Source organism: Cibotium barometz, chromosome 20 (assembly GCF_041138505.1).
Source record: "Cibotium barometz isolate CiBa-2024 chromosome 20, ASM4113850v1, whole genome shotgun sequence".
NCBI lineage: Eukaryota > Viridiplantae > Streptophyta > Polypodiopsida > Cyatheales > Cibotiaceae > Cibotium > Cibotium barometz.
Window position 1 is genome coordinate 23,424,796 of NC_141065.1, and position 72,089 is coordinate 23,496,884.

Consider the following 72,089-nt stretch of genomic DNA (forward strand, 5'->3'; position numbering starts at 1 on the left):
ATCAAATAATTTTAATGAACTCAACATCATCCAATACATCATCAAACGTGAGAAAACAGCAATAAGTGTATCATTACTTATCAATGATCAAACAAAAACAGAATATATCAAACAACATTACTGAACTCAACATCATGCAATACATTATCGAACGTGAGACAACCGCAACAAGCGCATTATTACTTACGAAGTGTATACATTATCGAATGAGAGAGAGAGAGAGGGGGGGAGGAAGAGAGAGAGGTGTGACAGATAGAGAGAGGAAAAATTAAATGACATTTTTTATAGTTTTGTGAGTTCCTAAAGAGAGAAAAATAATTGCGAGAGAGAGAGAGAGAATTGTGAAGTGTATCATGAGAGAGAGAGAGAGAGAGGAGAGGAAGAGAGAGTTGTGACAGATAGAGAGAAAAATAATGTATTGTTTTAATTTTTAAGTAAATAGAGGGAGAAAAAAGAAATTATTAAAAATTATGTATATTTTAAGAGAAATAAAAAAAAATCATTATCTACACAGCTATCGTGTTGTGAAGTGAATCATGAGAGAGATAGAGAAAGAGTTGTGAAGTGTATCATGAGAGAGAGAGGGGGGTAAGAAGAGAGAGATTCATATTTTTCGAGTTACGAATCACGATATTATAAAATAAAACGTTTAGACAATATGATGTAAACTTTGATCCATGAAATACTAATGCCGCGTTAGCAACCAAGTATCGCATGGATCAAACACAATAAAAACAATACAAGTCAAATCAAACAAATTTACGACATTTATTCGACCGCGTTAACGATCATATGTCGAAATACGCAAGCAAATTTACGACACTTTTTCGACCGCGTTAACGATCAAATGTCGCAATATGCAAAAAAAATTTTATGCACTAGCGGACGACACCAACTTGCCGTGTTAACGACAAAATGCCGCCCAATTCTATGGGAATACCAATAGGATACGAACATACACTAGCCGCGTTACCGACCATATGTCCGCATTTGACAAAGGGAAGGGAAGGGAAGGTGACATCGCCATAACGATACTATGCTTGCCGCGTTACCGACTAGTACCGCTACGGCGTGCCATACTTACCATAGGACACAGACTAGCCGCGTTACCGACTAAGTGCCCTAGGGTAAGTACCATTCCGAAGAATGGCCTTACACACACACACCAGTCGTGTGGCGGGCCACCCAAATCCTGCCGTGCATTGCGACAATGGGCGGCTGCCCGCACGAACTCACCCACACACACATCCCTCGTGTGGCGGACCACCCACATCCTGCCGCGCATTGCGACAGTGCGCGGCTGCCCGCATGAACGCACCCACATACACACACACACACACACAAGTTTTCATTACCTGTGTATGCTGTCAGCAATGAAATCCCAAAGGGCCCCCCGGGCCCATATATATAGAAAAATGTACCCCGCCGGGCTATGTGACGACCCCGCAGGGACCCGCCGGGCTTTTGCTGTACCCCGGCGGGCCCGTCGGGGTACAGCAAAAGCCCGGCGGGATTTTTCCCGGTTACCAGGTCGCTTGCCACCGGCTTTTTTGAGAACATGTTAACATGTGAACATGTTAATAACATGTTCACACATGTTATTAACAAAAAAAATTTTGTGATCACGTGAATATAAAATCAGAGATATACACGTCTATAAGCACGTCTATATCAGTATAGACGCGCTTATAGACACGTGTATAGACGCTCTTGTAGATGTGCATATAGACATGCATATATCCGTGCATATAGCCATGCATATAGCTGCGTAAACCCCGCCAGATCGTAAATTTGCCCATGGCTCCTCTCTCACTTCCATCTCTCTAGTTTGCGGCTCTCTAGTTTGCGTGGCTATGTTCTCATTCTCTTGTAGTGGTAGCTAACATTTTTATCTCTTTTGATAATCCCAAATCTTTCACTGTTGCGGGCAACTTAGGTAACTGACTTGGGTTACCTAAAAAGATTCCCTTTGAAAAATGCTTGAAAGTTTGAAAATGGCTTTAAAATATGATATTTTTTAAATCAAATCAATAATTGCATCTCTACATTTATAAACTATGTGGTTTTTTGCACTTTTTACAAAAACAAATGCAAGTATGATCTTCTTAAATTTAAAAGTTTCTAATTTTGATATAAAATACTGTTAAACCTCAATATGTGCAAAAGTACTTCACAAAACTTGTAAAAATATTAAAACCTGCAAATTAAAAAAATCATGAAAAGAAGATTTTATTTTTTTAAGTGTTTTGGTGAACCAATCTTGACACTATGCATACACACTACACACTACACACTAAGACAAATACTCACAAAAATAGAACATCGTAAGCTTATTGCAATTGAAAACACCTTGTAAAAAAAAACCCAAGAAAAAATAAGTCTACTTTTCTAGTTCTAAATATGTATTTTAAAAGTGTTGTTTGATGCGAATGAGTCTCAAAATGAAAAATGAAAAATTTACAAACTAGAAATAATGCCTTAGCAAGACTTTAGATAATTGTGAGATTTATTACCTAAGGTGTTAATTAAATCAAAAGTATTCCTAGGGGTACAAAAGATGGTTATGGTGGGATTATGATTCTAATTAGCCAAGGCAAGAAATGGGTTATAGGTTGTTAATGATTTGCGGTTTTCAAAGACGATCAGCATTAATGTTGCATGGTAGGACACGGATGCATGGTCAAGTGCTCCCACTCATTGCCGTCTTGTTGTTTTTTTTTCGAGACATAAATTACAAGGGTTAACGCTGGGTGGAAGTTTATAAGGCTTAAAGGCTTTTATAAGATTTATTTAAGGCTTACAAAAAGCCTTATAAGGTTATCAAAGCCGACTACAGTAGCCCCAGCTACTATCAGCGCAATCAACGACGCTTATCCAGCCGCCGCAGGAAGCATCTCCAACAAGAAGCTCAAAATGAAGTGAGGTTTTGAGGAAATGAATCGAAGATGAGGTGAGAACCAAGATGCAAGGTAGTGTGGGAGGCAAAGTTTATATCGGTAAATGGCAACAATGCTTATGTACCAAACTTCGAGCACAAGACTTTGTGTGTAAAGATGACATAAGCATTTAAAATATATTACTTTGAACGATTGAACCACCATGCAACTTTGCTTTACAAAAGTTGTGTAAAAAGTAGGAATTAAAGTGCCATGCAACTTTGCACCAACACTGCACCCTTCCACTCGATTTTTTTGATGAAGAAGGAAAATCATATGTTTCAATATAGAAAAACTTCATAGGCTCAAGAAGTAGCCATCATGGTGACTTCCTTCCCATCCCGTGCACACCATCTTGTATCACCCTTATATGCAAACCTCTAGCATGCCTGCTATGCAAACCTTCCCATGCACCTCAACCCCTCTTTCTTTCTATCTCTCTCTTATGCACACATATCCACCTATTTTACTATCATGTTACACACACATACCTCTCTCTCTCTCTCTCTCTCTCTCTCTCTCTCTCTCTCTCTTTTGTATGTAAGCGCACACATGCACACATGCATAATGAGTAAATAGGATACTAGAAAGGAGTGTAGTAATAAATAGATAAATATAAATCTTTAAAATATTTAAAAAATCGAAAGGATTTAATAAAATAGTAGGCACAATAAAAATTCCAAATTAATCAAGAAAGTCTTGAGAGAAAAAATAAGGAAAAGATGGTCAGTAATAAGATTTATATTAAGGAATGTGTAATGCATATATTACAATGGAAGAAAAAAACATGTGTTTATATTTGAGTATTCAGAGAGTGCATCAATAAATTTACCATAAAAATTTCTTACCTCAAAGTAGAGTTCAATCAAATGAAATTATGAAGAGGAGGCTTTGTCTATCTTGTTAAGGGCACTCAATCCAAGTAATCATGGTGCTCAATGAGATAATAAAAATTATCAAAAATTACTATAACTTTTTTCTTTATGTTTGTTACATATAAGCCTTCTTTTTGAACTTTTGAACTTTTGTTCTTTGAATTCCAAATAATGATAAAAAAGTCCCCTTGGTTTAGTATCTTTTTTGAGAGTTCAAAACTATATTTCTTTGTGCTTTCAAACATTGCTTGAAAATATAACTTTTTGAAAAAAATCAAAGTTTATTCAAAAACCTCAAGTTGGCCTAAAATTTATCAATTCTTAATAGAGCTCTATGCATGCATAGACCACTTTTTGAAAAAGAGGTAAAATGATTTTTTTTTGAGAGAATCTTTGTAAGATGCCAAATGTTTCTCATTTTTTAGGTAATATTACCTATTTTGCCCGCAAGAGTGTTTCAATTGGAGTTGAAGCATTCCATCCCTACTCAAGCATGAATTGTATCAAAGAATGGGTACTACCAAATCATTCATTTCTATCTTGCTTAGCTCAACAAACGTGTCCTTGGCTATGCATGTGGACATGTCCCACCAACACTATGATCTAATCAAGACCAATGTCCTCATCAAGCACAATACTTTGAGATAATTGCATGAAGTCTTTGTCTAATCTTTGCATAAATCCCTCTAGACTTTCCTTCTCTTTGAGGTAAGAAACGAAGAAGGAAAGGTACCAATATCTCTCCATATAGCTAGATAGAGAGTCCTCATATGAGAATACCATGCATTGATCTCTAAAGCACTTTTGCATAAAAGAGCTCAACAGCCCCACGGAGAAGCTCAAGTCCAATCTGGTGTTCAGCAACCAGATCAATGAACCAGTCACAAAGTATTGCCAAACATCATATGCCAAATTCTTCCAATCCCGATTATACTTGTGCATTTCTGTCAACCACCAAGATCTAGCTCTTCGTTTGAAATGAGAAGTCACTTTCTTCACTTTGGCAAGCTTGCCCCACAAGGAAAGGCATGAAAATAGGTATCCTAATTTATGAGTCCAATCCTTGAGTCCCATGCAAGTGACTCGTGAAAACAATGTTTGTGCAAATGGCTCTCCTCTTCTAAACCATAAATTACTCACTTGAATAGATATGATATACTCAAGAAAAGCTCTCATCAAACCTATATGCAAAAGTCCATACTTCATGGAAAATCTAAATCTTTCTTTTGCATCATAATGTTCCTTAATGCTTATGTATTCAAAAGAATATTGTCCTTTGTCTTGACTCTCAATTGATAAAGCCCTTTGATAGGTATTTCTATCCATTGCCATTGAAAATGAAAAGTCTCTGGTTGGCCTTACTTGAGAGAAGCCTTGTCATTGTATACCATATATTCTTGAAGAAGGTTGATTGGTAAAAACATTGCTTCTTGCTTGCATATCATCAAAATCCTCTTCATCACTATCCTCATCAATTGAGTTCGTAAGATCACTCTCAATTGGGTTCCAATCACAATTATCAAGAGTGACCTTATTGGAAGAATCCTAGCTACCTTGATTGAGTTGAGATTCAATTTCACTTTCATGGATCCAATAATCGTTGCTCTATGAGTGACCTCATAGGAAGAATCATAGCCAACTTGATTCTTGTAGTCATAAGCATCAAAATACACATCAAAATCCATACCTCCTGTATGCCCTTGATGATCATTCTCATAGTCTTCATCACATTGATCATTATCCATGCATATTGAATCTTCATGATTATCTCGATCCCCATCAAAAGTATCCTCTTCAATGAAATCTTCCTCATCCATGGTACAACTTCCATTGAAAAAATTGTCATCAATACTATAATCATCTTCATCCCCATAATAGTTTTCATCATCCTCACTATCATAGTCATCCATGACTCCCAAATAGTGCATGACCTAAAATTGCTCAACTATGGCCTCGGTACAAGATTTGATTCAACTTGTGATTCCTGAATCCGATTGATGAGGTTGCAAGCTTGTCATGAAGCTTATAGGGTGAGGATTGAAGTCTAATTATTTCTTTCAAACAACCCTAAACCCACTTTACTAAACTAGGATTTAGCACTCTACTCTATGCGGTCAAAATTGCCAAAACATTAAATCGGTCATATTTTGCTCAAATGGACTCCAAGTTTGATGAGCTTTAGTTCACCACATCTGCTATGTAGATAAGAACGAGTATGCTACCCCGGATCCCACTTTTGATGTGCGTTATACCTCTCTATATCCATATTTGTACCACACGTCCACTTTCTACTACACCACTCAAATGAACCCTGATTTGCATGATCTTTAGGTCATTGGAATGCTCTTGATAAGTTGTGTGCAAACAGATTTGATAAGTCAATTGTCCTTGTTGACCAATGGAAAAAAGTTAACAGCTTTGAGTTAATTGGTCAAATGGTCTCTGAAATGGGCATGCTTGGGAATGATAGAAATATCTTAATATGTTCTTTCATGCTACGTGATCACTTTTCCTCTAGCTCAAAGCATTTATGATTGGGCCAAGATTTTGTATAATCTGCCCCAAAAAACAATGTGGTGGAAAATGCCAAAGTTTACCACCTTTGCAAATTTTGATTCAAGAGTTCTAATGCTTGTTAGAAATCTCTTTAGTAGTGCTATCCAACACTCCAAACCCCTTCAAAACAACATGTACCATTTGTGACTGAATTGCACTTCTTTAGGCAACTTGTACATGGCCAAAGTGTTTCTCAAGTGTCAATTGTGTCTGACTTGGTCACCGATGACCTTCCCAATGTCCATAAGCACGTATTAACTCAAGAGTGGCATTTTTCCTGCATTTTAACAAAAACTTGACATGACATTTGGGTAAATGCAACTGGATTCAATCAAAAAATAGACTCAAAGTGTAACAACAATCAATGGACATGCATAGGCAACTTGCATATACTTTGCCAACAAGCACAAGAAATTGCAATTCCTTTCACTTTGCATCCACAGTCAATGTCCATGCATAGGCAACTTTCATATACTTTTCCAAACATAAGAAATTGCAATTCCTTGAACTTTGTATCCAAGTCCATTGCTTGCACCATTGCCTTAACCATTTCATTTCCCATTGCCAATGTACTCCACATCAATTTTGTGTCAATGATACGCATTAAAGCTTGCCGATCTCTCAACCAAGCTCTTCCAACCCCCTTACTCAAGTTTGAAATTCAAGAGCGAGGGTTTGGGCCAACTCTTCACTTCCATGTACCTAATCCCTCACTTTACCACTTTTCCCTAACAATCACGACATGGTGAGTTGAAGCCATGCTCTCCTCGGCCTCTCTGCCATATGCCTAGGTACCCTCACACATCACTTGTTTACTAGAAATTGAAATTTGGATACAAGTGTGTGTGAGTTGTGTAGCTTGAACTTTGAAAGTATTTATGGATTCACTTACAATTGGCACTTATAATTGCATGCCCTTTCACTCTATCACATTACAAGAGTATAATTCCAATGAAGAGGCTCACAAGGGTTCACTACAACTGGTCTACTCCAAGTGGTTAGTATCCAAGGAAAACAACCATAGGCTATATCATCATTGTATCATAGTCCTCAATCATTACCACCAAGCATGGAACAACATGTTTTCTCAACCATTGCATAAGGAAAGCATAAACCACTTGCATTGGAAATCACTAATCATAAGCTATGTCATCGCCATAGCATACATAAGCATTACTTCCAATCACTTTACTTCTTACCAAGGTTCAAAGACACCACATAATGCATTCAACCTCTTCAATTCCATTGCTTGGTGAAAAGCAAAGGTTAATGTGCATAATTAAGAAGGCATAGAACCCCTTGCATCATGCATTGACACTATTAATCCATATTGTTCTCAATGCACTAGTCAAGCATGAATGAAAATTAGGAAAGTTTTTTCCATTACATAAGAATACCATAACCTTGTTATGCCCGCACTTGCAAGGATAGGAGAATACCCCCAAAATTTTTGAATTATTATGATTTAAACTATTAAATGTAATTCTAAAGTAGCATTAAGCCTCACTAATGATCACTAGCATCATTGTCAACACTTGGATTATTGATATTAAGAAACCTTGATTTTTTAAAAATGGAAACCCTAATATGCAAGAGATTAAAAATTTCAAGCATTGAAGAGATTTTGGTCTTGCTTACTCGTTGAAGAGACATCACCAAGCATTTTGGCAACCATTGATTGATAGGAAGCTTCCCATTCTCCACCAAATAATGTGCAGTTCACTGTCGACGTCCTCAATGGCATAATAGTTTCCATTGCAAGGCTTATGCTAAGCAATAAGCTTGCCCAAGGTATACCAAAGCTTATGCAAGCTTAATGTAAGCCACCAAGTCCATGGAATGGAACAAAAATGATGCAACAGTGCAATGATCTTCACGGCCATTAGTGTCCATGAAATTTGCCATTAAGATAATCTTTGTGAAGCTTAAGTTATTCCCAATAAAAACCCTAAACTATGCTAGGTTTTAGCAAAGGATTGAAGCACCTAATCACTCCAAGAGCAAGAAGAGAAAGAAAGAGAAAAAACATTTTTGGATTAACAATTATCAAGATTAGTAAGTCCCCCATTGTAGAGGATGTGACCTTATATCATCAAGGTCTCTCTCAATTGTCAGTAGAGTGTATTCAGATTCTTAGAGCACGGGATCCTAGTACATTTCAAAGGTTGAGAGAGAAATACGCATGTCAAAATAGAGCAACCTGACAATGCGGAGCATGATACTGACGACATGATCGGATTTATTGATGATTGGTTTCAGAGTAATATAGATGACACTGATACTCATGAAAAATATCTCCAAGAAAAAGCACTCACAAAGAAATATGAGGGTTCTTCTATGACGATATTATCTATGACCTTCCTCATCCTCCTGAATCTCCACGCTCGCTACTCCTAGAGCGATGTATTAGTTTTAACATTACTAACATAAGTTGATCATATACAATAATACATGGATTCTAAGTGATAGGGTATGTTTATTTTCCTAATAAACTTTTTTTTATTGTCAGATTACTTTCTTGTAAGATTCTACCACCCAAAAATAAGAATTGAGGCCACAAAAGATGATGAATGACGAATCTTGGGCTTGACTATGAAACGATCCATGCATGCATCAATCATCGCATTTTGTATCAAGGAGAGCATCAAAACTCCATTCTCTATCCCAAATGTGGTGCTTTGCATTTTAAGGAGAGAGAAATACTTTTTCTTCATAAGGTTCTAAGACATTTCTCATTTTCCCCACAAATAGAGTACCTATTTTTGGAGCCCAAAGTTTTCAAAGCTTATGCATTGGACGGCAGAGAATGTGAGCATAGATGGGATCCTACACATTCTGTTAACTATGAAGTTTTCAAGCACATTGATAGAACATGGCTAGAATTTAGTCAAGAACCTTGTCAATTAAAACTTGGTGTTAGTCTCGATGGAATCAATCCATTTTTTCATAGATCAAGTAAGTGGTCAAATTGGCCGGTGTGGTGCTGATCAATTTGCTCAATAGCAACATTTCGCCTACGGAACAACAAAATATCACTACTTAGTAGTGATATTTCACTGCTATTTTGGCTACTGATGAGCAGAAACTTATATTTTCACTCTTGAGCATGTGAGACCCCCGCCGCCTCCGCGAGGGCGCTAGTGGCGGAAGCAACGTCAGCCTCTCGCACTGAAAGATTCCTCCTCCCAGCCTCTCAAGATGTCCAGCATCTTCCCCTGTAAATTAAATCCCTCTTCAGAAATATAAAAGATCTTGTTTCTACCAGAGAGAGAAAATCTTCTAGAGAGTAGTAATTCAATTTCTAAATATTTTTAGATAGAAAAATATCTCATCTTATTAAAATAAGTTCCCCTGAAACAGAAGTTCAAAAAGATTTTCAGAAGGTGCATTAGAAATTAAGTTTTATCTATTCAAGAGGCATTATCCTGGGGGTGAAGATTTTTTAGAAATTTTAAATTAAGGTTCCTATGGACCAATAAGATTCATCCAAATGTAGGGAGGAGATAAATGAAGAAATAAAAGAAAAATCCCCCAAAAATGAGTAAATACTCACATAAGATAAAGAGTTGACTAAGGAACAGGTTAATAGTTAAAAAAGGGAGATATTTAGAAGTAATGATGCATTTTTGACACCTCTGCATGGGGGAATTCCCCTCATGAAGGAGGAACCTATTTCACATGCTTGAATGAGTTTTAAACTCCCAAATAATGGGATATTTTTATCTCTCCTCTCTCCTGTTTCAAGTAGATCCAAAAAGTGAGCAAAACTGACCTAAAAATGGTCAAAAATTGACCAAACTGATCTGGAAAATTCTAGAATCAATTGGCTTGGTTAGAAGCTCACTTTTTCCTATAAATAGAAGCACTACCCTTTGTTGAAAATTAATAGTGCTTTGCACTGTTACCCTGTCTCTCCCAAGTGCCAAAAACAGTGAATTGTATTCATAATTCATTAGTTTTTAACCTTCCTTCTTCTAGAAGATGGGTGGCCACTCTTGTCTCAAACAAGAGTTGAACCCTCAAACCATCAAGCCAAAGGAAAGCTCTCAAATTCATTAGTAAGTTGGTGATTCTTCTCTTTTCCATTTTGCAAAAGGCATTCCCCTCTCTTCTCTAATAAATCCAGCCATTCTTTATCCTAGGTGAATGATTAATGAATAAAATAATGTTTTTCATAATGTTTCTCTTAAATAAAAAGAAAAATGTTACTTTAGAATGATTTAAATACTCTTGATGTATTTCTAATTAATTTTAGAGACTTAAAATTGAAAAATGGTCAGCCATACAAAGGAGGTTATGGCAAAATTTTTAAAAAAAATTGAAAATAAGTATATCTTTCATTATCCTAAAAGAGTAATCCTTATGATTCTTATATTCTAAAGTGTCATTTTCATGCACAGAAGATGCATTTTGATTATTTGTATAAAAGAAAATTAGTATTATTATTATAAAAGTATTACTTTCATTATTATTATTTTTTATGCATAAAAGATTAATTTTTTATTGTAAAAGTGTTACTTTTATCATATTTGATTTTTATGCATAAAAGATTATTTTTTATTATAAAAGTATTACTTTTATCATAATTGATTTTCATGCATAAAAGATTATTTTTTATATAAAAGTGTTACTTTTATCATATTTGATTTTTATGCATAAAATATTTTTTTTAAATTATAAAAGTGTTACTTTTATCATATTTGATTTTCATGCATAGAAGTATGCATAAAAGATTATTTTTATTATAAAAGTGTTACTCTTATCATAATTGATTTACATGCATAAAAATATGCATAAAAGATTATTTTTTATATAAAAGTGTTACTTTTATCATATTTGATTTTCATGCATAGAAGTATGCATAAAAGATTTTTTTTTATTATAAAAGTGTTACTTTTATCATATTTGATTTTTATGCATAGAAATATGCATAAAAGATTATTTTTTATTATAAAAGTGTTACTTTCATCATAAATGATTTTTATGCATAAACGGGTGCATAAAAGATATTTTTTATATTAAAAGTGTGATTTTCATCGTAAATGATTTTTATGCATAGACATATGTTTTTTTATATTAAAAGTGTGATTTTCATCATAAATAATTTTTATGCATAAATGGGTGCATAAAAGATATTTTTTTATATTAAAAGTGTGATTTTCATCATAAATGATTTTTATGCATAAACATATGCATAAAAGATATATTTTTATATTAAAAGTGTGTTTTTCATCATAAATGGTTTTTTATGCATAAATGAGTGCATAAAAGATATTTTTTATTAAAAGAGTGATTTTCACCATAAATGATTTTTTTATGATGATAAAAGTGTGAGTTTCATCAGAATCAGATTTTATGCACAATTAGATGCATATAGAATCTTTATAATTAAATAAGGGTTCTCCTTAATCCTCTGTTTAATTTTCGTAAAAATTAGAAAAATGAATAAGTAGATAATCTATGAGAAGAAATGCTACCGTACTGAAAAAATTCAATAAAACTATCGAAGTCAGAGATCGAGATAAATGACTATCTTATTCCTCATAAGAAATTCATGTTTTAAGCAAATATTCGTCGAATGAAATTTAGAAAAAGAGAAATTGAAATAGTACCTTTCGAGAGAGATAGTTTAAGAAGAACCTTTCCAGACCCAAACTCAGATTCAGACTATTGACCAAGACCTAATTCCTTCGTCAAATTCAACCAATGACGATGTGTCCAGTGAATCAGGAAAAATGTACTCAAATCCCCCACCGAATCTAAAACTAAGTTAAGACTTTTGATTTTGATCAAAGGATCAAGTTAACAGAATTCGAGAAATTCTATTTGGAATTCACACCTGGATCTAGAAGTATTGAGATAGGGATTTAAGATTATTCATGGTTTTCAAACAAAATCAAAACTATAAACTTGCATAGAAACCCTGTTTTCTTAAAAGACTGTCTTACGCCAGAATGATCTAGAAGTATTGAGATAGGGATTTAAGATTATTCATGGTTTTCAAACAAAATCAAAACTATAAACTTGCATAGAAACCCTATTTTCTTAAAAGACTGTCTTACGCCAGAATGCTGGTGGCGCCAAAATGCTGGAGGGAGCATTTGGCATATATGTTTATCTAAGGGAAGCTCGGTTGCAACAGCTGGCGGGGATTGTTCCAGAATGCTAGAGGGAGCATTTGGCATATATGTTTATCTAAGGGAAGCTTGGTTGCAATAGCTAGCGGGGACAGCTCACGCGGCAAAGCCTGCCAAGGTCTTGACCAACCTCGGTATGGTTAAAATGGTGCGCTTCCGGTACGATGGAAGCATGATCTTCATGATCTGCAACATTCTTTGAGTATGCCAAGATATCATCAAAGAAGACAAGAACAAGATCATCCAAGTATTCTCTGAGAATATCTTGCATAAGATGATTAAATGTCGCCAGGGCATTAGTCAATCCAAACGGCATGACTGTGAACTCATAATGCCCATAGCTAGTATTGAATGCTATCTTTGGGATGTCCTGCTCCTTCATTCTGATCTGGTAGTACCCGGATTTGAGATCTATCTTTGTGAACATTTGGGACCCACTTAATCGATCCAAAAGTTCATCAATCCTAGGAATAGAATACTTATTTTTAATTGTTAATTGATTCAATCCTCTATAGTCAATACAGAGTCTTAACGTTCCATCTTTCTTTTTTTGAAAGAGAACGGGCGCACCCCAAGGTGAGACACTGGGTCTGACAAATCCCTGCTCTAACAATTATCTTAACTGCTCCTTAAGTTCTATGGCTTCAGGGACTGGCATTTTGTATGCATGCTAGGCTACTGGCTGAGCTCCAGGGGTTAACTCGATCTCATGATCTACTTCGCGAGATGGAGACATCTCAGTCAGCTCTTCAAGGAACACATCTGCATACTCACTTAACCACTCTGGTTCTTTAGCGTTGCATTTTATGTCTACTGGATTCATCTTAACGACATAAACAACTTGCCTCGTTCTGAGTACTTTTAATAATTTAGAAGCCTTGACTAATTGCACCACTAGGGATCTGGAAATTCAAATTCCTTGAACTTTATTCCCGTGAAGGTCGAGGAAAGAGATGGTTCCTTTGTGATAATGAATATCAGCTTGATTCTTAAGGAGCGAATCCATTCCAAGGATTCCATCATAGACTCCCAAGGATAGGACTCTAAACTAGCACTCTATTACATTCCAATCTACGCTAAACTAAATAAGGTCTATCTCAAGGTCTGTGAAAAGAATCTTCCCACCACCACTGGCCAATTCCACTTGCATAGGTTTCCTTGATTTTTGATTTAGGACTAATTTACGCAGACATCCTGGGGAAATAAAAGAATGAGTACTTCCTGAATCAATAAAAAGCTTGGATTGCTTACCCTGGTACTCAGAACAAAAATTTAATAATGTATCATTTTTGGCATAATCATGAGGCAAGCGAACCGTGGTGGCCGCCGTTAGCCAAATCCTCTCACTAATGAAGAAGAACTTGACCTCGACCTTCGTAAGGCTCTTCACAGAACTCAGCCAAGACCCTTCTCAAAGGTGAAGGGGAGAACTTGGGTGAAGCTGTAGAGAAATGGGTTGAAGCAGTGGAGGAGTATTTTGATATCACCGGCTACAATCAGAGGAGCAAAATGGCTCTTCCTAGGCTGAAAACTGTGGAAACAACCAGGGTGGCATGGTGAAACCATTGTTACACCGACCATCTGGATAGAAATACCCAATCCTGGAATGATCTTAAAACCTATTTTAGGAAGAGATTTTGTCTCCTCCCCCCTTGCGGGTTTTTAGTAACCAGAATGAATTAATTTTTGGAGCTAAACTAGGTGAGCAAAACCATTGAAGAATACCGCCAAGAATTTGCTCTTCTCCTCAAGTATTCACCACCTCTACACAAAGAGCAACTCATGGCCAGGTTCATTCGGGGAGCGAACGAACCCTTAGACACTCTGGTCAAGAATGCCAAGTCAGTGTCCATGGCAGAAGTTGTCAGAATGGCAAAGGACTTCACCAAAGCCTTCATCGTCGTGAACGCAAAAGCCAGCTCCCTCATCCTTCAAGAGATTCTAGTAGACACTGGGAAGTTCTTCCAACCTTCCACCTCCAAAGAGACACCAAGGTCCCAGCCAGAATCTAGATTCGGGAAGTTTCAAGAATGAAGGAAGACCTTTCCCTCGAAGTTCTTTCTCAGAAACTCCGGCTCTCTCAAGAATGTAAAGGGAAGAGCTTCGAAGTGAGAACAGATGCTTCGAATGTCAGGGGTTTGGGCACTAGCTCAAGGATTTCCCATCTCCTTCTGTGGGCCAAGGAAGCGAGGGTCCTAGAATTCAGAGACAGACTCCTTCATATCAGTCTCCAATCAGGGTCCCTCGTGCCATAATCAGGGCAACCCTAGAAGAGTTCCAACTCAGCCTGCAGCCTCCATGGCAAAGCGGTCTCCGAACTCCCTCCCAGAATTGGGGTAACCAAAGAGAGAGAGTTCCACCTAAGGCTGCAGCAGCAGCTAGAGCTGTCACTATAGCTAAGGAAGTGGAGGAAGAAAAAGGATAGATCTATGTAGCAATAAAGCATCAGGGAAATAACCGTCAATAAATTTTTTATGAGAATTCATTTGTCCTTATTAGCTTTCAACAAAGCTCTGATACCAGCTGTGAGATCCTCGCCCCCTCCGCGGTGCTGCTCGTGGTGGCAGAAGCAGCATTAGCCTCTCGCGTGGGGCACGGATCCACACTCGGGAGTCGCGGATATCCGGACAAAAGACTAGTCCGACGGTTCCTCCGAAACTGAGCCCGGAAAAACTTCCCTCGCCGCCCGAAAGGCACGGGCGACTCCTCCATGGAAAATCTTCAAACGAGAGAGTTAATCTAACGAGCAAAGGCTTAATTTGCATTGAAAAACCATTCATTTGAAACTTCTCAAGCTTGAGAGGGGTTGCGAAGTGAAAACATTGAGAATATTAGAGAAAAACCATGAAATTGCATCTTACCTCCTGTTTTTACTTGCTTCTCTATCTTAGAAGAAGCCCCCAACCAATCAATTGGTTAGTGTGTTGAGAGGAAAGCTCCAAGGATGGTTGAAGAGAGAGAGAAGCTCCAATCTCTCCAAAATGTAGAGGATTTTTAAGGGATAATAGAAAATATGTTTATTTTAATGTAATAGTGGCATGGTCTAGTCCACATATGAGAATGGAAAAGAATGAGGGTCTATTTATAGGTGAGGGAGGACACTAACTGAGTCCAACTAAGTTCTAGAATTTTTCAGGTTTAGTTTGGCTGAATTTGGACAAGATTTGGACCAGTTTGGCTCCCATTTTGATCTAGTTTGATTAAGGAGAGAGGAGAGATAAAAATATCTTAATATTTTTGAATTAAAAACTCATCCACATGTGTGAAATAGGCGCCTCCTTAAAGTTTCCCCGTTCCTTACCAAGGTGTCAAAAATGTATCATTATTCTAAAATATCTCATTTTTTTAGTAATATCTCATAGTTTTTAACTAATAAACATTGTACTCAGTCAAGTCTTCATCTTATGTGAGAATTTACTCATTTTTTGGTATTTTCTTTTATTCATTGGATTTATCTCATCTCAACACTTAGATTAATCTTATTAGCTCAATATAGGAGCCTTAATTGGACCATAATCTAAAAATTCCAGAAAATCTTGACCCTTAGGCTCTAAGGACTTTTAAATCATTTTTAATTGATTCTAATGCACCTTAGAGAATTTATTTTGAACTTCTATTTCAAGGAAATATATTTTTGATATTAGGAGAATTTGTTTATCCAAAAATATCTTAATATTGAATTACCTCTCTCTAGATAATATCAAGGAATAATAATATTTTCTTGTATTTAGAAATAGGGAATGATTATAGGGGATTGAAGTAAAGCTTATTCATTATTATTAAGGCTGGGGAGGAATCTTACAGAGCAGTGAATGCTCTACATAGCAAAAAAAGAGTTGTGGAAGACTGGGGAGTCTGCACAAGACTCCCTAGTTTTCCGCCCCAGCTCTTTTTTAAAAATTTAAAATAGAGTCACTTTTCAAATTCGTAACACAAACACAAATATAGGAAACACATACATTGTGGAGAATGCAATTGAGCCCAAAAAGTTATTATATTTCAGAAATTGTTGGACCTTTGGCCATATATACATAAAGTTTTTACAATGAAGAGGTGTCTGCCGAGAATCCTCATCGGATTCCAAGTGATCTTCATCATTGTAAGATTCCTCCCCAACACCTCAAGATGTCCAGTTTCTTCCCCTATTATCAATCCCCTTTTCAGAATAATAAGAGATCTTGTTTCTACCTGGCCTAGAGAGAGAAAATGTTCTACAGAGAGATAATTCAGTTTTTAGATATCTTTGGATGAAAAAATATCCTTCTTATTAAAATAAATTCCCCCAAAACAGAAGTTTAAAAAGAAATTTCTAAGGTACATTAGAAATAAATTATAATGTACACAAAAGACCTTAGCCTAAGTGTAAGAAAGCATTATGGGCCCAAGGCCATGGACAACTAGTAAGTAGGTGTGAACTCTTGGGTGGAGTATAAATACCAATGTAAATGGGATTATGGGTCATTCATGATAATGTTATCTGTTCCAAGAATCAATGGTGAGCTTCTCCCGTGAGATGCTAAGTGGTGACTCCTTCATGAGCCACTCCCTTGGTGAGGGACTAACCCACCCCTGTTACTTTCTTTCATTGGTATCAGAGCCTGGCTTTTGATCCATGATTTTTAATTTTTCTTTTCTTCTTCTCATTTCGTGAAATTTCTGCTTCATTTGATTCATGGGGGAAGGGGATATGGCTAAGGTAGAGTTTGTGGTTCAAATCTGAGCACATGGACCTATTTTTTTTGAATGAGTGGACCAAATTGGGAAAAATTTCTAATCTTGATTAGCAGTTGTTAATCAAAAACGTTTTTTTTGTTTGGGAGCTTTCTTGCAAACCCTAGCCATGGAATCTCAACATGAGCAAAGGGCATTGAGTCTCTCATGTATCTAGCAATGTTTTATGAAGTATTTCACCTATTTTCCATGAGCAATGGGGCTCCCAATGTGGCTGAAAATCACTACCAAAGCTGCCCACGTTTTTCACCAAAGTGACCCTAATCTTCATCTCCTTCAACAAATTCAAGCATTAAGGCTTCCCGAGTGACATTGGTGAGTTGCTCCATCCAGGGATTTCATATTCACGTGATCACAGCCTTTTTTCTTGTGATCACAGCTATTGTTCACAAATCTCAATGTTCACAAAATTCACAGTTCTCAAATCCTAGAGGGTGGGATGACCTGGTAACCCACAATTGGCCCGCCGGGCTACAAGTCTGGACCGCCGGGCCCGCCGGGCGCGCAGAAGCCCATCGGGCCCGCCTCCCGGCCCGGCGGGCTATATTGTAGTATAAAAGGGTGGTCCAGGGGGTCACTGTTCACAGAATCTTCCTTGTACTTGGTGTCAGTGGTGCTAGTGTGATCAATTTGAGGTAATTTTTAAGTTGAAAGTGTTGGTGTCATTTATTTTTTTGCATACGCTTAAGTTTAACGTTGTTTGTGATGCATGTGCATGTGTCGTTAAATGTTAAGAGGCCCGCTGCAGATGGCCGAGCGATTGGCTAGGTCTGCTGATGTGCACTCTTAATATTTAACTTATGTAGAAGTTTTCGTTGTGGCACGGTATCTGCAAATGGTCGGTTTACTGACTAGGTTTGCAGTTACCAAGTTACAATGCGGCTTTGTTTTTGTTAAATGCTTTGAGAGCCCGCTGCAGATGGCCGGTTTACTGGCTAGGTCTGCTGATGTGCGCTCGTAGCATTTGACATGTGTGATGCTTTGCTACTTAGTACGGTATCTACAGATGGTCGGTTTATTGACTAGGTCTGCTGACACCAAGCTATGTGGTGAAGTTTGTTTTTGTTATTTGGTTTGATAGTCATCTGCAGATGGTCGGTATACTGACTAGGTCTGCTGACGATGTGTCAAAGCATTTAACTTGTGCCATAGTTTTCATCTTAATGCGATATCTGCAGATGGTCGGTATACTGACTAGGTCTGCTGACGTCAAGTTAAGTCGTAAACTTGTGTTTTGTGTTTGTTTTTGACGATGAATGTGATTATTTAGTTTGCATGACATGATTCATAAGTGTGTTGGATGTATAAATCTCTTAGTTAGCTTACAAATAGCATTTTTTGTGGTTATAAATGTTGCAACTATTTGTCAATTATATTGTGCAGATTGATGGCGACGCTTGCACTTACTCCTGAAATCAAGAAATCAATTCATATCAAACTCGTTACCTTCATTAGTTGCTTGTCACCTAATCACATCGAGGGTATTGTGTCTGATAGGAATCGATTTGAGCAAATATTAGGTGAGGTTGTCCGCGCAGTGAAAAATATCCATGTGGGTGCTGATGGAGCAGCCATCAAGCATTTTGTTACTAGCATTGTGGGCAACATGCCTAGATGCGCTGTTGACCTAGGTGACGACAGACCAGCGGAAACAAATGAATCCAAGCTGGAGCACTTCCACACAAAATGGAAGGTAGAGAAAGAGAGGTCCAAGCGTGCAAAGGCCATAGACACCCAAGCTATCCTGAGCAAGAGAGCTCGCAAAGAGCTGGACCGGCCTGCTGATGAACAAGAAGATTTATCATCTGGTGCACGTGAGGTCTCTAAAGGCACCCACTTGCAGCGCACAAAGCATAATACTAACTGCAGCATGACAATTGGGTTGCCTGCAGAGGCCATCATCACAGAAAAGAAGATGGGCTCTGGATCGTACGGCGTTGTACATAAATGCCATATTCAAGGTGTCTCCTGGTTTCCAGAAGGCATTTCTTATTGTGCAAAGCAATTCCTTGGTAGTCGAAGGGCTCAATTGAAGTCTTTTGCTCAGGAGGCTTCAATCGACCTAACCCACAGGGGCATAGTGCGCGCCATTGGGCACACAAGGAAGGAGCCATGGATACTGCTCTTCCCCCTCTTTAATGGGGGAAGTCTTGGAGATATAATGGAGTGTGTTCCGCCTCCTAAGGGGACCCTCAGTTCCATGCTTGCTGCAGGCAAAGGCAACAGATACAAGAAAAAACAAGTGGCTCCTCATGAAATGGAGCGATACAAGTCTTTGATTTTTCATGCTCCCGAGCTTATCTGTGCCCTTGTGAATACCATGGCCTTTGCACATGCTGAAGGGATCATCCACAATGATTGCCACCCCTGGAATATAATGATAGATTTCACCAAAGAAGGGGTGCCACGGGTAGGCATCATTGACTGGGGTCTTGCATTGAGGGATGGGATTGAGTTCAAACCCACAAATATCGCCAACAAAGCAGAGCACGATCAACGCCCCTGGAGAGCCCCTGAGCTCACAGATGTAAGGTCCCCTTGTCCATGGAGCAATGCATCAGATGTCTTCTGCTTGGCTTGGGTGATTGAAAAGTTTACATTATTTTGTGCTGAGTTTGCAGAAATGACCAAAGTGCCGTGGGTGGGTAAAACTGCCATCCACACAAATTTGATTAAGGAATGGACGGCTGCCTATATGACGCCATCAAAGGAAGATAGGAAGACCATGGTAGATTTTGAGGAGCAATTGAAGAATTTGGAAGTGTCACCTGCTGCATGCTTACGTCCACTATCTGAGATGACACCACACTTATTTTAAAGCCTCTTGTAAATGATATGTTTTGGTTGGCTATCTATTCCATGACCTGCCTTTAATCGACTGACACTATTTTGGTCCCAATTGTTAAATATTATTTTGATCCCAATTCTCTCTCTCTCTCTCTCTCTCTCTCTCTCTCTCTCTCTCTCTCTCTCTCTCTCTCTGAGTATTTGAAAATAACAAGTTTGCAGTAAATAAACATTGATTTTATAAACTTATACCTAACATCTGAAAATAACTTTAAAGCTATTCCTAAATTAACATTGATTCTATAAACTTAAAGTGTATACATACTTTTTCTCAGATGGCTGATAATAATGAAGCCGCAAAGAAGGCATTTGAACGCTTAAAGCAAATCTCGGGCACTGGCACTGTGAATGATGCGGCACGTATTGCCGGACGCACCTCCAAATGGGCACCGGCCCATGGATTACAGTATGCCCAAGTAAATAAGAATGTGTCCAAAGAGATGGTCAAGAGCATCTGGCCTGACGTCTCCAATGATGCCATAAAAAAAGGGCGCTTAAAGCTAACACAATGTAGTGTTCCTTTAATTATCGAGCATGCGGAGCGCATTTTTGTGGATGTCATGGCCCAACCCATGCATCACGGTGACTGTCCCCTCTGGTTTGCTAAAATGCTATATGCACAATTTGTGCAGAATTCAGTTGTAGACTTTAGCTCTCGACCTCCTCATCTACATGTGGAAGACATTCGGAGTGAGTCAATCACTATGCCTCGAGATGAGTTGCAACTGGCCATTCTTGGAGCCTCAATGGAAGTTCATCACACGGTTGATGAGCTTCAAACTCAAATCAACCAAATTAGAGGCACCCAAGGCCCTCAACAGACGGAAGCAGTTCCAGAGCGCGGGCAAGCACCTGAAAGTTCAAGCACTAGAGATATACTAAGAGAGAACAAGCTCTTGAAGAGACGCATAACGCAAATGGAGGAGCAAGGCCATGCAAACTCTCGTATGACGGCATTTGAACACCCGAATAGTTTGGAGCAACCACCTCTACATGGGCACGAAAGTGGCGGACCATGCCCTATTTGTTATAGTTTCTTTCACTCATGGTCTGGCCACTACACTGTCCCATGTGGGCACATGTACCACTTGACCTGTCTTTTGCAACACATGGTCAACAGTACTACGTGTGCTTTGTGCGGCAAAGAATTTCACAAAAATTTGTATATATGTTTTAAATTGGGTGCCGACTATGATCGGTTGACCAATGCACGACACATGGACGAGTTAGAGCCGCATTTAAACTTATCTCTCTCTTAAATGCAACCCTGGAATTTAACAAGATTCGGCAACTTTGTTCAAAAGATTTCCAATGCTCTCTCTCTATCTCTCTCTCTCTCTCTCTCTCTCTCGCACACACACAAACACATGCACACAGATTACTTTGGAGTGTGTCAAAACTAACATGATTTCGTATTCTAAGTTTAACATGACATGACTAAAAACCATACTCTCTAAATTGACACTAACATGTTTGATATCCAGTTGTTGCAAGACGGATTACTTTGGAGTGTCTCAAAACTAACATGATTTCGTATTCTAAGTTTAACATGACATGTCTAAAAACCATACTCTCTAAATTGATCACCAACATGTTTGATATCCAGTTGTTGCAAGACGGATTACATTGGAGTGTGTCAAAACTAACATGATTTCGTATTCTAAGTTTAACATGACATGACTAAAAACCATTCTCTCTAAAATGTTCACCAACATGTTTGATATCCAGTTGTTGCAAGACGGATTACATTGGAGTGTGTCAAAACTAACATGATTACATCAAACGTGAGAAGCGTCTGCGGGTGGCTTTACTAACACCAAAATCGGGTTGCAAGTTTTCTTCTATCTCTTCAATAAAGCACAAGTTATCGCTCGTATGTGGGACATTAGGCTCTACATCTCCATTCTCTTCTGCATTATACGCATCCTGAGTAATGTCATATGTCCACTTAGGCATCTCTTTGTTGTAATCATCTGACTCAATTGACTTCACCAATTTATCATTACAATACATATACACCAACTTCTCAGCTCTATCACTCAATAAACGATTTCTGCTAATAGAATGCACATACTTGTAACTGCTCCAATTACGTTCAGAACTAGAATTTGAAGCACATTGCGCAAGCACTCTCACAGCTAAGCGTCGCAAAGTTGGAACACTTCCCCCATTCAACATCCACCATTTCCAAGCAGGCTGTTCCTTAGCAAGCTTTTGCACAAACTCCAAGGCAAATCTACCTTCTTTCAATTTATACTTGGTTAGCTCAATTACCGCTGTTGCTTGCTCATCTGGATCTTCATAAAATCGCTCCACAACATCATAGAAATCATCGATTACCTCCTCATCTAGGGCATTCACGTCCATATGCCAGTATTCTGGGTCAAGACAATATGCAACACTATGCAATGGACTATGTGCTCCTACCCACCAAGCGCTTACATACTTGGCCAAGATATTTCTCCTTGCTCTGGTGAATGGAGGACTCCAATGCTTGACAACAGTTTTAGTGGGCTCTTCTGGGTTTGCGAGGCTTTCTTGAATGGACCACCACGCCATCCAAACCTTCCCGATATTTGGCAATCTAGAATCCAACTGGCGCAAAGCAAGCATAACTGGCATCATAACATGATAACAATCTACTGCTTCCTCCCATAAACTACGATCCGATATCAAAGATCGCATGTACCTCACCTTTTCTTTAACCTTTTCGGACTGGTCAGCCTCCCACTCAGAGAAGCGAGCACACACAAAGGTTTCCATGACTGCATTCCTATTTCTTAGGAGAGATTGAAGCATATAAAAATTAGTGCAAAATTTGGTTTCACAAGGCAACTTTAGCATAGTTTCCATGCGTTGACGATACATATCTAAAACACGTTGCCGTTTGAGCACAAATTTGACAATCTTACTTGCACTATCGATAATCTCCTTGAACCACTCTGTATCAGCATTTTTGTACCAATCTTGTAACACCAAGTTAAGGCTATGAGTGTTACAACCAAATGTATAGATATTGGAAAATCGAGATTCCAACATACGACCTGCTGCTCGACAATTAGCTGCATTATCCATAATCACTTGAAGCACATTTTCAGACCCAACTTGGTCGATAGCATCACCAATGATATCGGCGATAAATTGACCAGATTTAATTTCCCCGGAGCTATCAACAGCTTTAATAAAGCATTCCCCACGAGGACATACCAACATTACATTTATCAATGGACGTCTTTGGGCATTCGACCAACCATCACTGACAATTGTGCATCCAGACTGATTTGTGGTGTCAATTATGAGTCTTTGAACGCTTTCCTGTGTGTTGTCATAGCACTTGTCAAGTAATTGATTTCGCATGTGGTGATAAGTTGGTGGACAAAACCCAGGTCCATATTCTCCAATCTTCTTCCAAGCCATCTTCCATGAATCTTTCATGACCATAGACAATGAAGAACCAGTAAAGAAGATCGCTTTCGCTAAAGCAAGTTGAGCATCCTCTAAAGCAGTGGCACGAAAGCTGTCAACTAGATTAGTTTGTCTGGTACGAGACATACCCACCTGAAACTCAGGAGATGCATCCATCGGTATTGAGACATCTGGACCTTGGGTGTCATTTTGGCAAGTAGTATGTGTTGGAGTCACTCCTTGGTTGGAGATCCCTCCACTTGATGCTGCCAAATTCGGCGATTGGTGATTTCTTGCACAGAGATTGGGCCTCTTGTTTTGTGATGCTTGTTTACTTATCAAAGCTCTAAGGCGCTTTGCAGCATCATCAGCTCCTGCACCCTTGCATTTACCTCCGGGATTTTTTGTGCGAGTGCCAAGCAAATGCTCCCTTATTCTGGGAGCACCCCCAGATTTTACCAAGCCACAAAAATTACACTTCCATTCGACAAATCTAGAAAGATTGGAAGCAAATTGCCATTCAGGTCCCAGTGATTTTCCTCGCTCCTCCTCTTGCCACTTTGAGATGCAACATTCAAAGTTTGTGCTGTCATATCTCGTTGCAAGGAAACTCCACTAGTTTCTAATGGTCTGTTGCTTCGTTGGGTTGATGTGCCGCAATTAGAAGCAACCATTGTAACACCTAAACAACAATCATGCAAGATTTGAGATCCAAAACAGCCTGAGTAAAACTAAAATATGCAATTATAAAGTCTAAAACCCACTTCTTGCCAATGCAACCGAACGTTTGGTGAGATGCATTTGAGGCAATCCATCCCTAAATAGAGATGATGTCCCGAACATCTCACCACCTATATCCTCCTCTAGAGAGGCTCCTACCCAGACCAAATGGCACTCGAGTAGACCACCCAAGAGGAGGTATTGCCAGTCGACCTAAAGAAACCAAACGTTTGGTGAGATGCATTTGAGACAATCCATCCCTAAATAGAGATGATGTCCCGAACATCTCACCACCTATATCCTCCTCTAGAGAAGCTTCTACCCAGACCAAATGGCACTCGAGTAGACCACCCAAGAGGAGGTATTGCTAGTCGACCTAAAGAAACAAAACGTTTGGTGAGATGCATTTGAGGCAATCCATCCCTAGATGGAGATGATGTCCCGAACATCTCACCACCTATACCCTCCTCTAGGGAAGCTCCTACCCAGACCAATTGGCACTCGAGTAGACCACCCAAGAGGAGACATTGCTAGTCCACGTAACAAATACGATAAACCATTTACAATCAAAATCTTATAAAATACAAAATATTATTAACAAGCTTCAAACAAAAATCCAGAATATTTATACTCACCTCTTGTGTCTTTTAGCCTGAGATGAGGCACCCAAGTGCTTTGGTAAAGCACATTTGGAAGTGAGGGGAAACCCTTTATATAGGTCCCTCCAAAACAGCCAAGTTTTTGGTGCAAAAAAAAGGCCTCGGGGCCCGCCGGGCTAGATAAGTAACCCGCCGGGCTAAACAATGGCCCGCCGGGCCAAGCTAGTAGCCCGCCGGGAAAACCGGGATAGCAAGTTTCTCCCGGTTGTGTGAATATCTATGATATTAACAAGTGTGTGAGAGTGTTATTAACTAGTGTTATTACCACTTCGCGGTTAACGTGATCACCTGAATGAAATCCCTGGCTCCATCACTTCCTTACAATTTTGAAGCATTCTTTCAAGCTATGGAGTGAATTAGGGTTTTATTACACATAAAACCCTAATTTTCAGAAATTGGACTTTAATCATGACCATTCATGTTGCTCTTTATGCATTATGAATGCTTGAATGCTACACATAGCCATTCAATGCTATGCCTTGCATATTGGCATAAGTGAGCATAGCTTTTGGCACATTTGGGAGATTGAATAAAATGTTTTGGGTTAGAAGCCCACTTTTTGGTGACATCGTTTTCCATTGCCGGTTGCACGTTTTTGGTCATAACTCTCTCATACGAACTCCGTTTTTGGAGTTCTAGTACTCAAAACGACCGGCTCGTCGTCCTCTTCAAGACGAGCTATAGGTCTTGAGGTGCAAGATTCAGCAAGTGCTCTCTATTTTCACTTTTGTACTGGATTTTCTAGTCCCGAGCAGGAACTCGCGCCCAGAACACGACCCGAGATCACCGCTCCGTGACACTTGGATGTTGTTGATGTATGTGGAAATGCATTGACATTGCCATGAGTGGATGTGATGAAGGAAGCACTATGAACCATGTATTATGATATGAATGAGCATGAGTCATGCTATAAATCAATTGTAAGTCAACTCTACTCATTCATTTGAGCTTGTAACTCACGATTTTATTCCTAGAATCTAGAATGAAGTAAGGGTACCTTGGCATTTGGAGGAGAGGCCAAGGGGAGAATGTCTTGAATCTTCCTTGCCGTTAGTGCCGGGTAATGCGGTAAGGAAGAGGATTAGGTACTTGGTGGTAAAGAAATGGCCTCAACCTTCACCTTGGTGAAGGGGTGAGAAGTGCTTGGCCGGGAGATCGGCAAGCATCGACGCGCTTCATCGACCACTTCATTCGACTTGAGCAAACAAGCAAATCCTCTACATCGACTTCTTATGCAAAAGGACAAAATTAATGCCATAAGGTCACATGCTCAGATGGAAAAATGATTGAGGATTGATGTGCTTACAGTAGTCAAATGCATAAGGATTTTAATACTTGATTGAGATGCTTTGATTTGATTGAGATTTGGTGCAAAAAGAGGGGAGACCATGGCAAAATTTTTGCAAAATTTGCCTACTTGTAGCCAGGACAAATCCTTGAATTTCTAGGGTTTTTCAAAAGCTTTTCAAATCTGTCCTGAAAGCTCTTCAATCTACCCGAAAACCTCTTTCAAACAAGCTAAAGATCACTCAAATCGGAGTAGTATTGAGCGGTCAAAGTTAAGAGTTGACTTTCAGCTAGAACAATTGATTGGTCAAAGGCTGTTGACTTTTTCAAATCTATTTTTGGGGATCCTTACTCGTCTCGTCAAGAGCTTCGCATCGATATAAAGATCACCCAAATCGGATAAGAATTGAGCGGTTAACATCAAGAGTTGACTTTCAGCCGGTATAGTTGACTGGTCAAAGGCTGTTGACTTTTTCAGATCTGTTTTTGGGGATTCTTATTCGTCTCGTCAAGAGCTTTGCATCGATATAAAGATCACCCAAATCGGATACCGTTTGAATAGAGAAAAAAAAATCAAGTAAGTGGTCTTTGCAAGGAGGGATCAATTACGCGCATGGAAATGACTAGAGGAGGCCAAACAAGGGAGCCCGGAATGAAAATGATCAAAGACAACCGGAAGCAATGATGGCAACGAGTTCATCAACGAGGAATAAAGAAAGTTCAACCATAAAAGCACCATCTCCAGATGAATCTCAGCCAGTGGAAATGCCTCAATCTTTGGGAACTACTCCGCTAACAGTGGACATGATGTTAATGGCTATGGAGAGTATGTTTCAAAGGATTGAAAATAACCAAACAAATCGGCAACAACAATTTGGTGAACACCTCATGGAACGGTTCGACAAGCGACACCACTACCTGGATGACGTGATGCAAAGAGGGTTAAAAGACTTGGAGAAAGCCATTAGTGCATTGGCTCCTCTCAAGCTCAACCAAGAAGCCGATATGAATGCAATGGATGGTGTACATTATGATGCCAAACATGATGGAAAGCCTTCTATGCTAGAAGAGAACAAATGATGCCACCTCAAATGATGCCACATTCTTCTTACATGGACAAGGGCAAGAGACCTATGGGTGATGCTTCTTATGAGAGATCCAATGCCAGTATTCCAAGAACTTCATCCTTTATGCAAGATGCAAGAAGAGGGTATGAACAGAAGGGAAAAAAAGATGCAGGTGATTGGCAATTGGAAGATGAGCAAATGCATAGACACTTGGGTGAAGGAAGAGGATTTGATGATCCAAGAGCACGGCAGAGGGGTTCAAGAATGCATGGTGATTTTGACAATGCTGTGAAGGACAAAATCATATTTAATAAGTTCAAAGGAGAATCAAATTCTATCGAAGACTTTGAAGAGTGGGCAAACAAGATGGATCTCTACTTCGAAATCAGCCCAAGGAGCGAGATTGCCAAAGTCTACTTCGCCTCACTTCATCTTAAAGGTTTTGCTCACACTTGGTGGAGGAGGAAGCAATCTCATGGTTATGTCATCACTACTTGGGAAGAATTCAAGAATGACATGGCAGAAGAGTTTACTTCTCGCATGCAAAGGGACAATCACATTGTGGAATGGGAAAGCTAGAGCAAATCACTACCGTGAAGGAATATTCTCATAAGTTTCTAAAGCTTCTATTATACTTGGACGACTTTGATGAGCATTATCTTGTTGTCAAGTATATAAGGGGCTTGAAAGCTCCTATTGGTGGTGATGTCAAGTCTCATGAACCCGCCACTTTGAAGAAGGCAATGATGCTTGCAGAAATTCATGAAGAGAAGTACTTAACAAAGTGGGCTAGCAAAGGGAATATCAAAGGGGAAGTGATCACAAGGACTGACATGGGTTCTCATGTAAACACAAGACCTAATCTTCCAAGATTTCCTACCATGTATGGTAGAGGGTCTAATAGACTTCCATTTAAACCACCGTTTATGTCCAACAAAGCTACATACAATGAGTCCAAGCCAGCAAATGGGGGTTCAAAAAGCAAGGTTATCAAGGAGGACCGTTTGCATGAAATGAGGCTCAAAGGTCTATGTTTCAAATGTGGAGAAAAATGGAACAAGGATCACTTCAAAGTATGCAAATCCAAGGATATTTCCATAAGCTACATTATCACTGAGGACAATGCTAATCATGAGGAGGAGGAATTCCTTGAATGCAATGATGCCTTAGGATGGGGAGATCCTCATGAGGGTGGAGGTTCTCATGATGATGGTTTTGATGAAGAAAATCCCGAGTTTCCTTTTGATCCGGGTGGGAAACTAAAGTTTGCTCATGACAAAATGGATGATGGGATGCCTCTATGCGTGTGGAATGAAAACAATAGTGCACATACTACCTTGTGTACAATCTCTCATGATGCTTATGCGGGAAGTAAGGGTGCCAACACATTGAGATTGAAGATCAAGGTGAATGGGAGAACAGCATATGCACTCTCATTGATACTGGAAGCATGCATAGTTTTGTCAATAAAAGGTCTTTGAACACTCTCAAAATGCAACCAACTTCTTTACCAAACAAGCACATGGTGCAAGTGGCCAATGGTGATTCAATGGGTTGCAATATGAAGAGTCAAAGTACAGAATTGGAGTTGTCCAAGAGATACTCTTGCAAAGTTGATCTTTTGGTGATTGAGTTGGGACCAATTGACATAGTACTTGGATGTGATTGGCTGTCCACTTTGAACTCTTTTACCATGAACTTACAGAAAAGTTGCATGAGTTCTGTGCATCATGGAGGGGTTATTACATTGAATGGAATGCAAGGGTCCAAGCTCTTCATGATCAATGCTACTCAAATGAAGAAAGAGTTCAAGAAAGAGGGCTATGTTTATGTACTACAGCTTTGCAAAGAGGAAGATAATAGCAAAAAGGATTGCATCGAAAATGTGGACATGGTTAAGCTACTCAAGGATTATGAAGATGTGTTTACCATGCCAAAATCAATGCCGCCAAAGAGGAGTGTTGATCACGCTATTGATTTGGAACCAAATGCCAAACCAATCAACAAGCCTCCCTATCGTTTGTCAAAGGTTGAAAAGGAAGAGGTGGCAAAGCAAGTCAAAGAACTCATTGACATGGGATGGGTTGAACCAAGTCAATCTCCTTTTGCTTCTCCGGTGCTACTTGTGAAGAAAAAGGATGGTACTTTCCGCATGTGCATTGATTACCGTGATTTGAATAAGATCACCATCAAAAATCGTTTTCCAATACCAAGGGTGGATGATCTTTTGGATGAGTTGAAGGGTGCCACATGCTTTTCAAAGATTGATTTGCGTTCCGGATACCGTCAAATAAGGATGAAAAGTGGTGATGAGTTCAAAACAGCATTTCGTACAGAAAGGGGTCTTTACCAATTCATGGTTATACCGTTTGGATTATGCAATGCACCGGCAACTTTTCAAGCATTGATGAACAAAGTGCTTCAACCTTTCCTCTACAAGTTTGTATTGGTCTTTTTCGACGACATACTTATCTATAGCAAACATGAGGAAGTGCATTTGAAGCACGTGAAAAAGGTTTTGGAGGTCTTGAGGCAAAACAAGTTGTATGTTAAGGAGACAAAATGTACCTTCATGGCACACGAGGTGGAATATTTGGGTCACATTGTGAGCAATGATGGCATTTGTGTGGATCCAAAGAAAGTGGAATGTATTAGGAATTGGCCGGTTCCTTCAAACACTACTCAATTGAAGGGATTTTTGGGGTTATCTTCATTCTATAGGCGCTTTATTGCCCACTATGCAGAAATTGCAGCCCCAATGAGACGGACAAATTGAAGAAGGAAACCTTCTTTTGGGATGCCATTGCCAACAAAAGCTTTGAAGATATGAAGAAGATGCTCACATCAGCACCTATTTTGGTATGTCCAGACTTCACCAAACCTTTCACAATAAGGGCGGATGCAAGTGGAAGAGGGATTGGTGCGGTACTTTACCAAGACCATGGAGTCATTGCTTATGAAAGTAGAAAGCTGAATGACAAAGAAAGAGAACTCCATGTGTATGAGCAAGAGATGATTGCTATACTCCATGCTATCAAGAAATGGCACCATTACTTATATGGGAGTCATTTTTATGTGAGAAGTGATCATAGGGTGCTGAAGTATTTTCTCTCACAACCCAATTTGTCTCCTAAGCAAAGAAGGTGGGTAGCAACACTACAAAACTATGATTTTGAAATCACATACACAAATGGCAAAGAAAATGTGGTTGCCGATTCCTTGTCTCGTATGTGGGCCTGCTCATTGTATGCTATTTCTGAGGTGCATAAAGATTGGATCATGGAGATACAAGAAGAGTACTTGTTTGATGAAGAAACCTCACAAATAGTGCAGAAATTACAGCAAGGTGTATGTGAAGAGTTACCCCATTATGAGCTGAAAAATGGTCTCCTCTACTACAAAGGAAAAGTCTACTTGGTTCCTACATCATTTATCAAGAAGATCATGGAAGAGATGCATTGTACTCCTATGGCTGGTCATTTGGGTGTCTACAAAACCTTTGATGCAATAAGGAAAAGTTTCTTTTGGAAGGGGATGTGGAAGAGCATTCATGCTTATGTAAGTGGGTGCCGGTCATGTCAATTGAACAAGGATCCTACACATAAACCGGGAGGTTTGCTTCAGCCATTGCCCATTCCCGAAGGCAAATGGAGTCACATATCAATGGATTTCATTACTAACCTTCCGCGCACAAAGAAAGGGTGGGACAGCTTGTATGTTGTGGTGGATAGATTGACCAAAGTGGCCCATTTCATTCCTTCCAAGGTCACATATTCAGCCCAAAATGTTGCGAAGCAATTTGTTGATGGGGTTTTCAAGTTGCATGGTATGTCGTCACAAATTGTGAGTGATCGCGATGTCAAATTCATGAGCACTTTTTGGAGAACATTGTTTGAATATATGGGAACCAAGCTTACTCCAATCACCGCCTATCATCCCGAAACCGATGGTCAAACAGAAAGAGTAAACAAATGGGTGGAAACATATCTACGCCACTATTATGATACTCAAAGCACATGGGATGATTGGTTACCTTTGGCTGAGTTTGCTTACAACTCAACATATCATGTGAGCATTGGCATGTCACCCTTTGAGGCTTTATATGGTTACAAGGTCAATTTGCCTATGTTGGTGGGTACATATGAGACTTCTAACCATAATGCCAAGGAGGAAGCTGAAAGGATGCAAGCTTTGTTGCAACAATGCAAAAGTAATTTGAAGGTTGCACAAGAGAAAATGAGACAATATGCCAATGTTCATCGAAGACCATTGGAATTCAAAGTGGGAGATTGGGTTCTTTTGAGAATACCAAAGTCAAGATATGCGTCTTTGAAGGGAAGCACCAACACCAAACTAGCTCATCGCTATTATGGTCCTTATCAAGTGATACGAAGAGTTGGGGAGGTTGCATATCAACTCTTACTTCCATCTACAACAAAGATTCATGATGTGTTTCATGTCTCTCACTTGAAAGGATATGTGGGTATGATCGATCAAATGGTTGATGAGTTACCTCCAATGAATGAAGAGGGAATGATTGAATACATTCCAGAAGCTATCTTGGGTACAAGGAAAAAGGTACTTCGCACTCGTACCTTGGTGGAGTATCTTGTTCAATGGAAAGGTTTACCTAAGGAAGAAGCTTCATGGCAACCTATTTCAGCATTGGAGGGATATGAAGCATTGATAGAGCAATATGGGTTGGTGTAAATTCAGCCACATGAAACATTCTTCTCCGAATTTGGGGTATTCATTTGAGGTTTCGAGGACGAAACCATTGGGGAAGGGATGGTTTGTAAGAAAGCATTATGGGCCCAAGGCCATGGACAACTAGTAAGTAGGTGTGAACTCTTACCAATGTAAATGGGATTATGGGTCATTCATGATAATGTTATCTGTTCCAAGAATCAATGGTGAGCTTCTCCCGTGAGATGCTAAGTGGTGACTCCTTCATGAGCCACTCCCTTGGTGAGGGACTAACCCACCCCTGTTACTTTCTTTCACTAAGGGTCAAGATTTTTTGAAAATTTTGGATTAAGGTTCTTATGGACCAATAAGATTAATCCAATTTTAGGGAGGAGATAAATTGAAGAATCAAAGAAAAACCCCCCTAAAAATGAGTAAATGCTCACATAAGATGAAGAGTGGACTAAGGACCAAAGAAAAGAGTGGACTAAGGACCAAAGAAAAGAGTAAAAAAACTGAATTTTGACACCTCGGAGTGGGGATCTCCCCTCATGAAGTAGGCACCTTTTTTCTCATCATTACTCCCAATTTTTAATCAATAAAACGAGATATTTTTATCTCTCCTCTCTCCTATTCAAAACTAGATCCAAAAAGTCAGTTGAACTGACCCAAAAATGGTCCAAACTGATCTGAAACATTATAGAATCAGTTTGCTTGGTTAGAGGCTCACTTTTTCCTATGAATAGAAGCCTCCCCCTTTGTAAAAGCTTAATGGTGTTTATGCACTATTACTCTACTCCTGTCCCGAGTGCCATCTACATTGCATTTCTTAATAATTCAATTGTTTTTGGCTTAATCCTCTCCAAAGTGAATTGGTGGCCACTCTTGTTTCAAACAAGAGTAGAACCCTCAATCCCTCAAGCCAAAGAATAGCTTACAAGCTTCATGTAAGCTAATTTTCTTACTTATTTACAAATTTTAAATCTATGGTTTTCTTGATTTTTATGTTTTGCAGTTAAATGAATTAAATTCAAATGCTATGCCTTGATAAAAAGGCCACCCCACTTCTCTTCTTTACATTCTAGCCTTTCTTAATCCTAGAAAGTTTAATTAAGGGATTATTTAAACTCTTCTTATTGTTCACTCTCTTGAATTTAAAAAATTGTGTAGATTAGAGTTCTATGAATATAATTTGGGTTAATTTAAGTTAAATAAAGAATGATAAAAATGAGAAATGGTCAACCATACTACAAAGGAGGTTATGGCAAAATTTTCCAAAATTTTGTGGAAAAGAAAGTTTGTTTTTATGTTATTCCAAAAGAGTAATTATCACTATTTTTTTATCTAGAACAAATATTCTAATTACTCCATGTACATATTCACCTATAAATATGCATGGATATCACTGATATTAATTATTAAAATTGATTTTTATGCATAGAAAGATGCATAATTGAATTTTTTATTATAAAAGTGCTATTCTTATTAAATTTAATATCTATGCATAGAAAGATGCATAATGAAAAATTTTTATTATAAAAGTGTTATTCTCGTTAAATTTGATTTTATGCATAAATAGATGCATAAAGAATTTTTATATCAAAATTAGAATTCTCTTAAATTCTATGTTTAAATTCTATGAGTATTTGATAAATGAATAATTTAATACTCTAAGAGAGAAATTTCTATCGTTTTATATTCACAAGAAATCTATCGAGATCGAATTCATAACTAATTTATAAATCAGTTAAGTGAATATTCAAAGAAAGAAATTTAGTAAAATAGTAACTGAATTATCAAACCTTTTCGAGAAAGATAGTTCAGGAAAAATCTTATCCGACTCGAACCTTGAATCAGACTATTACAAACTCTTTTGTCACTTTCGAGGAAAGAAGGTGTGACCAGTTTAGAAAAATACTCTCTCGCCAAATCTGAAACTAAGTTTGAGACCCTTCGAATCGATATGTGGATCAAGGTTATAGAATTCGAGGAATTTTGGTATAAAATTTGAAATTCCAATCAAGACGTTTTTGGGATACTGGTTCAAGGAATACTCCTTGTATTCAAAAGAAAATCAAAGTGAAAACTTGCATAGAAACCCTTTTTTCTTAAAGGACTGTCTTATGCCAGAATGTTGGTTAAAGGGAGCATTTTGTATATGTTTTTCTAAGGGAAGTTCGGTTGCAACAATGGGGAGTGTTCAAAGGACGGCTCATGCGGCAAAGACTACCGAGGTCAGCCTCGGTATGGTTGAAAAATGGTGTGCTTCTTCCGGTACGATGGGCGAGGGCCGATGAAGCGGTCCCTGAGTGAAGTGCCATGACACCTAAGGAGGATCATGGAGGGTTTTGACTCGGTGATTCACGGGCTCACAGTGCCTAGAACGCATTATCAAATAACAATTCATTCAGAATATTTCATTCATACCTTTAACACCATCAGACTAAAATTTTCCATCTGAATAGTCCTCCATGGGGATTTCAAAATTTTTAGATTTTTAATTTATCAACCCTTAACTTGATTCACTGATCAAAAGTTAACAGTAATAATCTGCCAGCACAATCCACTAATCTCATAGTGACTGGCTGAAGTCATTAACGTCATTCCAGTTAAGAACATCATCACAGGGACTCGTCCCATTCATCCTCATTGCAGTTTTGCTCAGCTTATTACATTTCAACCAAATTTCAGGGATCGTCATTTTTCAATCAAAATCCAAATCAACTCATCAGTTCTCAACGGAATTTAAAAATCATATCAACCACATTTGAATTCATCATCTGGATAGTATTAATGCTTATAATTTCAAGTCTTAGATTTACTCGTATATACTGCCAGTAAAGAGCTACAGTTATACCCTCGGTATATATGGATAGCCATGGTTCTTGGAACTATAAGGTAAATACCATCATGTCTAGGCCTCAAGCAAGTCAAGGATTCCATACAATTGCGGTACTTCCATCTGAAGACCCAATTACCAATTTACGATTTTCAGTTTGAATATCAAATTGTATGAGTTTTATCACACAATTACAACCTTTTAGTACTTCTTGAAAATTTTTTGACATATTTGGCTTCTCGGTTGATCCTCATTAGCCAAATATCTCTGATACCAACTGTAAGATCCTTGTCCTCACTGCGCAACATATTCTGGGGTGCTAGCAACGGAAGTAGCACTTCTTGTGTGGGGTAGGGTCCTACACTCCGGGCCTCACCCATGGATATCCAGACAAGAGACTAATCCATCGGTTTTTCCAAAAGCGAACCCAAAAAAACTTCCTTTGCCCGGAAAGCACGGGCGATTCCACCAGGATAACTTTTCCCTAACGTAGTCAAAAGCCTTAACTAACTGAACTAATCTGACCAAACTCGTAAGTTCCATAGTCAGATCAAGGGACAGATTCCACTTAGATCATAGAGACCAACGCTTTTTTCCTCATCAAGAGGCACAGCCGTTGATTCTTTTTCCATAGAACAATTTCTGTCCGGGATTTACTTCATCTATCGAACGAAACAGAAATTGAGTCTCGATTTATGGATCCATCAGTCCAGCCTAACCCCATCCAGTCCCATGGGTTAGCCAACCGCCCAGCCACCACTGTAGTGATGGGTTAGCCAACTGCTGCCCAACCACTGTAGTGATGGGATCCAATTAGGAATTTGGTTAGGTTTTGTTCCGGGTACCAGGAAAAAGAGTTCCCAGGTCCCCTAGCCGGATATTCATACAAACATAAAACTAGTCACACCACTTACGCACCCAATATGAAATTGCCTTTTTCACAGATTCAGTCATCTTTAAAACAATCATTTAATGAAACCATAGTATCACTAATCACAATCCTCCAAAATATCCGGTTGAATCTTAATTTCCAATCATTCCTTCATCAGAGTATCTATGGCATCATTGGCAACCGGAGCGCTCACCACCTGTCCACTCAGGGGCCTTTTCAATAGTTCCTAGCTCATAGTACTCGGCAATATAATCACTTATAAAAATCAAGATGGAATCTTCGTTAAAGATCAGCAAGATCAATCAACACACTCATCCGTTGAGGACCAGCAAGGTCAATCAACCAGATCCATGCCCGGTTTCAGAAAACAACTCTTACTCCTTGTTCCAATATCTTCCACGACGCACGTGTGGGTATCTTCGGCGACCCAAAGCCCGAGCAGCGTATGGTCAGCACCCTCTAGGATCCTTCGCAGGTCACCTAGCGCCTCACTCATAGGCCGCTTCCTTGGTCCCTCATCCACCGTACCGGAAGCTCACCATTTAAATCATACCGAGGCTGGTCAAGACCTCGGCCGACCTTGCTATGCGAGACGTCCTCTGTTGACTCTCCGTCTCAGCGATTGCAACTTTATCAGGTAGGTCTCCATGACCACATTCTCAAGACAGTCAAAATGCTTCCCCAGCATTCTTGACATAAAACAATCATTTACAAATAGATCACAAATACAGTTTCTATAATAAATTCACATCTTTCCAGTTTGTTCCACATCAATCCATATTGCTTAACGCAAATCCAATTCATAAGTGTATTCATTCTTAACCAGATACATCATTTTCCATCCCATCTCATCAGATTCATTTACTTCACATGACATCCATTCCTATCTTTCTTAATTTACATTACGTCTCATCACATCCATTGCTCATTACATCTCATTCGTTCACATATTATAGTATTCATTTCACATTCTGATTCACATGACATATTCTCATCCATTCGTTCATATCGACTTCATACATATTCACATTCATTATTCCACATACACGTCCACATTCACATCTACATCCATACATCCATTTTCACATCCACATTCATACATCCACATCCACATCCACATCCATACATCCACATCCATATCTACATCCATACATCCATTTTCACATCCACATTCATATATCCACATCCACATCCACATTCATACATCCACATCCACATTCACATTCATGCATCCACATCCACATCCACATCCATACATCTATTTCCACATCCACATTCATACATTCACATCCACATTCACATTCATACATCCACATCTACATCCACATTCATACATCCATTTCCACATTCATACATCCATTTTCACATCCACATTCACATTCATACATCCACATCTACATCCACATTCATACATCCATTTTCACATCCACATTCATACATTCACATCCCCATTCACATTCATACATCCTCATTTACATCCACATTCATACATCCACATCCACACCCACATTCACATTCATATAACTACATCCATTCTTTCACATACATACATCTACATCTATTCCTCATTCATTTTCATCTATTTTGATTCGTTTCACATCCTCATATCTATTTATAGAATGCAAGAGAATTCTTATTTTTGATATAAGATTTCTTTACACATCTATTTATGCATAAATTTCATTTTAAGGAGAATAACACTTTCAAAATAAAAATCAATCTTTTATGTATCTTCCTATGCATAAATTCATTTTAAATGAGAATGACACTTTTGAATTATATTTCAATCTTTTATGTATCTTCTCATGCATAAAATCAAAATTGATGAAAATAACTCTTTTGAACTAAAAAATAGATTTCTTTATGCATCTTTCTATGCATAAAATCATTTATGATAAAAATCACACTTTTAATATAAAAAAAATATCTTTTATGCATATGTTTATGCATACAATCATTTATGATGAAAATCACTCTTTTAATATAAAAGAATTTCTTTTATGCATCTAATTTATGCATAAAATCATTTATGATGAAAATCACACTTTTAATATAAAAAAATATCTTTTATGCATATAAATCATTTATGATAAAAGTAACACTTTTGTAACAAAAAAAATTATTCTTTTATGCTTAGAAATCAATAATGATAAAAGTAACTCTTTTATAATTAAAAAAAATATTCTTTTATGCATACTTTTATGCATAAAAATCAATATGATGAAAGTAACTCTTTTTGTAATAAAAATTATACTTTTATGCATAAAAATCCATAATGAAGAAAGTAACACTTTCATAATATTAAAATTATCAATAAGTATCTTTCATAGAATTTAATTCTATTGAAAATCATTCTTTTATAAAAATTAAACAATATGCATCTTTCTATGTATGAATGAAAATGACACTTTTAGAATACTCTAACGATGGGGATTACTCTTTTTGATTAATAAAAGATGAAATTTATTTCACAAATTTTTTAAAAAATTCGCCATAACCTCCTTTGTATGGCTGACCATTTTTCAATTTTTAATTCACTAAAATTAATTAGAAGTTCACCAAGAGTTTAAATCATTCTAGTGTAAACTTTTTCTACTTATTTAAGAGAAATATTATGAAAAACTTGATTTTATCCAATAATCAATCATCTAGGATAAAGAATGGTTGGATTTACTAAATAAGAGAGGGGAATGCCTTTTTTCAATGAGGCATAACATCATTTGATTTTAGAGAAGACAAAAATCATAAAAAACCATAAAAGAAATAAGAAAGAGAAGAATCTCCGACTTACATAGATACTTTGAGAGCTTTCCTTTGGCTTGATGGTTTGAGGGTTCTACTCTTGTTTGAAAACAAGAGTGGCCACCAATCTTTTAGAAGAGGGAAGGTAAAAATTAATGAATTCTAAGTAAAATTCATTGTTTTTGGCACTTGGGAGAGGCAGGGTAACAATGCAAAAACACTATTGAGTTTCAACAAAGGGGAAGGCTTCTATTTATAGGAAAAAGTGAGCTTCTAACCAAGCCAACTGATTGTAGAATTTTCCAGATCAGCTTGGTCAATTTTTGACCATTTTTGGTCAGTTTTGCTCACTTTTTGGATTTAGTTGAAATAGGAGAGATAAAAATATCTCATTATTTGGGAGTTTAAAACTCATTCAACATTGTGAATTAGGCTCCTCCTTCATGAGGGGAATTCCCCCATACTGAGGTGTAAAAAATGCATCATTTCACCTAAATATCTCTCTTTTTTAACTATTAACCTTGTCCTTAGTTAACTCTTCATCTTATGTGAGTATTTACTCATTTTTGGGGGGGTTTTCCTTTTATTCTTCTATTTATCTCCTCCCTACATTTAGATGAATCTTATTGGTCCATAGGAGCCTTAATTTAAAATTTTAAAAAAATCTTCACCCCCAGGATAATGCCTCTTAAACATATTATACTTAATTTTTAACGCACCTTCTAGAAAACTTTTTGAACTTCTATTTCAGGGGAACTTATTTTAATAAGATGAGGTATTTTTCTATCTAAAAATATTTAAAATTAAATAATCTCTCTCTAGAATATTTTCTCTCTCTAGGCCAAAACAGGTAGAAACAAGATCTTTTATATTTTTGAAGAGGGGATTGATTACAGGGGAAGATACTGGACATCATGAGGGGCTGGGGGATGAATCTTACATTCTACCCCACTTAAAAAATGCGAGAGGTCCTCATCTCGCAAGTGGAGTATGATCTTTTTCATCATCTTCTTCTTCTTCAATCACTTCTAGCATTACTGCCTTGGAAGTGAACGGTCGATTTGGGAACAACTCTTTCACTTCCCCTATTCTGAGGTGGATGTCTTGCATTACTTTGGATTGAACTTGCAGGTTGGATAAAGGGCTACCTCTGAGATTTCCCTGATTTTGGCAGATGGAACCATGATTACTGTGGAAGGAAGGGGCTGGAGTCTGGAATCTTGACCCTTGATTTCCCTGCCCTGAAAACCTTGATCCAAAAGGAGTTTTGCAATCCATACTGCGATGTCTAAATCCTTGACAGTTATAGCATTTCACTCTCTTGTTCAAGGGTGAAACCTCTGAAGTTGCACTCCAGGGGATTGAGATTCAGGAAAAAGACATTTCTTCCATTTTGGAACTTCCCATATCTTGGGTTTTCCTTGATATCTCTTAGGTGGAGGAAGGTTGGAATCACCTTCTGGGAATAAAAACCTTTTGAAAGGTGATGGTGTTGGCTTTGGCATGACTTTGACATCAAAGGCTTTGGCGAAATCCTTCGCCATCCCGAACTGCTTCGGCCATGGAAATAGGTTTGGTATTCATGACTAAAGTATCTATAATGGCTCGTTCATTCCCCGAATGAACCTGGCCATCAACTGCTCTTCATCCAATTGAGGGGAATATTTAAGGAGAAGGGCAAAAGCCTGATAGTACTCTTCAATTGTCTGGTTTTCCTACTTTAGTTCCAAGAACTCATTCATCTTAGTTTCAAGAAAGCTTGGGAGACAAAACCTCTTTCTGAGGTAAGCCTTGAGATCGGTCCAAGTTTGGGTATTTCGGTCGAGACGGTTTGTTTCGCAATCGTTTCTCCATGCCACTCTAGCTGTCTCCACTATCTTTAGCCTTGCAAGAGCCATTTTGCTCTTCTCATTATACCCGGTGACATTGAAGTATTCTTCCATTGATTTGATCCACTTCTCCACAGTCTCGCCGAAGTTTTCCCCTTCACCCTTCACCCTTGAAAGGTCCAGGCTGCGAACTATGAAGAGTTTTACAAACATCCAAGTCGAGCTCTTCTTCATCGAGTTGGGGATTAACATTTCTACCATGACGACCTCGATCCATGTTCCTATCAATACATAAATTCTTGTTAAGTTTCTTTATTTATGATTCAATCCGATTTTTGATTCAACTGATTCTGGGGTTCTTTAAATAGGTCGGCTCCCCACATAATCATGGGGTAAAGATACTCATATAGAACGCATTATCAAATAACAATTCATTCAGAATATCTCATTCATACCTTTAACACCATCAGACTAAAATTTACCATCTGAGCAGTCCTCCATGGGGATTTCAAATTTTTTAGATTTTTAATTCATCAACCCTTAACTTGATTCATTGATCAAAAGTTAACAGTAATAATCTGCCAGCTTAATCCACTAATCTCATAGTGATTGGCTGAAGTCATTAACATCATTCCAGCTAAGAACATCATCACAGGGACTCGTCCCATTCATCCTCATTACAGTTTTGCTCAGCTTATTATCATTTTTCAATCAGAATCCAAATCAACTCATCAGTTCTCAACCAGAATTTAAAAATCTTATCAACCACATTCGAATTCATCATCTGGATAGCATTAATGCTTATAACTTCAAGTCTTAGATTTACTCCTATAAACTGCCACCAGTAAAGAGCCACACTTATACCCTCGGTATATATGGGTAGCCATGGTTCTTGGAACTATAAGGTAAATACCATCATGTCTAGGCCTCAAGCAAGTCAAGGATTCCATACAATTGCGGTACTTCCATCATCCGAAGACCTAATTACCAGTTTACAAATTTCAGTTTAAATATCAAATTGTATGAGGTTTATCACACATTTACAACCTTTTAGTGCTTTTTGATAAATTTTTGACATATTTGGCTTCTCATTTGATCCTCACTAGCCAAATAGCTTTGATACCAACTGTAAGATCCCTGTCTCCACCGCGCAACATATTTTGGGGTGCTAGCAGCGGAAGTAGCACTTCTTGCGCGGGGCAGGGTCCTACACTCGGGGCCTCACCCATGGATATCCAAACAAGAGACTAATCCATCATTTTTTTTGCAAAACCGAACCCGAAAAAACTTCCTTTGCCCGGAAAGCATGGGCGATTCCACCGGGATAATTTTTCCCTAACGTAGTCAAAAGCCTTTACTAACTGAACTAATCTGACCAAACTCGTAAGTTCCATAATCAGATCTGCTGAAATTTAAGCATTGTGATGAGCTATGGTGGATCAAACACTAGAATCAACATCATTAACAAAGCGATTAGTAAATAATTAAGATATAATTAGTGGATAATTAGCAAATAGATTAATGTAGGCATGGATACTCAAAAACTAGCAAATTCTCATTAGGGCAATGCCTCAATTTATAGAGTTTACATCAAGCATCTAATCCCACTGATTTCTCCATGATTCACTCCACCTCTTTTCCCTGATTCTCTCCACCTCTTCACTTTTCCCAGAATATCTCCACACTTCCTAAATCTTCTCATGCTACCCTTTATTCTCTCCCAGTAGATTCTTCTCACCTTTTCACTCCATTTCCACATCCACATTCATACATTCACATCCACATCCACATTCACATTCATGCATCCACATCCACATCCACATCCACATCCACATCCATACATCTATTTCCACATCCACATTAATACATTCACATCCACATTCACATTCATACATCCACATCTACATCCACATTCATACATCTATTTTCACATCCACATTCATACATGCACATCCACATTCACATTTATACATCCACATTCATACATCGATTTTCACATCCACATTCATACATTCACATCCCCATTCACATTCATACATCCACATTTACATCCACATTCACACCCACATTCATACATCCACATTTACATCCACATTCACATTCATATAACTACATCCATTCTTTCACATACATACATCTACATCTATTTCTCGTTCATTTTCATCTACCTGATTCGTTTCACATCCTCATATCTGTTTATAGAATGCAAGAGAATTCTTATTTTTGATATAAGATTTCTTTACACATCTATTTATGCAAAAAATTTATTTTAAGGAGAATAACACTTTCGAAATAAAAATCAATCTTTTATGCATCTTTCTATGCATAAATTCATTTTAAATGAGAATGACACTTTTGAATTATAATTCAATCTTTTATGTATCTTCTCATGCATAAAATCAAAATTTATGAAAATAACTCTTTTGAACTAAAAATAGATTTCTTTATGCATCTTTCTATGCATAAAATCAAAATTGATAAGAATAACTCTTTTGGGTTAAAATAAATTCTTTATGCATCTTTCCATGCATAAATCCAATTTAATAGGAATTATACTTTTAGAATAAAAGAATTTCTCTTATGCATAAAATCATTTATGATGAAAATCACACTTTTAATAATAAAAAAATATCTTTTATGCATACAATCATTTATGATGAAAATAACTCTTTTAATATAAAAGAATTTTTTTATGCATCTAATTTATGCATAAAATCATTTATGATGAAAATCACACTTTCAATATAAAAAAAATATCTTTTATGCATATGTTTATACATACAATCATTTATGATGAAAATCACTCTTTTAATATAAAAGAATTTCTTTTTTGCATCTAATTTATGCATAAAATCATTTATGATGAAAATCACACTTTTAATATAAAAAAATATCTTTTATGCATACAAATCATTTATAATAAAAGTAACACTTTTGTAATAAAAAATTATTCTTTTATGCATAGAAATCAATAATGATAAAAGTAACACTTTTATAATTAAAAAAATTTTGTTTATGCATACTTTTATGCATAAAAATCCATAATGAACAAAGTAACACTTTCATAATATTAAAATTATCAATAAGTATCTTTCATAGAATTTAATTCTATTGAAAATCATTCTTTTCTAAAAATTAATCAATATGCATCTCTCTATGCATGAATGAAAATGATACTTTTAGAATACTCTAACGATGGGGATTACTCTTTTTGATTAATAAAAGATGAAATTTATTTCACAAATTTTTTTAAAAATTCACCATAACCTCCTTTGTATGGCTGACCAATTTTTAATTTTTAATTCACTAAAATTAATTAGAAGTTCACCAAGAGTATTTAAATCATTCTAATGTAACCTTTTTCTACCTATTTAAGAGAAACACTATGAAAAACTTGATTTTATCCAATAATCAATCATCTAGGATAAAGAATGGTTGGATTTACTAAAGAAGAGAGGGGAATGCCTTCTTTCAATGAGGCATAACATCATTTGATTTTAGAGAGGAAAAAAATCATAAAAAACTATAAAAGAAATAGAAAAGAGAATAATCTCCAACTTACATAGATAATTTAAGAGCTTTCCTTTGGCTTGATGGTTTGAGGGTTCTACTCTTGTTTGAAAACAAGAGTGGCCACCAATCTTTTAGAAGAGGGAAGGTCAAAAACTAATGAATTATAAGTAAAATTCATTGTTTTTGGCACTTGGAAGAGGCAAGGTAGCAGTGCAAAAACACTATTGAGTTTCAACAAAGGGTAAGGCTTCTATATATAGGAAAAAGTGAGCTTCTTACCAAGCCAAGTGATTGTAGAATTTTCCAGATCAGTTTGGTCAACTTTTGACCATTTTTGGGTCAGTTTTGCTCACTTTTTGGATCTAGTTGAAATATGAGAGAGGAGAGATAAAAATATCTCATTATTTGGGAGTTTAATATTCTTTCAAGCATGTGAAATAGGTGCCTCCTTCATGAGGGAAATTCCCCCATACCGAGGTGTCAAAAATGCATCATTTCTCCTAAATATCTCTCTTTTTTAACTATTAACCTTGTCCTTAGTCAACTCTTCATCTTATGTGAGTATTTACTCATTTTTGGGGGGATTTTTCTTTTATTCTTCTATTTATCTCATCCCTACATTTGGATGAATCTTATTGGTCCATAGGAACCTTAATTTAAAATTTTGAAAAAATCTTCATCCCCAAGATAATGCCTCTTGAATAGACTATACTTAATTTCTAATGCACCTTCTGAAAAACTTTTTGAACTTCTATTTCAGGGAAACTTATTTTAATAAGATGAGGTATTTTTTTATCCAAAAATATTTAAAATCTGAAAAACCTCTCTCTAGAATATTTTCTTTCTCTAGGCCAAAATAGGTAGAAACAAGATCTTTTATATTTCTGAAGAGGGGATTGATTACAGGGGAAGATACTGGACATCATGAGGGGCTGGGGGAGGAATCTTACATACCCCACTTAAAAAACGCGAGAGGTCCTCATCTCGCAGGTGGAGTATGATCTTGTTCATCTTCTTCTTCTTCTTCAATTACTTCCAATGTTACTGCCTTGGAAGTGGACGGCCGATTTGGGAACAATTCTCTTTGACTTCCCTTATTTTGAGGTGGAGGTCTTGCATTACTTTGGATTGAAACTGGAGGTTGGATAAAGGGTCTACCTCTGGGATTTCCCTGATTTTGGCAGATAGAACCCTGATTACTCTGGAAGGAAGGGGCTAGAGTCTGGAATCTTGACCCCTGATTTCCCTGCCCTAAAAACCTTGATCCAAAAGGAGTTGGGCAATCCATACTGATCCATACTGCGATGTCCAAATCCTCGACAGTTATAGCATTTCACTCTCTTGTTCAAGGGTGGAACTTCTGAAGTTGAATTCCAGGGGATTGAGTTTCGAGAAAAGGACATTTCTTCCATTTTGGAACTTCCCATATCCTGGGTTTGACCCTCATATCTCCTAGGTGGAGGAAGGTTGGAATCACCTTCTAGGAATAAAAACCTTTTGAAAGGTGATGGTGCTAGCTTTGGCGGGACTTTGACATCAAAGGCTTTGGCAAAATCCTTCGCCATCCGAACTGTTCGGCCATGGAAATAGGTTTGGCATTCTTGACTAAAGTATCTAATGGCTCGTTCATTCCCTGAATGAACCTGGCCAATCAGCTGCTCTTCATCCAATTGAGGGGAATATTTAAGGAGAAGGGCAAAAGCCTGATGGTACTCTTCAATTGTCCAGTTTTCCTGCTTTAGTTCCAAGAACTCATTCATCTTAGTTTTAAGAAAGCCTGGGGGACAAAACCTCTTTCTGAGGTAAGCCTTGAGATCGGTCCAGGTTTGCGTATTTCAATCGAGACGGTTTGTCTCGCAGTGGTTTCTCCATGCCACTCTAGCTGTCTCCACTATCTTCAGCCTTACAAAAGCCATTTTGCTCTTCTCATCATCGAAGTATTCTTCCATTGATTCGATCCACTTCTCCACAGTCTCACCCAAGTTTTCCCCTTCACCCTTCACCCTTGAAAGGTCCAGGCTGCGAATTATAAAGAGTTTTACAAACATCCAGGTTGAGCTCTTCTTCATTGAGTTTGGGGTTAACATTTCTACCATGACGACCTCGATCCATGTTCCTATCAATACGAAAATTCTTGTTAAGTTTCTTTATTTATGATTCAATCCGATTTTTGATTCAACTGATTCTGGGGTTCTTTAAATAGGTCGGCTCCCCACATAATCATGGGGTAAAGATACTCATATAGAACTCATTATCAAATAACAACTCATTCAGAATATCTCATTCATACCTTTAACACCATCAGACTAAAATTTTTCATCTGAACAGTCCTCCATGGGGATTTCAAATTTTTTAGATTTTTAATTTATCAACCCTTAACTTAATTCACTGATCAAAAGTTAACAGTAATAATCTGCCAACACAATCCACTAATCTCATAGTGATTGGCTGAAGTCATTAACGTCATTCCAGTTAAGAGCATCATCACAGAGACTCGTCCCATTCATCCTCATTACAGTTTTGCTCAGCTTATTTCATTTCAACCAAATTTCAGGGATCATCATTTTTCAATCAGAATCCAAATCAACTCATCAGTTCTCAACCAAAATTTAAAAATCATATCAACCACATTCAAATTCATCATTTGGATAGCATTAATGCTTATAATTTCAAGTCTTAGATTTACTCGTATATACTGCCAATAAAGAGCTGCAGTTATACCCTCGGTATCTACGGGTAGCCATGGTTCTTGGAACTATAAGGTAAATACCATCATGTCTAGGCCTCAAGCAAGTCAAAGATTCCATACAATTGCAGTACTTCCATCTGAAGACCCAATTACCAAGCTACAAATTTTAGTTTGAATATCAAACTTGTATAAGTTTTATCACACAATTACAATCTTTTAGTGCTTCTTGATAAATTTTTGACATATTTGGCTTCTCGGCGGTTGATCCTCATTAGCCAAAAAGATACCAACGGTAAGATCCCTATCCCCACCGCGGAACGAATTCTGGGGTGCTAGCCGTGGAAGTAGCACTTCTTGCGCAGGGCAGGGTCCTACACTCGGGGCCTCACCCATGGATATCCGAAAAAGAGACTAATCCATCGTTTTTTCCAAAACCAAACCCGAAAAAACTTCCTTTGCCCGAAAAGCACGGGCGATTCCACCAGGATAACTTTAACCTAACATAGTCAAAAGCCTTAACTAACTAAACTAATCTGATCGAACTCGTAAGTTCCATAGTCAGATCAAGGGACAGATTCCACTTGGATCATAGAGACCAACGCTTTTTTCCTCATCGAGAGGCAGAGCCGTTGATTCTTTTTCCATAGAACAATTTTTGAGCGGGATATACTATATCTATCGAAGTAAACAGAAATTGAGTCTCGATTTATGAATCCAAGTTAGGTTTTGTCCCGGGTACCAGGGAAAAGAGTTCCTAGGCCCCTTAGTCGGATGTTCATGCAAACATAAAACTAGTCACACCAATTACACACCCAATATGAAATTGCCTTTTTCACAGATTCAGTCATCTTTAAAATAATCATTTAATGAAACCATAGTATCACTGATCACAATTCTCCAAAATATTCGGTTGAATCTTAATTTCCTTCATTAGAGTATCTATGGCATCATTGGCAACCAGAACGCTCACCACCTGTCCCCTCAAGGGCGCTTTCAATAGTTCCTAGCTCATAGTACTTGGCAATATAATCACATTTTAAAATCAAGATGGAATCTCCGTTGAAGATCAACAAGATTAACCAACAGATCCATATAAAAGAGCCATGGATTCATCCGTTGTTGAGGACCAGCAAGGTCAATCAACCAGATCCATGCCCGGTTTCAGAAAACAACTCTTACTCCTTGTTCCAATATCTTCCACGACGCACGTGTGGGTATCTTCGGCGACCCAAAGCCCGAGCAGCGTATGGTCAGCACCCTCTAGGATCCTTCGCAGGTCACCTAGCGCCTCACTCATAGGCCGCTTCCTTGGTCCCTCATCCACCGTACCGGAAGCTCACCATTTAAATCATACCGAGGCTGGTCAAGACCTCGGCCGACCTTGCTATGCGAGACGTCCTCTGTTGACTCTCCGTCTCAGCGATTGCAACTTTATCAGGTAGGTCTCCATGACCACATTCTCAAGACAGTCAAAATGCTTCCCCAGCATTCTTGACATAAAACAATCATTTACAAATAGATCACAAATACAGTTTCTATAATGAATTAACATATTTCCAGTTTGTTCCACATTAATCCATATTGCTTAACCCAAATCCAATTCATAAGTGTATCCATTCTTAACCAAATACATCATTTTCCATCCCATCTCATCAAATTCTTTCACTTCACATCTTTCTTAATTTACATTACGTCTCATCACATCCATTTCTCATTACATCTCATTTGTTCACATATTATATTATTCATTTCACATTCCGATTCACATGATATCTCATCTCATCCATTCGTTCATATCGACTTCATATCCATTCACATACATATTCACATTCATTATTCCACATACACATCCACATTCACATCTACATCCATACATCCATTTTCACATCCACATTCATACATCCACATCCACATCCACATCCACATCCACATCCATATCTACATCCATACATCCATTTTCACATCCACATCCACATCCACATCCACATTCATACATCCACATCCACATCCATACATCATTTCCACATCCACATCCATACATCCATTTTCACATCCACATTCATACATTCACATCCACATTCACATTCATGCATCCACATCCACATCCACATCCATACATCTATTTCCACATCCACATTCATACATTCACATCGACATTCACATTCATACATCCACATCTACATCCACATTCATACATCCATTTTCACATCCACATTCATACATTCACATCCCCATTCACATTCATACATCTACATTTACATCCACATTCATACATCCACATCCACACCCACATTCACATTCATATAACTACATCCATTCTTTCACATACATATATCTACATCTATCCTTCGTTCATTTTCATCTATATAAAAAAAATTATCTTTTATGCATATGTTTATGCATACAATCATTTATGATGAAAATCACTCTTTTAATATAAAAGAATTTCTTTTATGCATATGTTTATGCATACAATCATTTATGATGAAAATCACTCTTTTAATATAAAAGAATTTCTTTTATGCATCTAATTTATGCATAAAATCATTTATGATGAAAATCACACTTTTAATATAAAAAAATATCTTTTATGCATACAATCATTTATGATGAAAATCACTCTTTTAGTATAAAAGAATTTCTTTTATGCATTTTATTTATGCATAAAATCATTTATGATGAAAATCACACTTTTAATATAAAAAGATATCTTTTATGCATATGTTTATGCATACAATCATTTATGATGAAAATCACTCTTTTAATATAAAAGAATTTCTTTTATGCATCTAATTTATGCATAAAATCATTTATGATGAAAATCACACTTTTAATATAAAAAAAAACTTTTAGGCATATGTTTATGCATACAAATCATTTATGATAAAAGTAACACTTTTGTAATAAAAAAGTTATTCTTTTATGCATAGAAATCAATAATGATAAAAGTAACACTTTTATAATTTAAAAAAAATATTCTTTTATGCATAAAAATCAATATGATGAAAGTAAGTCTTTTTGTAATAAAAATTATACTTTTATGCATAAAAATCCATAATGAAGAAAGTAACACTTTCATAATAATAAAAATTATTAATAAGTATCTTTCATAGAATTTAATTCTATTGAAAATCATTCTTTTATAAAAATTAATCAATATGCATCTCTCTATGTGTGAATGAAAATCATTCTTTTATAAAAATTAATCAATATGCATCTCTCTATGTATGAATGAAAATGACACTTTTAGAATACTCTAACGATGGGGATTACTCTTTTTGATTAATAAAAGATGAAATTTATTTCACAAATTTTGAGAAAATTTTGCCATAACCTCCTTTGTATGGCTGACCATTTTTTAATTTTTAATTCACTAAAATTAATTAGAAGTTCACCAAGAGTATTTAAATCATTCTAGTGTAAACTTTTTCTACTTATTTAAGAGAAACATTGTGAAAAACTTGATTTTATCCAATAATCAATCATCTAGGATAAAGAATGGTTGGATTTACTAAATAAGAGAGGGGAATGCCTTTTTTCAATGAGGCATAACATCATTTGATTTTAGAGAAGACAAAAATCATAAAAAACCATAAAAGAAATAGAAAAGAGAAGAATCTCCAAGTTACATAGATAATTTGAGAGCTTTCCTTTGGCTTGATGGTTTGAGGGTTCTACTCTTGTTTGAAAACAAGAATGGCCACCAATCTTTTAGAAGAGGGAAGGTCAAAAAATTCTTCTTCTTCTTCAATCACTTCCAGCGTTACTGCCTTGGAAGTGGACGGCCGATTTGGGAACAACTCAAAACTTTGACTTCCCCTATTCTGAGGTGGAGGTCCTGCATTACTTTGGATTGAACTTGCAGGTTGGATAAAGGGTCTACCTTTGAGATTTCCCTGATTTTGGTAGATAGAACCTCTGGAAGGAAGGGACTGGAGTCTAGAATCTTGACCCTTGATTTCCCTGCCTTGAAAACCTTGATCCAAAAGGAGTTGGGAAATCCATACTACGATGTCCAAATCCTTGATAGTTATAGCATTTCACTCTCTTGTTCAAGGGTGGAACTTCTGAAGTTGAACTCCAGGGGATTGAGATTCGAGAAAAGGACATTTCTTCCATATTGGAACTTCCCATATCCTGGGTTTGCCCTGATATCTCTTAGGTGGAGGAAGGTTGGAATCACCTTCTGGGAATAAAAACCTTTTGAAAGGTGATGGTGCTGGCTTTAGCGGGACTTTGACATCAAAGGCTTTGGCGAAATCCTTCGCCATCCGAACTGCTTCGGCCATGGAAATAAGTTTGGCATTCTTATTCATCATAGTTTCAAGAAAGCCTGGGGGACAAAACCTCTTTTTGAGGAGGTAAGCCTTGAGATCGGTCCAGGTTTGGGTATTTCGGTCGAGACGGTTTGTCTCACAGTGGTTTCTCAATGCCACTCTAGCTATCTCCACTATCTTCAACCTTGCAAGAGCCATTTTGCTCTTCTCATTATACCCGGTGACATCGAAGTATTCTTCCATTGATTCGATCCACTTCTCCACAGTCTCGCTCAAGTTTTCCCCTTCACCCTTGAAAGGTCCAGGCTGCGAACTATGAAGAGTTTTATGAACATCTAAGTCGAGCTCTTCTTCATCGAGTTGGGGGCTAACATTTCTACCATGACGACCTCGATCCATGTTCCTATCAATACGAAAATTCTTGTTAAGTTTCTTTATTTATGATTCAATCCGATTTTTGATTCAACTGATTCTGGGGTTTTTTAAATAGTGTTAACAATCTACAAATGGGATTGATCATGGTGATAAACATAGATTAAGCAACATAATTAAGGTGAATTAAACCACACTAAAAACTCCATGAGAGAGAGAGAGAGATTGCACACTCAACACTCAATTCTATTCCCTTGCATATCTCAAAAAATGAACCATACAATGATATAGGCTCTCTAGCCTTATCCCATATTACACCATCATCCATGTGGCAACTCCTTTTCCACTCTTTTGGTCAACACTCACACACCATACAATATTACATGTGGCATTCCTATCTCACCACAATATCTTGCACCTCTAGGGTGCGTTCCCACATACACAACACCACGATTACATCTCTTAACACCCCCTCTTAATCGAGGTGTTCCACAACTCATCCATCATCCATCACTCATATCAATGTAGCATTGCACAAACGCAACCGCTACTTCTCAACACTCCCCCTCAATGATACATTAGAGTGTCCATCAACCAAACATGTGTGCGCGTGTCTACCATCTTAGACACCTAGTCCATTTTGAGCCGAGTCGCTCACAGCGGAATCACTGAGTCCGATTTGATGAACATGAAAAGTTCGGGTAGAAACCAGCACATGCGCATGCACCTCACACATGCATCGCTCATGCACACATCACAACAACCATTTTGAGCTTCTAGGTGCGCTCGGGCATGGTTACTCTCATACCATGGGTGAATAATACATATCCATTTTATGCACCAAGGCAAGACTTATCAAAAATTCAAGTTGTTGCAAAAAAATAATTTCCATAGCTTTATTTTGCGAACCGATATTTGCCCGCTATTTAAGGGCACTCGAGAGAGAACATTACAAACATTTTGGCCAAAGCCAAGCAGAGAACCCAATATAAAAAATCATCGGATTTGTATTGGTGCAACTGACATTTTCCCACTATTTCAGGTTGATACTTTTTGCTTTTAAAAACATGTGAATGAGCCTTACAAAAAAAATGTGTGTGCCAATCTTCTCTTAAGAGTTAAGACCTTTATCTTATGTTTTTTTTTCTTTTTAAAGAAAAAAAACATTATTCGCTCTTCAAGCTGCCAGCCTGCGTTGAATGCGCTTCTGTGCGCCGTTTCGATTCTGCTGCAGTCGTCAGGTTCCCTGACACACACAGGGTCTTCTGCTCTTTCCTCTCGACTGCTTTTGCACAACAAACACCATATTAGTGAATTTGGGAATTTTCCAATTCCCATTTTTGAATACTTAAAAAAGGGGACATGGATAACATGTTTGTAAGTTTCTCAAAACCCTATCATATGACCTATCGTTGGAAAGCGCTTGGAAAATGGAATCTAAAGAGCTATAAAGCGCTCATTTTGGATTAGTGGTGTTCAAGTTATGGTTAATCCAACCTTTTGACCACGTGTCCCAAACTTGTGGGAAATTCCCATATTCCCCAATATGGTGTTAACAGTTATGGCGGTCTCTTTCCTTTCGACTGCTTCTCTCTCTGGCTGTTATCACCCTTCCTCTTCTCCAGCTGCCCAGCCGCTCATCTACATTGTTGCGAACATTGGATGCTTCTTTTGCAACCGTGACTGAGTTCGCCTCTCTCTATTGCTTTCAATCGTGACTGTGTTTTCCTTGCTGCTATTCGCTTTCTTAATGCTGTTCGAAGCAATGGCATGTTGCCTTTACTGTGTTGTCTCCTCTCAACTGCAGTATTGCATGTAGATTGTCTATATGACTGTGCAGGATTTGCTCGATCTTCTTCCTGCCTATCACACCTCCACTTAGTTGGTCGCAATGAGCTTCTCTGAGTTCACAAGAAAAAACTCTGATATGCTTTGCACACGAGCTCGATGTAGACTAGTTGTTTTTCTCTTTGAGCCATCTTTTATGATTTCTCCAGCTCTTTTTGCCTTACGAGCTTCTATTATTGGTACCCTTACTGCCTGCTCCTTTTAGAAGTATTACTTATGCTGCATATGTTTCCCTCACACACCTCCAATTGAGGTTCAAACAGCCTCCTATAAGGCTTTAATATCAAGATTCCTAGTTGCACCCTCGTGATGAAGCTCCATCATTGAGCTTTAAAACACTTTCTCTGTGCTGCAATTTCCAAACTGTACCCTTCCTTGAGGCTTCACAGTTTATTCTTGGCCTAATCCAAGGCTCTTAAGGCCACTATGGCCTTCACCAATGCTGATTAGAGAGTCTCCACTCTCTTTTTCCAAGCTTGCTATACAAGCTTCCAATGCACCCATTTGAGCACCAAAATGTGCTCTCTTCCACATGAAAGCACCCAAATATATGATCAACTACCTTGAGCATATTCCATCAAATTTCTTGCAGCAATAGTGCCTCCCATTGAGACACTCTCCATGTGCCCAGCCAAGATGAGCACCAAAACAGCATTTGTCCAATAAATTGAAATTGAACTTGCAACAACCATACCATATCTTGAACACCATTGTCTCCTTGGTAGCTTCCTTGTTGACACCGAAGACTCCATAGTCTTCACACTTGCTGAAATCTCCATTTTCAGCTTCCATGATGATGAGCAGGCTCTCCATGTTGCAAAACTCCATTTGCAACTCTCTTAGGTAGCTTCTATGCAACCTCCTTGTTGCAAATCTCCTCTCTTGGGCAGATTCTATGCAACCTCTTTGTTACAAATCTCCTCTCAAATCCTCACAAATGCAAATCCAAATGATAATATGAGTGTGCATAATTTTTTTTCATAATAACCTGAAAATAATGCTTAATCAAAGAAACACACAACCAAGCTAATATACATAATAATCACCATGACCAAGAGCCCACCCAAGCTCTGATACCATGTTAACAATCTACAAATGGGATTGATCATGGTGATAAACATAGATTAAGCAACATAATTAAGGTGAATTAAACCACACTAAAAACTCCATGAGAGAGAGAGAGAAGATTGCACACTCAACACTCAATTCTATTCCCTTGCATATCTCAATGAACCATACAATGATATAGGCTCTCTAGCCTTATCCCACTTTACATATCATCATCCATGTGGCAACTCCTTTTTCACTCTTTTGGTCAACACTCACACACCATACAATATTACATGTGGCATTCCTATCTCACCACAATATCTTGCACCTCTAGGGTGCTTTCCCACATACACACAACACCACGATTACATCTCTCAACATTATTAACATATTGAATCGTGCTAAGCCTAGTGTACACATGACTAGTGCAACAATCACAGAAGACTAAACCATACAAGAAAAGCCATCTTGGGAGAGAACAATATAGGCAACACTCAATCAACTCTATTCCAATGCATATGAATAGTATAATGATAGGCCTATTATATAGAGAGCCTCAAGATAATATCCTGCTGTGTGGCATCCTCTGATCCACATCCAACTTGTGGTGACCCTTGTCCCACATCTATCCATGTAGTCCACATCTTCCTATGTGGCTACCATAAATCACTCAATACATACCCCTCTAGGGTACCAATAACAATATCCCAATAATTGGACATTGTATATTTCAACACCCCTCCCCAATGTACAATCATATGTGACCATCTCACCTCTCACCCCCAATGATTTAGCATTGCCAAACTCACTCTCTCAACGCTCCCTCTCAAAGTTGCATCAGGACTCTCTTGAGACTGGTTGCATCCATGTCATGCATAAAAGGACTCACTCTTTACAGAAGGCATCCATGGCCTTCACTTTTTTTCTTTTGTTGCTTATTCTCGACAGAACCACATAGTGCACCTTCCTTGTGCATAGACATGCTCCTCGAAAGCACCCAAACATGCTCAATCTTGTTGAGCACCAAACCAGCAAAATTTGAGCAGTACTTGCCTAAATCCATGAACTTAAATTGCAACCAAAACTGAAACCAGCAAACCTAAGCAACCATACCAGGGCAGTTTCTTCAAACCTTCAATGATAGCATTAGCATTCTTTTTGGTAGACAAAAGCCTTTCCTCCTTTGCAGCAATCTTCAAAGTAGTAGTCTTCACTTGCAACATCGCTTCTGAAGTAGAAACTCATAGCAGTAGCTCCTTTCTTTGAGCTCCAGTTCTTTGCAATATCATCTTTTCTTGAATAGCAACCATCTGCCTCTTCCATGGGCAGCTTTCATCCTCACTCGTGCTAAGCCTAGTGTACACATGACTAGTGCAACAATCACGAAGGATTGAACCATACAAGAAAAGCCATCTTGGGAGAGAACAATATAGGCAACACTCAATCAACTCTATTCCAATGCATATGAATAGTACAATGATAGGCCTATTATATAGAGAGCCTCAAGATAATATCCTGTTGTGTGGCATCCTTTGATCCACATCCAACTTGTGGTGACCCTCGTCCCACATCTATCCATGTAGTCCACATCTTCCTATGTGGCTACCATAAATCACTCAATGCATACCCCTCTAGGGTACCAATAACAATATCCCAATAATTGGACATTGTATATTTCAACAAATAGGTCAGCTCCCCACATAATCATGGGGTAAAGATACTCATATAGAACGCATTATCAAATAACAATTCATTCAGAATATCTCATTCATACCTTTAACACCATCAGACTAAAATTTTCCATCTCAACAGTCCTCCATGGGGATTTCAAATTTTTTAGATTTTTAATTCATCAATCCTTAACTTGATTCACTGATCAAAAGTTAATAGTAATAATCTGCCAGCATAATCCACTAATCTCATAGTGATTGGCTGAACTCATTAACATCATTCCAGTTAAGAACATCATCACAGGGACTCGTCCCATTCATCCTCATTACAGTTTTGCTCAATTTATTACATTTCAACCAAATTTCAGGGATCATCATTTTTCACTCAGAATCCAAATCAACTCATCAGCTCTCAACCAGAACTTAAAAATCATATCAACCACATTCGAATTCATCATCTGGATAGCATTATTACTTATAATTTCAAGTCTTAGATTTACTCGTATATACTGCCAGTAAAGAGCTACAGTTATACCCTCGGTATATACGGGTAGCCATGGTTCTTGGAACTATAAGGTAAATACCATCATGTGTAGGCCTCGAGCAAGTCAGGGATTCCATACAATTGCGGTACTTCCATCTGAAGACCCAATTACCAATTTACAAATTTCAGTTTGAATATCAAATTGTATGAGTTTTATCACACAATTACAGCCTTTTAGTGCTTCTTGATAAATTTTTGACATATTTGGCTTCTCGGTTGATCCTCATTAGCCAAATAGCTCTTATACCAACTGTAAGATCCCTGTCCCCATCGCGCAACGAATTCTGGGGTGCTAGCAGCGGAAGTAGCACTTCTTGCGCAAGGCACGGTCCTACACTCGGGGCCTCACCCATGGATATCCGGACAAGAGACTAATCCATCGGTTTTTCCAAAATCAAACCCGAAAAAACTTTCTTTTTTCGGAAAGCACGGGCGATTCCACCAGGATAACTTTTCCCTAACGTAGTCAAAAGCCTTAACTAATTGAACTAATTTGACCAAACTCGTAAGTTCCATAGTCAGATCAAGGGACAGATTGCACTTGGATCATAGAGACCAACGCTTTTTTCCTCATCGAGAGGCACAGCCGTTGATTCTTTTTCCATAGAACAATTCTTTTTCCATAGAACAATTTTTGTCCGGGATTTACTTCATCTATCAAACTGAATAGAAATTGAGTCTCGATTTATGGATCCATCAGTCCAGCCTAAACCCATCCAGTCCCATGGGTTAGCCAACCGCCCAACCACTGTAGTGATGGGATCCAATTAGGAATTTGGTAAGGTTTTGTCCCGGGTACCAGGGAAAAGAGTTCCCAGACCCCCTAGCCGGATGTTCATGCAAACATAAAACTAGTCACACCACTTACACACCCAATATGAAATTGCCTTTTTCATAGATTCAGTCATCTTTAAAACAATCATTTAATGAAACCATAGTATCACTGATCACAATCCTCCAAAATATCCAGTTGAATCTTAATTTCCAATCATTCCTTCATCAGAGTATCTATATCACAATTGGCAACCAGAACGCTCACCACCTGTCCACTCCGGGGCCTTTTCAATAGTTCCTAGCTCATAGTACTCGGCAATATAATCACTTATAAAAATCAAGATGGAATCTCCTTTGAAGATCAGCAAGATCAACCAACAGATCCATATAATAGAGGCATGGACTCAACCGTTGAGGACCAGCAAGGTCAATCAACCAGATCCATGCCTGGTTTCAGAAAACAACTCTTACTCCTTGTTCCAATATCTTCCACGACGCACGTGTGGGTATCTTCGGTGACCCAGAGCCCGAGCACCGTATGGTCAGCATCCTCTAGGATCCTTCGCAGGTCACCTAGCGCTTCACTCATAGGCCGCTTCCTTGGTCCCTCTTCCACCGTACCGGAAGCTCACCATTTAAATCGTATCGAGGCTAGTCAAGACCTCGGCCGACCTTGCTACGTGAGCCATCCTCCTCCGTTCAAGCTGTTGCAACTTTATCAGGTAGGTCTCCACGACCACATTCTCAAGACAGTAAAGGAGATAAATGGAAGAAATAAAGAAAATCTCCCCTAAAAATAAGTAAATACTCACATAAGATGAAGAGTTGACTAAGGACAAAGTTAATAGTTAAAAAAGAGAGATATTTAGAAGAAATGATGCATTTTTGACACCTCAGTATGGGGGAATTTCCCTCATGAAGGAGGTGCCTATGTGGGAGAGTCTTAAACTCCCAAATAATGAGATATTTTTATCTCACCTCTCTCCTGTTTCAACTAGATCCAAAAAGTGAGCTAAACTGACCTAAAAATGGTCAAAAATTGACCAAACTGATCTGGAAAGTTCTAGAATCAATTTTCTTGGTTAGAGGCTCACTTTTTCCTATAAATAGGATCCTTCCCCTTTGTTGAAGCTTAATAGTGTTTTTGCACTATTACAATGCTTCTCCCAAGAGCCAAAAACTGTGAATTTACTCATAATTCATTAGTTTTTAACCTTCCCTCTTCTAAAGATTGGTGGCCACTCTTGTTTCAAAACAAGAGTAGATCCCTCAAACCATCAAGCCAAAGGAAATCTCTCAAATTCTTTCGTAAGTTGGAAATTCTCTCTTTTTCTATTCATTTTATGGTTTTTATGATTTTTGTCTTCTCTAACATGAATATGATGTTATGCCTAATTGAAAAAATGGCATTCCCTTCTCTTCTTTAGTAAATGCAACCATTATTTATCCTAGATGAATGATTAATGGATAAAATCAAGTTTTTCATAATGTGTCTCTTAAATAAATAGAAAATGTTTACATTAGAATGATTTAAATACTCTTGGTGAAATTCTAATTGATTTTAAAGAGTTAAAATTTGCAAAAATGGTCAGCCATACAAAGGAGGTTATGGTAAAATTTTCTAAAAATTGTGTAAAATAAGTTTTACTTTTTTTATTCAAAAAGAGTAATTTCCATCGTATATGTATTCTTAAAGTGTTATTTTTCATCCTAGGTATAGAAAAATGCATACTAAAAATATTTTATAAAAAAAGTGTGATTTTCATCATAAATGATTTTTATGTATAAATGGATGCATAAAAGAAATTCTTTTATATTAAAAGAGTGATTTTCATCATAAATGATTTGTATGCATAAACATATGCATAAAAGATTTTTTTATATTAAAAGTGTGATTTTCATCATAAATGATTTTTATGCATAAATGGATGCATAAAAGAAATTCTTTTATATTAAAAGAGTGATTTTCGTCATAAATGATTTTTATGCATAAACATATGAATAAAAGATTTTTTTATATATTAAGTGTGATTTTCATCATAAATGGATTGTATGCATAAATTAGATGCATAAATAGATTTTATGCATCTAATTTATGATTTTCATCATAAATTAGATGGATTGTATGCATAAATTAGATGCATAAAATAGATTTTTATCATAAATGGATTGTATGCATCTAATTTATGATTTTCATCATAAATGGATTGTATGCATAAATTAGATGCATAAATAGATTTTATGCATAAATTATATGCATAAAAGAAATTATTTTATTATAAAAGTGTGACTTTTATCAAAATTTAATTTATGCATAAATAGATGCATAAAAGAAAAAATTTATTTTAAAAAAGTTATTTTCATTGGATTTAGTTTTTATGCATGGGAAGATGCATAAGAGAAATTCTTTTATTCTAAAAGTGTAATTCCTACTAAATTGGATTTATGCATGGAAAGATGCATAAAGAATTTATTTTGATCCAAAAGTGTTATTTTCATCAATTTTGATTTTATGAATAGAAAGATTAAAAAAGAATTTTATTTTTAATTCAAAAGAGTTAATTTCATCAATTCTGATTTTATGCATAAAAAGATGCATAAAGAATTTTATTTTTATTCCAAAAGAGTTATTCTTATCAATTTTGATTTTATGCATAGAAAGATGCATAAAGAATTTTATTTTTAATTTAAAAGAGGTATTTTCATCAATTTTAATTTTATGCATAAATAGATGCATAAAGAATTTTATTTTTAATTCAAAAGAGTAATGTTCATCAATTTTGATTTTATGCATAAATAGATGCATAAAGAATTTTACTTTTATTCCAAAAGAGTTATTCTTATCAATTAAGATTGTATGCATAGAAATATGCATAAAGAATTTTATTTTTAATTCAAAAAAGTTATTTTCATCAATTTTGATTTTATGCATAAATAGATGCATAAAGAATTTTACTTTTAATCCAAAAGAGTTATTCTTATCAATTTTAATTTTATGCATAGAAAGATGCATAAAAGATTTATTTTTATTTTGAAAGTATTATTTTCATTGAAATTGAATTTATGCATAGATAGATGCATAAAAGATTTATTTTTATTTTGAAAGTGTTATTCCTACTAAAGTTATCTTTATGCCTAATTAGATGCGTAAAGAATCTTATATCAAAAAATTAGAATTCTCTTACATTCTATAAATAGATGTGATGAGATGTGATAAGAATCAGATAGATGTGATGAGATGTGATAAGAATTAGATAGATGTAAATGGATGGATGGAAGTGATATGAATCAGATAAATGAAAATGGAGGAATGGATGTGATGTCCTGTGAATTAGGATGTGAATGAATGGTATAGGATGTGAAGGAATATGATGGCATGTGAATCGTGATATTAATGAATGATAAGGGATGTGAATGAATGACAGCATGTGAATCGGATGTGAATGGATGATGTGGTTTGATGTGTGAATGATGTAGAGTAATGAAGATTGATGTATGGATGATGTGGTTTGATGAGTGAATGAATGTGAATGTGGATGTGGATGTATGAATGTGAATGGAGATGTGCATGTATGAATGTGGATGTGGATGTATGAATGTGAATGTGTATGTGGATGTGGATGTATGAATGTGAATGGGGATAAGGATGTATGAATGTATGTATGAATGTGATGTGAAAGTGAAAGTGGATGTAGAAATGGATGTATGGATGTGGAAGTGGAAATGGATATATGGATGTGGATGTGGATGTATGAATGTGGATGTGGATGTATGGATGTGGATATGGATATGTATGTACAAATGCGGATGTGGAAGTGGATGTATGGATGTGGATGTGTATGTGGAATAATGAATGCGAATGTGTATGTGAAATGATGTGACGTCGATATGAGTGAATGGATGAGATGTGATGACATGTGAATTGGGCTGTGAATAAATTATATGTGATGTGAATGAATCTAATAGTACCCATATGAATGGAATGTGGAATAAGTAACGTGGACTGATGAGGGATAATGTGGAAAGACGAGAGTTCATTATAGAAACTGTATTTGTGACCTGTTTGTAAATGAATGTTTTATGTGAAGAATGCTGGGGAAGCATTTTGACCGTCTTGTGATTAAGGTCATGGAGACCTAACTGATAAAGTTGCAATAGGTGACGGAGAGTCAACAGAGCACATCTCGCGTAGCATGGTTGGCCGAGGTCTTGACCAGCCTCGGTTCAATTTAAATGGTGAGCTTCCGGTACGGTGGATGAGGGACCAAGGAAGCAGCCTATGAGTGAAGCGCTAGGTGACATGCGAAGGATCCTAGAGGGTGCTGACCATATGGTACTCGGGTTCTAGGTCGTCGAAGATACCCAGACGTGCGTCGTGGAAGATATTGGAACAAGGAGTAAGAGTTGTTTTCTGAAACCAGGCATGGATCTGGTTGATTGACCTTACTCGTCCTCAACGGATGAGTCCATATGGCTCTTTTATATGGATTTGTTGGTTGATCTTGCTGATCTTCAACGGAGATTCCATCTTGATTTTATAAGTGATTATATTGTTGGGTACTATGAGCTAGGAACTATTGAAAAGGTCCCAGAGTGGACAGGTGGTGAGCGTTCTGGATGCCAATGATGCCATAGATACTCCGATGAAGGAATGATTGGAAATTGAGATTCAACCGGATATTTTGGAGGATTGTGATTAGTGATACAATGGTTTCATTAATGGATTGTTATAAAGATAGCTGATGCTGAGAAAAAGGCAATTTCATATTGGGTGTGTAAGTGGTGTGACTAGTTTTATGTTTGCATGAATATCCGGCTAGGGGGCCTGGGAACTCTTCTCCCTGGTACCCTTGACAAAACCTAACCAAATTCCTAATTGGATCCCATCACTATAGTGGTTGGGTGGTTGGCTAACCCTTGGGACTGGATGGGGTTAGGCTGGACTGATGGATTCGTAAATCGAGACTCAATTTCTGTTTAGCTCAATAGATGAAGTAAATTCCTGACAAAAATTGTTCTATGGAAAAGAATCAATGGCTATGACTCTCAATGAGGAAAAAAGCGTTGGTCTCTCTGATCCAAGTTCAAGTTTCTTCCTTGATCTAACCAAGTGACTTTAGGTTCGGTCGGATTAGTTTGGTGAGTAATGACCTTGACTACGTTAGAGTAAAATTTTATCTTGGAGGAATTTCCTGTGCTTTCCGGGCAAGGGAAGTTTTTTTGAGTTTGGTTTTCGAAGAACCGAGTAATTAGTCAACTGTCCAGATATCTATGGTGGGCGAGGCCCCGAGTGTGGGACCCTGCCCCGTGCAAGATGTGCTACTTCCACTGCTAGCACCCTGAATCCGTTGCGCGGTGGGGATGGGGATCTCACAGTTGGTATGAGAGAGAATTGGCTAATGAGGATCAACCAAAAAGCCAAAAATGTCAAAAATTTATGAAGTAGCAGTATAAGATCAGAATTGTGTGATGAAATTCATACAAATTGTTATTTGAACTGAAATTCATAAACTAGTAATTGGGTCTTTAGATGGAAGTACCACAATTGCATGGAATCCCTGACTTGCTTGAGGCCTAGACATGAATGATCAGCCATACAAAGGAGGTTATGGCAAAAAAATTTTAAATTTTGTGAAATAAGTTTTATCTTTTATTATTCAAAATCGTTCCTTCAGATAACTCTCTGGGTGAACGATGTCTATTAGAATAAAATCTATCTCGGTCATGAGCACTTCTAATAGTCTTTACCTTATAATTTCAAGGACCATGACTACCCGTATATACCGAGGGTATAACTGTAGCTCTTTATTGGCAGTATATATGAGTAAATCTAAGACTTGAAATTATAAGCATTAATACCAGCCCGATGATGAATTCGAATGTGGTTGATATGATTTTTAAATTCTGGTTGTTGTGAACTGATGAGTTGATTTGGATTCTGATTGAAAAATGATGATTCCTGAAATTTGGTTGAAATGAAATACGCCGAGCAAAACCACAATGAGGATGAATGGGACGAGTCCCTATGATGATGTTCATAACTGGAATGACGTTAATAACTTCAGCAAATCACTATGAGATTAGTGGATTGTGCTGACAGATTACTACTGTTAACTTTTGATCAGTGGATCAAGTTAAGGGATGATAAATTAAAAATTGAAAAATTGAAATTCCCATGGAGGACTGTTCAGATGGGAAAATTAGGTCTGATGGACCATTATTGTGTTAAAGATATCAATGTCTTTACCCCATGATTATGTGGGGAGCCGACCTATTTAAAGAACCCTAGAATTAGTTGAATCAAAAATTGGATTGAATTATAAATAAAGAAACTTAACAAGAATTTTCGTATTAATAGGAACATGGATCGAGGTCGTCATGGTAGAAATGTTAACCCCCAACTCGACGAAGAAGAGCTCGACCTGGATATTCGTAAAACTCTTCATAGTTCGCAGCCTGGTCCCTTCAAGGGTGAAGGGGAACAGCTAGGTGAAGTTGTAGAAAAGTGGATTGAGGCCATGGAGGAATACTTTGATGTAACTAGCTACAACAAGAGAAGCAAGATGACTCTCGCCAGGTGAAAGATTGTGGAAATGGCCATGGTTGCATGGAGGAATCACTGCGAGACAAACCGTCTCGACCGAAATACTCAAACTTGGACCGATCTCAAGGCTTACCTCAGAAAGAGGTTTTGTCCCCGAGGCTTTCTTGAAACTAAGATGAATGAGTTCTTGGAACTAAAGCAGGAAAGCCAGACAATTGAAGAGTACCATCAGGAATTTTCCCTTGTCCTTAAATATTCTCCTCAATTGGATGAAGAGCAGCTGATGGCCAAGCTCATTCGGGGAATGAACGAGCCATTGGATACTTTAGTCAAGAATGCCAAACCTATTTTCATGGCCAAAGCAGTTCGGATGGAGAAGGATTTTGCCAAAGCCTTTAATGTGAAAGTCCCGCCAAAGCCAACACCATCACCTTTCAAAAGGTTTTTATTCCCAAAAGATGATTCCAACCTTCTTTCGCCTAAGAGACATCAGGGTCAACCCTAGGATATGGGAAGTTCCAGAATGGAAGAAATGTCCTTTTCCCAAAATTCAATCCTTGGATTTCAACTTCAGAAGTTCCACCCTTGAAAAAGAAAATGAAATGCTATAACTGTCAAGGATTTGGACATCGTAGTATGGATTGCCCAACTCCTTTTGAATCAAGGTTTTCAGGGCAAAGAAATCAGGGATCAAGATTCCAGACTCCAGCCCCTTCCTTCTAGCGTAATCAGGGTTCTATCTGCCAAAATCAAGGAAATCCGAGAGATAGACCCTCTATCCAACCTGCAGTTTCAATCCAAAGTAATGTAAGACCTCCACCTCAGAATAAGGGAAGTCAAAAAGAGTTGTTCTCAAATCGACCGTCCACTTCCAAGGCAGTAACGCTCGAAGTGATTGAAGAAGAAGAAGATGATGAAAGAGATCATACTCCACCTGCGAGATGAGGACATCTCGCGTTTTTTAAGTGGGGTAGAATGTAAGATTCCTCCCCAATCTCTCAGGATGTCTAGTATCTTCCCCTGTAGTCAAATCCCTCTTCAGAAATATAAAAGATCTTCTTTCTACCTGTTTTGGCCTAGGGAGAGAAAATATTCTAGAGAGAGGTTATTCAGATTTTGGATATTTTTTGATGGAAAAATATCTCCTCATATTTAAATAAGTTCCCCCGAAGCAAAAGTTCAAAAAGATTTTCAGAAGGTGCATTCTAAATAAATTATAATCTGTTCAAAAGGCCTTATCCTTGGGTCCAAATTTTCTAAAAATTTCAAATTAAGGTTTTGAGGGGCCAATCAAATTCATCCAAATGTGTGGAGGAGATAAATGAAAGAAATAAAGAAAACCCCCCCAAATAATGACACATAAGATAAAGAGTTGACTAAGGACAAAGTTAATAGTTAAAAAAGAGAGATATTTAGAAGAAATGATGCATTTTTGACACCTCAGTATGGGGGAGTTTCCCTCATGAAGGAGGCGCCTATTTCACATGTGAGGGAGAGTTTTAAAATCCCAAATAATGAGATATTTTTATCTCTCCTCTCTCCTGTTTTATCCAAAAAGTGAGCTAAACTGACCTAAAAATGGTTTAAAATTGACCAAACTGATCTAGAAAATTCTAGAATCAATTTGCTTGGTTAGAGGCTCATTTTTTCCTATAAATAGAAGCCTTCTCCTTTCTTGAAGCTTAGTAGTGTTTTTGCACTGTTACCCTGCTTCTCCCAAGAGCCAAAAACTGTGAATTTACTCATAATTCTTTAGTTTTTGACCTTCCCTCTTCTAAAGATTGGTGGCCACTCTTGTTTCAAAACAAGAGTAGATCCCTCAAACCATCAAGCCAAAGGAAAGCTCTCAAATTCTTTTGTAAGTTGGAAATTCTTTCGTAAGTTAGAAATTCTCTCTTTTTCTATTCATTTATGGTTTTTATGATTTTTGTCTTCTCTAAAATGAATATGATGTTATGCCTCATTGAAAAAAAGGCATTCCCCTCTCTTCTTCAATAAATCCAACCATTCTTTATCCTAGATGAATTATTAATGGATAAAATCAAGTTTTTCATAATGTTTCTCTTAAATAAGTAGAAAATGTTTACATTAGAATGATTTAAATACTCTTGGTGAAATTCTAGTTGGTTTTAGAAAGTTAAAAATTTAAAAATGGTCAGCCATACAAAGGAGGTTATGGGTGAAAATTTCTAAAAATTGTGTAAAATAAGTTTTACTTTTTTTATTCAAAAAGAGTAATTCCCATCGTATATGTATTCTTCAAGTGTTATTTTTCATCCTAGGTATAGAAAATGGCATACAAAAAATATTTTATTAAAAAAGTGTTACTTTCTTTAGAATTAAATTCTATGCATAGAAGGGAGCATATTGAAATTTTTATTTTGATTATAAAAGTGTTATTTTCATCATAAATGATTTGTATACATAAACATAGGCATAAAATATTTTTTTATATTAAAAGTGTGAATTTCATCATAAATGATTTTTATGCATAAAAGGATGCATAAAAGAAATTCTTTTATATTAAAAGTGTAATTTTCATTCATAAATGATTTTTATGCATAAATGGATGCATAAAAGAAACTCTTTTATATTAAAAGAGTGATTTTCATCATAAATGATTTGTATGCATAAACATATGCATAAAAGAATTTTTTATATTAAAAGTGTGATTTTTATCATAAATGATTTTTTTACATAAATGAATGCATAAAAGAAATTCTTTTATATTAAAAGAGTGATTTTCATCATAAACGATTTGTGTGCATAAACATATGAATAAAAGATTTTTTTATAGTAAAAGTGTGATTTTCATCATAAATGGATTTTATGCATAAATTAGATGCATAAAAGAAATTGTTTTATTATAAAAGTGTGACTTTCATCAGAATTGAATTTATGCATAAATAGATGCATAAAAGAAAGTTTTTATTTTAAAAGAGTTATTTTTCCTTGGATTTAGTTTTTATGCATGGGAAGATGCATAAGAGAAATTCTTTTGTTCTAAAAGTGTAATTCCTACTAAATTGGATTTATGCATGGAAAGATGCATAAAGAATTTATTTTAATCCAAAAGTGTTATTTTCATCAATTTTGATTTTATGCATAGAAAGATCCATAAAGAATTTTATTTTTAATTCAGAAGAGTTATTTTCATCAATTTTGATGTTATGCATAAATAGATGCATAAAGAATTTTATTTTTATTCCAAAAGAGGTATTCTTATCAATCTTGATTTTATGCATAGAAAGATGCATAAAGAATTTTATTTTTAATTCAAAAGATAATTTTATCAATTTTGACTTTATGCATAAATAGAGGCACAAAGAATTTTATTCTTAATTCAAAAGAGTTATTTTCATCAATTTTATATTTATGCAAAAATAGATGCATAAAGAATTCTACTTTTATTCCACAAGAGTTATTCTTATCAATTTAGATTTTATGCATAGAAAGATGCATAAAGAATTTTATTTTTTATTCAAAAGAGTTATTTTCATCAATTTTATTTTTATGCATAAATAGATGCATAAAGAATTTTACTTTTAATCCAAAAGAGTTATTCTTATCAATTTTGATTTTATGCATAGAAAGATGCATAAAAGATTTATTTTTATTTCGAAAGTATTATTTTCATTGAAATTGAATTTATGCATGGATAGATGCATAAAAGATTTATTTTTATTTTGAAAGTGTTATTCCTACTAAAGTTGTCTTTATGCCTAATTAGATGCGTAAAGAATCTTATATCAAAAAATTAGAATTCTCTTACATTCTATAAATAGATGTGATGAGATGTGATAAGAATCAGATAGATGTAAAAATGGATGGATGGAAGTGACATGAATCAGATCAATGAAAATGGAGGAATGGATGTGATGTCCTGTGAATTAGGATGTGAAGGAATGTGATGGCATGTGAATTGTGATATTAATGAATGATAAGGGATGTGAATGAATGACGGCATGTGAATCGGATGTGAATGGATGATGTGGTTTGATGTGTGAATGATGTAGATTAATGAAGATTGATGTATGGATGATGTGGTTTGATGAGTGAATAAATGTGAATGTGGATGTGGATGTATGAATGTGAATGGGGATGTGCATGTATGAATGTGGATGTAGATGTGGATGTGGATGTATGAATGTGAATGTGGATGTGGATGTATGAATGTGAATGGGGATGTGGATGTATGAATGTGGATGTGGATATGGATGTATGAATGTGGATGTGAAAGTGGATGTATGGATGTGGATGTGGATGTGGATGTAGAAATGGATGTATGGATGTGGATGTGAAAATGGATGTATGGATGTGAATGTGGATGTATGGATGTGAAAATGGATATGTATGTACGAATGCGGATGTGGAAGTGGATGTACGAATGTGGATGTGTTGTGGAATAATGAATGCGAATGTGTATGTGAAATGATGTGATGTCGATATGAGTGAATATATGAGATGTGATGACATGTGAATTGGGATGTGAATAAATGATATGTGATATGAATGAATCTAATGGGATGAGATGGAAAATGATGTGATTGGATGAGAAGGAGTACACATATGAATGGAATGTGGACTGATGATGAGGGATAATGTGGAAAGACGAGAGTTCATTATAGAAACTATATTTGTGACCTGTTTGTAAATGACCATTTTATGTTAAGAATGCTGGGGAAGCATTTTGACCGTCTTATGATTAAGGTCGTGGAGACCTAACTGATAAAGTTGCAACAGGTGACGGAGAGTCAACGGAGCACATCTCGCGTAGCATGGTCGACCGAGGTCTTGACGAGCATTGGTTCGATTTAAATGGTGAGCTTCCGGTACGGTGGATGAGGGACCAAGGAAGCGGTCTATGAGTGAAGCGCTAGGTGACATGCGAAGGATCCTAGAGGGTGCTGACCATACGGTGCTTGGGCTCTAGGTTGCCGAAGGTACCCAGACGTGCATCATGGGAAGATATTGGAACAAGGAGTAAGAGTTGTTTTCTGAAACCGTGCATGGATCTGGTTGATTGACCTTGCTGTCCTCAACGAATGAGTCCATATGGCTCTTTTATATGGTTGTGTTGGTTGATCTTGCTGATCTTCAACGGAGATTCCATCTTGATTTTATAAGTGATTATATTGTCGGGTACTATGAGCTAGGAACTATTGAAAAGGCCCCTGTGGATAGGTGGTGAGCGTTCTGGTTGCCAATGATGCCATAGATACTCCGATGAAGGAATGATTAGAAATTGAGATTCAATCGGATATTTTGGAGGATTGTGATTAGTGATACAATGGTTTCATTAAAGGATTGTTTTAAAGATAGCTGATGCTGAGAAAAAGGCAATTTCATATTGGGTGTGGTAAGTGGTGTGACTAGTTTTATGTTTGCATGAACATCCGGCTAGGGGGCCTAGGAACTCTTTTCCCTGGTACCCAGGACAAAACCTAACCAAATTCCTAATTGGATCCCATCACTACAGTGATTGGGAGGTTGGCTAATCCTTGGGTCTGGTGGATGGGGTTAGTAGGCTAGACTGATGGATCCGTAAATCGAGACTCAATTTCTGTTTAGTTCGATATATGAAGTAAATTCCTGACGACAGAAATTGTTCTATGGAAAAGAAGCAATGACTATGCGTCTCAATGAGGAAAAAAGCGTTGGTCTCTATGATCCAAGTTCAAGTTTCTTCCTTGATCTGACCAAGTGACTTTAGGTTCGATCGGATCAGTTTGGTCAGTAATGACCTTGACTACGTTAGAGTAAAATTTTATACTGGAGGACTTTCCTGTGCTTTCCGGGCAAGGGAAGTTTTTTTCGAGTTTGGTTTTGGAAGAACCGAGGAATTAGTCAACTGTCCAAATATTTGTGGGCGAGGCCCCGAGTGTGGGACCCTGCCCCGCACAAGATGTGCTACTTCTGCTGCTAGCACCCCGAATCCGTTGCGCGGTGGGGATGGGGATCTCATAGTTGGTATCAGAGCGAATTGGCTGAGCGAATTGGCTAATGAGGATCAACCAAAAAAACAAAAATGTCAAAAGTTTATGTAGTAGTATAAGATCAGAATTGTGTGTTGAAATTCATACAAATTGTTATTTGAACTGAAATTCATAAATTAGTAATTGGGTCTTCAGATGGAAGTACCACAATTGCATGGAATCCCTGACTTGCTTGAGGCCTAGACATGATGGTCTTTACCTTATAATTCCAAGGACCGTGACTACCTATATATACCGAGGGTATAACTGTAGCTCTTTACAGGTAGTATATACGAGTAAATCTAAGACTTGAAATTATAAGCATTAATACTATCCAGGTGATGAATTTGAATGTGGTTTATATGATTTTTAAATTCTGGTTGTTGTGAACTGATGAGTTGATTTGGATTCTGATTGAAAAATGATGATTCCTGAAATTTGGTTGAAATGAAATACGCCGAGCAAAACCACAATGAGGATGAATGGGATGAGTCCCTATGATGATGTTCATAACTGGAATGAGGTTAATAACTTTAGCAAATCACTATGAGATTAGTGGATTGTGCTGGTAGATTACTACTGTTAACTTTTGATCAGTGGATCGAGTTAAGGGTTGATAAATTAAAAATCTGAAAAATCAAAATCCCCATGGAGGACTGTTCAGATGGAAAAATTCAGTCTGATGGACCATTATTGTGTTAAAGATATCAATGTCTTTACCCCATGATTATGTGGGGAGTCGACCTATTTAAAGAACCCCAGAATTAGTTGAATCAAAAATTGGATTGAATTATAAATAAAGAAACTTAACAAGAATTTTCGTATTAATAGGAACATGGATCGAGGTCGTCATGGTAGAAATGTTAACCCCCAACTCGACGAAGAAGAGCTCGACCTGGATGTTCGTAAAACTCTTCATAGTTCGCAGCCTGGTCCCTTCAAGGGTGAAGGGGAACAGCTAGGTGAAGTTGTAGAAAAGTGGATTGAGGCCATGGAGGAATACTTTGATGTAACTAGCTAAAATGAGAGAAGTAAGATGACTCTCGCCAGGTTAAAGATTGTGGAAACGGCCAGGGTTTTGTGGAGGAATCACTGCAAGACAAACCCTCTCGACCGAAATACCCAAACCTGGAACGATCTCAAGGCTTACCTCAGAAAGAGGTTTTGTCCCCCCAGGCTTTCCCCCAGGCTTTCTTGAAACTAAGATGAATGAGTTCTTGGAACTAAATAAGGAAAGCCAGACAATTGAAGAGTACCATCAGGCTTTTGCCCTTCTCCTTAAATATTCCCCTCAATTGGATGAAGAGCAGCTGATGGCCAAGCTCATTCGGGGAATGAACGAGCCATTGGATACTTTAGTCAAGAATGCCAAACCTATTTCCATGGCCGAAGCAGTTCGGATGGAGAAAGATTTCGCCAAAGCCTTTGATGTCAAAGTCCCGCCAAAGCCAACAACATCACCTTCAAAAGGTTTTTATTCCCAAAAGATGATTCCAACCTTCCTCCGCCTAAGAGACATCAAGGTCAAACCTAGGATATGGGAAGTTCCAGAATGGAAGAAATGTCCTTTTCCTGAAACTCAATCCCCTGGATTTCAACTTCAGAAGTTCCACCCTTGAACAAGAGAGTGAAATGCTATAACTATCAAGGATTTGGACATCGCAGTATGGATTGCCCTACTCCTTTTGAATTAAGGTTTTCAGGGCATGAAAATCAGGGATCAAGATTCCAGACTCCAGCCCCTTCCTTCCAGAGTAATCAGGGTTCTATCCCCCAAAATCAAGAAAATCCCAGAGGTAGACCCTCTATCCAACCTACAGTTTCAATCCAAAGTAATGTAAGACCTCCACCTCAGAATAAGGGAAGTCAAAAAGAGTTGTTGCCAAATTGATCGTCTACTTCCAAGGCAGTAACGCTCGAAGTGATTGAAGAAGAAGAAGAAGATGAAAGAGATCAAACTCCACCTGCGAGATGAGGACATCTCGCATTTTTTAAGTGGGGTAGAATGTAAGATTCCTCCCCAACCTCTCAGGATGTCCAGTATCTTCCCCTGTAGTCAAATCCCTCTTCAAAAATATAAAAGATCTTGTTTCTACCTGTTTTGGCCTAGAGAGAGAAAATATTCTAGAGAGAGGTTATTCAGATTTTGGATATTTTTTGATGGAAAAATATCTCTTCATATTCAAATAAGTTCCCCTGAAGCAAAAGTTCAAAAAGATTTTCAAGAGGTGCATTCTAAATAAATTATAATCTGTTCAAAAGGCCTTATCCTGGGGTCCAAATTTTTTGAAAATTTTAAATTAAGGTTTTGAGGGGCCAATCAGATTCATCCAAATATGTGGAGGAGAAAAATGGAAGAAATAAAGAAAATCCCCCCAAATAATGAGTAAATACTCACATAAGATGAAGAGTTGACTAAGGACAAAGTTAATAGTTAAAAAAGAGAGATATTTAGAAGAAATGATGCATTTTTGACACCTCAGTATGGGGGAGTTCCTCTCATGAAGGAGGCACCTATTTCACATGTGTGGGAGAGTTTTAAGCTCCCAAATAATGAGATATTTTTATCTCTCATCTCTCTTGTTTCAACTAGATCCAAAAAGTGAGCTAAACTGACCTAGAAAT